The sequence below is a fragment of the Sinohyriopsis cumingii genome, unplaced genomic scaffold (assembly GCF_028554795.1).
Source record: "Sinohyriopsis cumingii isolate HCF-2022 unplaced genomic scaffold, ASM2855479v2 utg001870l, whole genome shotgun sequence".
NCBI classification, from domain to species: domain Eukaryota; kingdom Metazoa; phylum Mollusca; class Bivalvia; order Unionida; family Unionidae; genus Sinohyriopsis; species Sinohyriopsis cumingii.
The window spans coordinates 1,111,969-1,184,057 of record NW_028316076.1 but is presented as its reverse complement, the minus strand read 5'-3'; the positions used below and the strand labels follow the sequence as shown (position 1 = coordinate 1,184,057).

Below are 72,089 nucleotides of genomic sequence, written 5' to 3'. Positions count from 1 at the left end.
ATGACTTATAAGATACAAGAGACAGAGGATTGGGGTGCTGAAGCAAATCATCCCGCCTCTGCACTCCCCAGAAGAAAGGTGAAAGAAGACTGGGGAAGAAGATGTGTGTGTGGCGCCAGACCTGGAAGGTGCAACCATTAGATAGGTGCATCTGGAGTTGAAAAAAACAGCCCTTTTCAGGGCTACCCAATACTCTAGAAAAGAAATAACGATCCATTTGCCAATGTGAGTAAGTAGAGTAGTGTGAATATAAACACTAACTCTTTTTTAAAAATGTGAGGGTATGTGTTTGTGTGTTTGTGTGTTTGTGTTTGTAAGAGCTCAGGTATGTTTCTGTGAATAGTAGATTATGGGTTTCTTTATTGTTTCTTAGCGTATGTGTTTGTGTGTTTGTGTTTGTACCTGCTCACGTACGATTGTGTGGATAGTAGATTATGGATTTGTTTATTGTTTCTTAGTTTGGGTTTGATTATATGAAATGAGAAAAGTGGGAATGTTTTCTTTCACGTCCGCACGTTGTTAGGTTATGATCTAGGTAAGATCAATTTTATGTTTTTAGGGGGATGTTTTCCATCACGTCCGCGCTTTTTGTATAAGAACCCACAGTATTAGTGGTTCAAACCATTCTGCAAAGAATAAAAAAAGAAGATGGCTTCAAACCACCTTAACAAAATGGAAAAATTGCAAAACGTGATGGACAATTTAGGAATGTTTGAGCAAATGTTGGTTAACTTAAACGAGGATCACTACTCATATAGTCCCCATAGAGTGAAGATGGAGATAAACAATTTACGAAAAATGAAGGTAATCATCAGTGATCTGTTGAAAGAAATAAAGGAGGAAAAGGAGGATGAAGAGGAAAGGATAAGGATGAGAGAATGGAATGAAAAAATTGAAAAAGAAGAAGAAAATGAAAAGAGGAAGAAAGAAGAGGAGGAAGAGAAGAAGAAAGAAGAGGAGGAGAAGAAAAAAAAGAAAGAGAAGAAGAGTGTAGGAGATAAAATAAGAACTTGGTGGAGGAAAAGAAGAAATTAGAAGAAGAAGAAAACCCAAAGGCCCTTTTCAGGGCCAGCCATATTTCTCGAAAAGAGATAGTCTTTGAATTGCCTACCCCTTTTTTTAAAAAAATTTTTAAAAAAAATCCCATGTTAAATTCCCCTTGTCCGTAGAGTGTCCCACGATTTATTCCCATGTTAAATTCCCCTTGTCCGTAAAGTGTCCCACGATTTATTCCCATGTTAATTCCCCTTGTCCGTAATCTGACCCACGATTTTTCGCCATGTTAAATTTCCATTGTCCGTAATCTGACCCAGGGGTCCCTGTAATGCTAATTCCCATTGTCCGTAATGTATCCCACCTTACTACTAGTACCCCATCCCCTTTGCTTAACATACTTTGGCATAATTTAACAGAAATCACCCCCTGCTTAACATAATTTGGCATACGTGCACAGAAGTCACCCCCTGCTTAACATACTTTGGCATAATTTTACATAAATCACCTATCCCCCCGCTTAACATACTTTGACAGAAATCACTCTCTGCTTAACATACTTTGGCATGATTTGACAAATCACCCCCTGCTTAACATACTTTGGCATAATTTGACAGAAATCACCCCTTGCTTAACATACTTGGCATAATTTGACAGACATCACCCCCTGCTTAACATACTTTGGCATAATTTAACAGACATCACCCCGTTCTTAACATACTTTGGCATAATTTGACAGAAATTACCCCTTGCTTAACATACTTGGCATAATTTGACAGACATCACCCCTTTCTTAACATACTTTGGCATAATTTAACAGAAATCACTCCCTGCTTAACATAATTTGGCATACGTGGACAGAAATCACCCCCTGCTTAGCATAATGTGGCATAATTTGACAGAAATCACCCCTCCCCCCACTAAACATGCTTTAACATAATTTGACAAAAAGTATCCAATCCCCCTTGCTTAACATACTTTGGCATAATTTAACAGAAATCACCCCCTGCTTAACATAATTTGGCATACGTGCACAGAAGTCACCCCCTGCTTAACATACTTTGGCATAATTTTACATAAATCACCTATCCCCCCGCTTAACATACTTTGACAGAAATCACTCTCTGCTTAACATACTTTGGCATGATTTGACAAATCACCCCCTGCTTAACATACTTTGGCATAATTTGACAGAAATCACCCCTTGCTTAACATACTTGGCATAATTTGACAGACATCACTCCCTGCTTAACATACTTTGGCATAATTTAACAGACATCACCCCCTTCTTAACATACTTTGGCATAATTTGACAGAAATCACCCCTTGCTTAACATACTTGGCATAATTTGACAGACAGCACCCCCTTCTAAACATACTTTGGCATAATTTAACAGAAATCACCCCTTGCTTAACATATTTGGCATAATTTGACAAAAATCACACCCTGCTTAACATATTTTGGCATAATTTGACAGAAATCCCCCCCCCCCGCTTAACATACTTTGGCATAATTTAACAGAAATCACCCCCAACCCCCGCATAACATACTTTGGCATGATTTGACATAAATCTCCCCCCCCCCCGCTTAACATACTTTGGCATAATTTGACAGAAATCACCCCCTGTAAGACTATTACTAAGTACAGAAAAGGAGGCAATATCAATTTTAAAGATCTTGATTATAATAAATATGTATACTGAAGTTTGTGTATTATAAATAATATTCTCAAATGCGACATGTTCACATTGCTTTTATAATTTCCTTAAGCCTGCGATAGTACGACATATCAAAACGACATATCATCACCAGACATCAAATTGATAACAACACAAATGATGTAAAATGTAGCTCCACGTGACAATGAACCAACTTACAATTTAAATCATCGATGCATATATAATATCAGTTAACTAGGAACATTCATGTAGAATTGGAGTTTGAGACGCAGATATATGTTACAGCTTTAAAACCTGTAAGACCTAGGGTCAGTCAAATTAGAGTCCAGTTAGTTACCGAATGCTTGTGATGTACATCATTTTACATTCTTCCACCTTTATGTTCACTTGGTGGTGGGTCTTCTTTTAGTTAATAGCTGTGTCTATACAAAAATTAGTGTAGAGAATATCTTGTGTTTGTTTCTAAACACACACAAACACACAACAGTGTATATTAAATAATAAAGGTTAAAGAACATCTTCCCGTCTACTTATTTAGTTTCATGAAAGAAACTGGGTACTGCATTTTTACACCAACCACATAATATAAATGTTTGATATACCAGGGAATAAACTGTGTAGATCGGTATTTAATTGTCAATCAACTTTTTAAAAGTGTCCAGTGATTGACCATATTAAATGCCTTACTGGCATATAAAATATTCTAATTAATAGTGAACATATTTTAAAGCACGGGGGCATATATCTGTTAATTAGTGTTTCTTAAAACCAAGTACCAGAAATTGTGAATTCACATTGTTGTATCACAACAAAATTAAATATTTTCGAAATGACTGTAGCGAAAGCAATGTCTACAGATTTTTTTGTAGTCTGCCAGGTTGACAATTTTACTTTTCAACAGATGACGAATGGTACCGTTCATGAAAAGTTATGTACACAATGAAATTAAATTATTAACGGTCGGACCGACATCTGACCAGAAATGAAGGGTCTAGAATCTTTACAATGTTGACGGATGATGGACGCAGGGTCATACCATAAGCTAACTTGGTCATTGGTTTGGATTGTTAACAATACAAATCATTTCAACTATTTCATCTTAAAAACCCATAACAGAATCTGACAGGAAACATTCTGACAACAAAGCATTTCAAGCATTATGGTTTGAAGGTCTTTCAAGCATTACAGTATGAAGGCCTTTCAAGCATTATAGCACAAAGGCCTTTTAAGCATTTATGGCGTGAAGGTCTTTCAAGCATTATTGCGTGAAGGCCTTTAAAGTTGTACAAAAAATTTCTTTCTCATGCGTGTAATTCATCTGAACCGCATCTTGCCTAAAATATGAACACAGTTAAAACAATATTGCAGATTGTTAAATTTATAATTGTACCTAGTTTGTAAGAACAAATTACTGAAAGCAGAGGCAATCTGTCCACATTAAAGGTAACTGTCCATTTTAAAGGCGTACCGTCAGCATAAAAAGGTATACTGTCCATTTTAAAGACATACTGTCCATATTAAAGACATGCTGTCCGTATAATAAGGGATACTGTCCATATTAAAGACATACTGTCCGTATATTAAGGCATACTGTCTAAGGTAAAGACATACTATCCATATTAAAGGCATACTGTCCGTATAATAAGGCATACTATCAAAATTAAAGACATACTGTCCACATAATAAGGCATACCGTCCGCATAATAAGGCATACTGTCCATATTAAAAGCATACCGTCCGTATAATAATTCATACTGTCCATATTAAAAACATACTGTCCATACTAAAGACATACTGTCCATAGTAAAAGCATACTGTCCGTATAATAAGACATACTGTCAAAATTAAAGGCATGCTGTTCAATAAGACAAATTTTGCCACCTCTGTCAGATAAGGCTCCATTTGGGATATTTTTGGCAGACGTTCCCACAATATACAGAATATGTAAGGGTATTCTTTATCAAATTAGGGAGATTTCTGTTTTTTTTCTTAGTGTTTTGGTAAAATTGTAGATTCTGTGTCCGGGAGTTTATCTGGTGGACTGGGATTAAGCAAGGTTAAGGTTTATGCGGGAAAAAATCCAGTGGCTTTTTATAGGTTTCTAATTATTAAAACAAATTTCATCATTATTTGACTTCAGATGACTATTATTAAGCATTAATACAGGTTTAAAAACTTAATTGCCAGGATGTATTTTGCCAAATTGGGTCAAATTCCGTTGATCTGTTTAGAATAAGCATCATACACTCAAATTAAATGTCGGATTATTTTCACAAACATACAAGGCATGATACTTACTGTCAAATTTGGAAAATATATACCTTATATTAGCCATATTCATTTCATTAAAGTAACCATACGATATGTAAACAGACGTCATCGTTCCTCAGGTACCAACGCTCATCAAATAATTAAAATGGAACTCAATAGACTTTGAAAAGCTTGGATGTACTGCAGTAAGCAAGGCATGACGGTATGTTTAGTACTATTAAAGCAATCAGACTTTAATCTGTGTAACGTTGTAAATATTAGGGCTGTCAGATGTTTGAAATACTCGTGCAGGATAAATTTATTTTTGGGGAGTTTTATGCCTTTAACAAGGCTAAATGCTGATCTGTCCCGAATGATATGGGCTGCCAACTTCTTGACATAGTTTTGAAAATTTAACCTCCAAGTCCGGTGTCGACTGACCCCAGACAACGCTACATGGCACCGCTTGTTTAAGCAGTAAGACGTTTGCGAAGTAGAACTAGTAGAACTAATGTTCTTATGTGGAAACCATTATTAAATGTTCAGTGCATTTACCTTGACCGGTCACCTAAAATCAATAGTTTTCTTTTTCTTATTTTAAGTGGAAGCCATCCATAAAATTTGGTTAGGCTATTGTGCGAAAATCAGTTTTCTTCTTTTAGGCACTGTTTTGTGGACTATTCAGTTTCTTCCAACAGGCTTCTTCCTAAGTCAAAGTGCAAGGCCAGCCACACGTTTTGTAACTGTAGCTGGTGGAGAACTCTAGTTCTCGTGCGAAAACAAAATGTGTGACAAATGGAAGGGCAACATTATTGCATAATACACTCTGCCTTGTGGTGGGAATATACATCTCTTGAAAGAAGGATGATAGTAGATTTACAATATTACCGGTAAACTGGTTTATCACGGTATTTTCTTCCTGTGTTACTTACCACGGTACTGAGTGAATCTTGCCGTGGTCAGTGTGACACGCAACAAATTCAAGTAATACTTGGGTTTAGGTACCTTATTAAGGCACTAGGCTACGATGTTTATTGTACCTTGTATTGAGTTTTAATTGACAGATGGACGAGGTAAGGTGAATTTGGGGGTTAAAGAATAGAACATGACAAGGCTGAATGATGCAGAGACAATTTTTGAACCACTTGAAATAAGTGTCATGAGATGAGACTTTCCATAAATAGTTTTATTAAGAAAACGGTGAAATATAAGGAGCTACTCAAATGTGGATAGGCGTGTGTTAATTTTAGGCGATTATCTAATGATTGGATAAGCTAAAAAGGGAATGTCTATTTCCTCGGACGAAATTCAATGTTTTAAGTATTCTCCCTCGAAAAATTAGTCAGTCTAAATTTCTTCAGGAAGGCAAGAAGCTCTTAGCTCCGAGAGAGTAGCAATGGGTCTCGTGATAAAATGTCAAAGGGACAGGTGTCTCGAAGCTTGAGGGACACGGAATCTAAATGTGCAAAGAGATTCTGCTACAATATAAGCGAGCGAGTCTTAAAGCACGATGTATTTACATCAGTCTCATGCAATTGTCGTGATATGAGCATGTAATTATTTGTTTGAATTTATTCCTTTTATATTCGTACATAAATTTTCTTGAGATGAGATGACGATGGGCGTTTCAAGTTTTTTGTCTCTGTTGTTGTAGGAATCATGGATTCTAAGAATTTCATAAATTGTTTTTGATACGGGTTACATAGAATTCTGTTTTGAATGACATGAATAATGTAGGATAGGAATTGATATTACTATCACTAGAAATGTTCTGCCGATGGACTGACAGCAAGCAAATAATGTAGTTAAGACAAGCGGTAAAACTTCATGAATTCATTTGTATTTTAAGATGTGAATATTCTTTTAGCCGAGAAATCGAGCACCTGCCGGCCGACAAATTAAGCCAGTCAATAATTTGTTCACAGCAGGGTGTTCGGGTATATAATGTCTTGTTTATGTCATTGTTCAGTTAGGAATACTAAATAGCCGCCAAGGAGATACACTAGCCTTCTGTACTTTGGCTTTTTTATCAGTTGTCAGGCTGCGAATCGACCCATATTAGCCTTAGTTTATGTTGAATTACGATATGACAATGCCTGTCTTAAAGAGAGAAGGGATAGTGTTCTATCCCAGAAATAAGAAACTGACAAATATTTAGGATGTCTCTCTATTTTTGAAACGGAAATAGCTCCATATATGCATCCATACAGTAGGTAAAGAGGGAAGACAATCAATTCCAGTAGATGACCCGTAATAAGCTGGAGAGAGAGAGAGAGAGAGAGAGAGAGAGAGAGAAATACGTCAACTCTAATCTGCCAACAATGTTGAATTTGAATTGAACAATCAGGTGATGCAGGCATGCTGGGCAATTAGGTTCGATCGCTCACTAGATTTCATGATGAGATTTGTCTAAGAGGCTTAAACAGAACGGCAAATTGCATTTGTTTTAAAAACTTTGTAAATTTTTCTAAGAGTGATATTCAATTTCACTTTGTTTATATAATTGATTAATTTTGTTATATTTTATATACGGGGTCTCGTGTTGTACTATTCTACATCTCTGCTCAGATCACTGTTTATTCCATCCATTAATTTCATATTTTATTTTATTTTATTATCTACCTGATACAGGCAATAACATCGTGATCGATCATCCTCTAGATAACGATATTTACCACCACAGCGTAATACTGTACATTGGTTCCCTCAATAAGGAATGTATGGAAATTACCGAGTAGTCTTGTTATGACTTTATTGATATTAACATAATGTTTTAATTTTTGATGACAAAGTAATTCTATTTGTTTTAGAAAACAGTTGTATTGTCAAAAATTAGTTTTGAATATTACAAATATAATTATATGATCCTTTAATCGCGTGTTTGACACGTAACACTTATGCCAAGTGGGATGTTGTGAAACATATACTGGCCAAATCCAAGTTTTGGAAAGATTTAGATTCACCCCACCCCCACATGTCATTTTAAAGCGATTTACTAGGTATGCTAATTTGGTAAGTACCTGTATTCCGTTTTAAGACTGCAAATCATGCAAAGATTTCCAGGCGATGGGTCTGAAGCTGAGATTTTCCTTTTCAGCTGAGTAATTATTTTGTTATCTTTTGTCTGAAAGCAATTATTTTGTTATCTTTCTTAAAGTAATTATTTTGTTATCTTTTGTCTGAAAGCAATTATTGTTTTCTTTTGTCTAAAGCAATTATTTTGTTATCTTTTGTCTGAAAGTAATTATTTTGTTATCTTTTTTCTGAAAGCAATTATTTTGTTTTCTTTCTTAAAGTAATTATTTTGTTTTTTCTTTTGTCTGAAAGTAATTTTGTTTTCTTTTGCCTCAAGGCAATTATTTTGTTTTCTCTTGTCGTTAAAGTAATTATTGTTTTCTTTTGTCTGAAAGTAATGTTTTTGTTTTCTTTTGTCTCAGAGTAATTATTTTGTTTCTAAATTATGTGATGAGTACAATATGGTGTTATTTTTCTATAAATCAAAGCAAGATATTTTTATTGACATAAAGAAAATTTTCAAAAAGTCCCAGGCCCCTGTGTCCTATAACATCCATATATTGGTCCATAGTATAGTTGGAATATCTGGTACGTATCGTGGTATGTTCAGAAATGCTACGGTACAAAATTTTCATGGTATACAGTTCTACTGCGTTGTGTATACCATTACGTGCTCATTAGGAACATTGTCGGTGCTGATAATCCAATAATGACAGCCGAGTGATTTAAGGACTCAAGGCATGATGTTGAAAAACGGGAATCAGTCTAGAAATGGGTGAAATAAAATAGAGTATATATATATATATATATATATATATATATATATATATATATATATATATATATATGTGTGTGTGTGTGTGTGTGTGTGTGTGTGTGTGTCTGGCCATGCGTGGTTGATAATGAAATTACAATATTTAAGAAAAATAATGTTTTGAGAGCTTGTCCTAATTGTAACTGAAAAAAACAAACAAACAATCAAACAACATTATTTTATTTATAGAATTTCAGTTCCTTGACAGACTTGAGTCTGAAAGACTTATCACTGAGCACCTAATTGTTTGGTTCGGTGTTGAAAGCACATGCTTCGAACATATGTACATCCAGCAAATGATGTGGGTACTATGGTTTTCTCAACATAGAAACTATCCACTCTGCGCCATAGTCGCTAAATAAGTGACTGCTATCTTGCGATTTAAGGTCCATATTTTAGTTTTTGGAGGTGCGTAGTTTTGCACGTCGTGATGCTTATCAAGTTCTGATAAAAGTAAATAATGTTAGTAGTTCTCCATCCCATAATGCGCAAATAGATATGATCAGTTTCAAAAGAAATGGGAACTTGTGAGATTTTAGAAGTTTTCATCAAGTTGTGTCTATACTGATTCAATTAAGTTTGATCATGAACACTCAACAATAAAGTTAATGAATTTTACTGTCATGGTCTTTGCATAGATTTACTATGCGAACTGACTTAGGGCCTTGAGTCCTTAAGCCGATTCCCTTTACAGCGATCGGAATATTGCTCGTCCTTTCGATCGTTGTGGAAATACGCATCAATTTATTGTGGTGGATGTTTTCGCCTCTGGCGATGTGCACTGCATACGTCACAACAGCAGAGGCCGAACATATCCTATTATGGCTTTGTTTCCCTTCTGCGTGTTGTTCCATGTGAACAAATGTAGTTTTAAATATAGTTCTCGATGGCGACGGTTTAATTAATCAAATACTTCCTTGTCGGCTTGACCAAGGCCGATGCTATTTCGGTTGGATTTACAGCTTGCCCACAGATCTCACCTCTTTCTGTGTGAGTTCAGATTTATGCTGGACCAGCGCGGGGAAGTAGCTTCCCTTGTGGTGCCTGTCATGTGCTGAGAAATGGTGCTCAACCAAACTAATCATTTATAAAATGCAATTCTAGTTGATGATAGGAGACAACCCTTGGAGGGCAAAATGCTCATTTTTGCGAGTTATCTTCCTTTAATAGCGCTTTTTGTAACCATAACAATGAACCGGCGATAATAAATGCAACTCCTGACTGAGGCCATGGAGCCAAAATTAATATTTATAAAGGTTGGTTGGTTGGTTGGTTATGGGTTAAGCGCCATTATGTCTTGACATGATAGGCTAAACATGGCAGCCAGAATTATTAATAGCGGTAGAACATCTCTGAACCCGATGAAGAACCACCGACCCACATATAGTCACTTTTGCCACGCGGACAGATGTGAAATGTCAGTGATCTGTAACGTCTTAGAATTTATAAACGCTGATTTTGTTTCTAAAAGTGAACAACATTTCACCATATTCAGATTGATCTTTTCAGAGACGTGCAGAATATTATTATTGTTTCATTTTCTTTAAAGCAACACAACCTTTTGAGAATACACTGTTTTCTCACTATAAAGTATCCCAGTATAGCGCTGTCCCTTATGTAACGCAGCCATATATTGGATACAATTTTTGCAATATAGTTTTGATATACAAACTATCTCCGAATTAGACTTCTTGCTTTTGTATATTTTTATGGCTCCCCATTACAGCTTTCTAGTAATGGCGTACCGTATTGTCTAAATATGGATTAAAAAGAATACTTCAAATTCTTTGTTTCGCGAGCAAATAATTCTACAAAATACTTTCCGAATATTGGTTTGACGCATTTATTGTTTGACATTTATGTTTCCCTCTCTGCTTATGCAATAGGAAACAAAATCAGAATTTTTCAAGGAAAGATACGAATAGGCCACACCAGCGACACATGTACCTAAAACGGTCAGAGATGATGGTGGTATATACATAGTACGTCCCATGTTTGCGTAGTCCGTTGCTGATTTTAACAGAGCGCATCATCCTGCCTTTCTAGGATAGTGTCCTGGCATATTATGTTTCAAATTTGCACAAATATATTACAAAAACTCATTTCACAAATACAAACGAGGATAATACCGTGGTGACATTTTTAGATGAAGCTTCCACAACTTTCTTTATGTCTAGACCGACAGAGACATCTTGGCTTATTCACTTGAATATAACATGACATCATACAAATTAATGTTTTTACTGCATGTATTTTGTGACATGTTTGGAAAAATTAACACCCATGGCCGGATTTGATTACAGTATCAGCAAGCAACATGGTGATGAATATTTTACATCGCGGGAAGCAGAGTACAATCGAGATACACCACCTCTGAAATTGTTTTTTTTTTCCAGTCACGAGCAACAGTGGTCATTTCAAATGGATAATCTAAACTGTTCATCACGTGACATTATCTTGTCACGCGGAATCTGAAATTGCCAACAATCAATTGTGCTATTATCAAACTTTAGCTTTTAATAATTTGTTGGGCAATAAATTGGATGGTTAAAACGTACGCTCCATGTTAGAATGGTTTCGTGTAATACGAATGGCACATAAGCGCACGTGTATTGAATATCCAAGACTCTTCTGCGGTGCTTTATTTCTAGTCCGAATACAAAATCAGCATAAAGACGATTAATTATATATTTCGTATCAGGCTATTACCGTTGTAGAAATGGCTGGTACATCAATTTTTGTAAAGAATATTTTTCAGAAACACACACGAAGTCCTTCTTGTGGCTGTTCTTGCAAGACTTTAACATGTAAGTCAGTGCTAAACATCAACATGAACAAAACATTTTATTAAAAATAGAAAACGTGTCAGAGGAATTCAGTTGTGTTTAAGTATAATTTAAATTATGCTGCAAACCAGAAACAAATTTCATTGGTACTATCGTTGACTGTCACAGATAAGTCAAGTTGCTAGCCAGCTTGGGTTCCTCCTGTGACGTGACAAGCTCGTACGTGCGTACTAGACTGATAAAAGTCGCTGGAATGTTTGTGTAGAGGTAGATTTGTTTGGTGGGAATTGTGTAGGGGTGTGTGTGTGTGTGTGTGTGTGTGTGTGTGATCTGGACTTTTAACATAGCTTTAACACTTTCACAGTCATATCACTTCGATGTCTGCAGTGTGGCCGTTTATAGTGATGTCTAGCACTGGGACATCATGCCGCAGACATGTAGCATGATGTCCCACCCAGTCACGTTATAGACACCACGCCGACTAGTTCTAACACTAACCTGTTAATACTGAGCGCCAAGCGAGGTACCCAATTTTTGCTTGCAGAATGCCCCTTTTTTGTTTCTTGTCTATTATCGTCATGGTGATGCATAAAAGAAGTCTTTGATAATCGGAACAGACTGCTCATGGCAATATATACATTCACTGAATAACATTTTGATACGCTTTCGAAACAGACTGCTCATGGCAACATGTACACTCACTGAATAACATTTTGATACGCTTTCGAGCAGATAAGATTAAAGGAATTGTCTTTTCGAATGAGAAATTGTTTTCGAACTCGTTCTTTATTTTAAGTGACATCTACAGCTAACATTATACAGCAATACGTTGCATTAGCAGATAGTTTTTGCTGGGTTTAATTTGTTGTCAGTTAATAGTTTCATCACATTCACATAGTTAGTACACCAACTTAAAGTTGCGAATTGAGTACGAAATATCCGACACGGAAAGCAGGTACAGATAAAATGTGTGAAAGAATGACCATAATTTTCCGTGTCTTTTTAAAACTTCTGGTGTAATCGTACAGTTTTGTGAGGGGCCCCGAGTGGCCGAGTGGTCTAAAGCGCTCTCCGTTACGTATCACTGCCATCTCACCTCTGTCTGCGTGGGTTCGAGTCTCGGATTCGGCCAATGTGGATATGTGAGAAAGCTTGCCAGTAGCTTCTCGAGGGTCGGTGGTTCTTTCCGGGGATTTCCCGGTTTCTTCCTCCACCATTAATACTGGCCGCCATGTATAGCCTATCGCGTGCTGAAAAATGGCGTTAAACCCTACAACAACAACAACAACAACAACAGTTTTGTGATTATCTACGTGACATGTGTTTGTTCGTACCAGGAGGTTTCATTGTACAGTTTTGTGGTTATCTATGGGACAAGTGTTCGTTCGTACCAGGAGGTTTGATTGTACAGTTTTTGGATTATCTACGTGACAAGTGTTTGTTCGTACCAGGAGGTTTGATTGTACAATTTTGGGATTATCTACGTGACAAGTGTTTGTTCGTACCAGGAGGTTTGATTGTACATTTTGGGATTATCTACGTGCCAAGTGTTTGTTCGTACCAGGAGGTTTCATTGTACAGTTTTGGAATTATCTACGTGACAAGTGTTTGTTCGTACCAGGAGGTTTGATTGTACAGTTTTGGGATTATCTACGTGACAAGTGTTTGTTCGTACCAGGAGGTTTGATTGTACAATTTTGGGATTATCTACGTGACAAGTGTTTGTTCGTACCAGGAGGTTTCATTGTACAGTTTTGGGATTATCTACGTGACAAGTGTTTGTTCGTACCAGGAGGTTTGATTGTACAATTTTGGGATTATCTACGTGACAAGTGTTTGTTCGTACCAGGAGGTTTGATTGTACAATTTTGGGATTATCTACGTGACAAGTGTTTGTTCGTACCAGGAGGTTTCATTGTACAGTTTTGGGATTATCTACGTGACAAGTGTTTGTTCGTACCAGGAGGTTTGATTGTACAATTTTGGGATTATCTACGTGCCAAGTGTTTGTTCGTACCAGGAGGTTTGATTGTACAATTTTGGGATTATTTACGTGACAAGTGTTCGTTCGTACCAGGAGGTTTGATTGTACAGTTTTGGGATTATCTACGTGACAAGTGTTTGTTCGTACCAGGAGGTTTCATTGCCATGATAATCTTTCAGATAGTATATCACATAATCACTGTTCTTTATGTTATGGGTTTAATGCGATATTCCAGGACACGATAGACTAGACATGGCGGTCTGTAAAATTTGTTGGATGAAGAACCCATGGAAAGATCTACAGAATCCCGGCAAGCTACTGACAATTCGCTCTGTCTCCTGATCTGTTGTAATTAGTGTACATGTATATAGTATTCAATTCGCACTGTCTCCTGATCTGTTGTAATTAGTGTACATGTATATAGTATTCAATTCGCACTGTCTCCTGATCTGCTGTAATTAGTGTACTATATAAAGTATTCAGATCGCACTGTCTCCTGATCTGTTGTCATTAGTGTACATATATATAGTATAAAATCTATCCTGAACCGCTGGTCAGAGCACTTCCACACCCTCTTCAGCATTAGCCGTACAGTCCAGGAGGCAGCTATTGATCGCATCCCACAACAGCCACCTAAGATGGAACTTGATGAGACACCCACGCTGCAAGAGACTGTAAAAGCCATATAACAGCTGAAGACAGGAAAGGCTGCAAGAAAAGATGGTATCCCTCCAGAGATATGGAAGAGACCAGGCCTAGCATTGCACACCAAACTCCACGAGTTCTTCGTTTGCTGCTGGGAGCGAGGGAAAGTTCCACAAGACCTCGGAGATGCAGTCATCGTCACCTTGTATAAAAAACAAGGGGGAAAAGTTTGACTGCTCAAACTACCGTGGGATAACTAAGCTCTCCATTGCAGGCAAAATCCTTGTTAGAGTGTTGCTAAACAGATCGGTGCCCACCATTGCAGAAGAACATACGCCAGAGAGTCAATGTGGCTTCAGAGCCAATATGGACACAACTGACATGGTGTTCGTCCTGAGACAGATCCAGGAAAAATGCCGAGAACAAACAAATGGACTGTACATCACATTTGTGGACCTGACGAAGGCATTTAATACGGTGAGCAGAACTGGACTGTGGAAAATCCTTTAAAAGCTCTGCTGTTCTCCTAAATTCCTTACCATGGTCATCCAACTACATGAAGACCAGCTTGGTCAGGTCAGAAACAATAACGACCTGTCACAGACCTTCCTCATTGCAAATGGCGTGAAACAGGGCTGCGTTTTAGCCCCCACACTGTTCTCAGTCTTCTTCAGCACGATGCTCCAAAAAACAACAGAAGACCTTGATGACGAAGATGGCATCTATATCCGATTTCGGACTGATGTCAACCTCTTCAACTTAAGGCGACTTCATGCCCACACCAATACCTTAGAAAAACTGATTAGAGAACTTCTCTTTGCAGACGACTCCGCCATTGCTGCCCACACGAAAGCTGCCTTACAGGGCATAACATCCTGCTTTGCAGAAGCTTGCTAGCTCTTTGGTCCTGAGATCAACCTACATAAAACTGAGGTACTTCACCAGCCTGCTCCCAAGGAAGAGTACCGACCACCAAACATCTTCATTGACCAGTCAGAGCTGAACGTAGTCCACCAGTTCACCTACCTGGGCTGTGTGATATCCACTGATGCCAAGATTGACAAAGGAACAGACAACAGACTGGCCAAAGCAAACAGCGCCTTTGGCAGACTCTATAAACGAGTCTGGCACAACACCACTCTCAAGAGAGATACAAAGATCAGCGTCTACAGAGCTGTCGTACTGACCACCTTCCTATATGGCGCCGAATCCTGGGTCACCTACAGCCGCCACCTCCGCCTCCTTGAACGCTTTCATCAGCGTTGCCTCCGCACCATCCTCAACATCCACTGTGGTGACTTCGTCACCAACACTGAAGTCCTCAAACAAGCAAGGATCACAAGCTTTGAGGGCACGCTCATTTATCTCCCCCAAATACTGCTGACCAATTTTTGCATTGGTACGTTTTAAGTAATCTTATATAAGGGGTGTTCTGGCCCAAAACCCTATTTTGTATTGGACAACATAGATTTTACCCCCTCCATGGCCTCCTCAAGTTCGTTTAAACAACCACGAAAACAACTTTGCTGAGGCAACAGCGTCCATTTCATAACTGTTTACTCGTCGAGGACATGTTATTGAATCGTCGCCGTCGTCAAACAAAATAGGGGTTTCATCCAGAACACTCCTTATATAAGACTACTGATACACTTCACACAACATTTTACTATGAAATCGCTAGCAATTTTTATATCTGATATTACACACAAAATTACTATACCTAACATTCACAAAAAATTCCAGCCCGATATTAATAACTTTCTGTGCTTTGCAGGTCAAACTTCTGATTAATAAAACGAATGCACTATTGAATAACGCGCTGAGATTTTACTAAATAATCAATAATTCCCTATATCACAACAGACGCTCTAAAGAGAGTAGTGTCTACTTCGTGGTGTCATACATTTAAATTTCATCTATATATATGTAAGACCTTGGTAACCGTGTGGTTAAGGCGTACAGATAAACCTTAGATCAATTAGTAAAAACGACATGTGTTCGAGTCCAGAAAAATGCGATAAACATATTGTTTTGCGTTCCGCGACAGAAGCTGTTATAATATGGGGAACGCCTGCGAGCGACGAGATATACTTAAGCAGAGAATTGTAGATAAAAAAAATAATTCCAGGTGCAACTCACCTGCTACCTCCGAACCTCAGGGCGCCTGGAGTTCGCTTGTGGGGGTGGGGGTGTTATTTTATTACAAACTGTATCACTTAGTGATGCAACGATTGTAAATTGAAAATCAGCCATGGCAGCCATTTGCATCTGTAAAATTTCGTGTTGCGCTTAGCGATTCACCAGGGGGTATATTTACGCACAATGGAAAAAACAAATATAACAATTACCCAAGATAAGACATATTCAACGTCATTCAACCTGGTCGTCAGTATTCCCTTTTGCCATATTTTTTATAGTATGGTGGCTCTCACTGCGATTTATGTTTCACACAAAATTTTTAATATCCTTATTTTTTAAATGAAATCGCTGGCAATTTATTGTAATAACCAATCTAAAAAATCAACCTTGCTAAAAATCGACACTATCAGACATTTTATATCTCAACGCAGATGTATTAATTCCACCAGAACAGTCTCTCTTATCATCGAAATTACAAAGACCAGATTTTATTATAACATCCATCTCAATTTTATGACAATTTGATTTTATTGCCAGTATTTCAACATGACCACCAAAACCGTCTAACGCCGACTTATAATTATCAAATCCGATTACGTTACCGACCAAATTTCTTTTTATTCCCTTTGCTCGTTTTTAACGTCATTATCAAATAATGTTAAGCAATACATTTTACTACGTAATCCACTAAATTTCGTTATAATTTTCATCGAAACTTCATCTTTAAACTTTTCTATTACTTTTTTATTGTCATCGCAGTGATATCCGCTATTTGTTGGATAAACAGAAAGATCGAACAGATCCCGGTATTCCTACAATTCTTTGTAAATATCAACATATTCTATCTTGTATATCAACGAGTTAGTATCTGTAAATAGCAACTCTGCATCGGACCACTCATACTTAACCAAACTGTAATGAAACTGGTACATCAACCATTTCGACATCTCAAGTACTGTCATACCAACATAAACTGGTTTATTCAACTTTAAGTTTGTCTTTCTCTTATGCACAGCGGCAAGATTTTCAGTAAAATATTTCATGCTAGCAAAATTATCAGACGCTACAAGTTTATTACGACGTTCAGCGTTATTAACAATTTCTATATTTACTCTCTAATGTTTTCCATGGTCTTTCCGAAGACGCCATTGTAAATGAGCTTGAAAACATTATTCTCAAATTCTGTTGTTGCAGCTGCTCTTCGTCTAGTATTAGAGTCGATATAATCTTTCATCCAGCACGGACTGATTAAACTGTAACACACAATGAACTTTTCTTAGTACCGGACCATGATCAAGTGCCTGTTTCAGATTTTTTAGTGCAAAATATATCTCTGTTTGTCACGAATATTTGGTACTAGTTTTAAAACAACTGATTTAGCTCTAGTTTTAGAACTAGATGAGTAATTACGTTGTTGCTCTGATAACAAACTGTAATCGATCAGCATTGACTCAGGACAAAATGGATAATCGTTATGTGTGTCATGTAGTTTCACAGAATAGTCTAGATCAAGTTCAACAAAATAACTAATAATATCAGGTACAGTTTTATCCGTTTCTTTGAAAAACTGCTCTGGACTTGTCCAATGAATTCCGCCAAACGGCCTCATCTCAGACATTGCATATATACAGAGGTAATTGGCATCCATATAAATTATGAAAAACGACGGCAATGTCTTAACATAGTTACTCATTTACTTGTTGTTGGCGCTTGCATATATTTTCTATTGACGCTTAATCCTCCACTGATTCCACGTTCTATGAAACAAAACATGTCAGAGCCTATTAACAACTCTAATTTTTATTTTTCTGTGCTTGAGTATTGCGTCCCAACTTAATCCTGGTGCTGAGTAATACCATGCTGTCAGCAATGGTAAGTTATCGTTGTCGGGTTGAAAGATGACCGGAAAAATCAACATGAGTAAAAATATTGTAATTATTGAAACTGAATTCCCGCCCCCACTAACATAAATAACTCGCAAGATGTAAGTTACACACGACTTAGCTCGTTAGATAATTCTAAGTTACCACTAGCTGGTGGGACGATGGAAATACAGATACGGGTGGAAAATTAATAGTTAATACTCAGCTTGATAACACAACTTTGACCAATAACGATTCTGTAACAAATGTAAAGTCTGTCAAGGAAAACTTTGTAATAAACCCGGTGATATTACAGTGGGCAATCTGGACATGGGATCAAATATGATATAAACTACGGCAATTCCATAAACGGTATGAGATTTAACAAATAAAAATTACGTCGACGATGACACAGCAACAAATATTGCATCCTGAGTAGCAAAATCCGGTGATACGAAAACAGGTATATTAAGCATGGGTTCGAATAAATTAACAATGATTTATATTCCTCTCGCCGGATTTGATATAACAAGTAAACTGCACGTGGACGCTTTTCTGTAGATGGCAAATATCTTAAAATGTCCGGAGGTACAGTTACAGGTGCTATCGATATGGTCGATAATAAGACAACTTCCACCCGTTTCTACATCCGATCTTACCAATAAACAGTATGTGGATAGAGTTACTCGGTCTCAAGTGATTGGTGGTAGTACAAAATGAGCTAAAAATAGTGTCGGTCACATTCTACATCTTACTGATGCTATAAATAACCGTTGGGGTTTTTGTTGCAAGTGCATCAAGTTGTAATTTGGATAATAAGCCAGTGTGTGCGTTTGCGTTTAACAGCCCTATGTCTGACGGGTTGCTTATGCTGAGTATTCTTAGCAATAGACACTTAATCCTGTGCTAACAAAAAATAAAAACTCGTATTTCCGGATTTATGTTCTCAAATTGGAGAGGATACCTTACCACTGTTTGACGATGTTTCAAATATATACTTGACGATTTAGTGTGATTGTAATCGATAATGTCTATTGATCATCCATCGATCAGAGTTGCTCAAGAATTTTATAATTTTATACTAAATCCGAAAACGGAGATTGAAATAGTTGATGTTGATTCTCTAGACCCAGAGAGTGTGGAGGAAGCAAGAGCAATACATATAATTGCTAGAATGAAAAAATCAACTTTACGTTCGCCAGGTTTAACTGAGAACAGCGATAACGTTGCCAGATTATCAGGAATGAGATGCCCTCAGCTGAAATAAGCTATCAGAGACTTTGATATAATTAGGAAATTCTGTCTGAAAGCGAGTGCGAGGAGCGGCGATTAAAGGTTGAAAAATATTTGAAAAAATATTTGATAAATACACTGCTCGAGCTAAATAAAGACAATGTTTTGACTATTGATAAATCTAACTTGTAAAAACAAAATCTCATGGTGGAAAAATCCAGAGCAAGAGCGACTAAAGAAGATTCTCGACGAGCTTGACAAACTAGCTGAAATAAGGGAACACAAGTTTTTTAAAATCGTAAGCTCAAGAACACATTTGCTAAACGTCTAGTATTTGATAAAAGGACGCTGTTTGATACAGTAGATGATAACGTTGACACGAGGCTGCTAGTAACAGCGTATCTAGCTTTGATAGACTCTCTCACCCGCGATATAGAAAAGTATAACGTATATCACATTAATGCTGTACTAAACGCAGAATCAGGAATTGAGAATATGATTGAGTTATATGATGATTTAGAACGAGATATTTTATCAAGAGCTTGACGATATTACAACATTGAAACCTGTTATTGACGAAGACTATGAAATACATAATAGTTCTAAAATAATTGGGTTGAAAAGGAGCTGGAAAGTTACGGACAGAAGCAAACTACAAAAATATCAAAGAGCTGATTGCTGAATACCTAATCCTACCCGCCATAGATATATAGATATAGGGGAAGCTGATATTCTCCGTCTTTTGAGTTTCGCAACAGAATATGCAATTCTAGGCAACATCTAGTACTTAAAAATTTTAAACTGGGTCAGTTATCTTATGTTGTTAGTTATATCCATGAAACAGAAGATATTTATCATGATATAGTCAATGATATTACTGAAATACAGACAAATTTTAACCCTCCATTTTCATCCTCAGTTTAACAGATATAAGATATGATAATATCTCATCCGAAGTGTATGATAAGTACAGAGAGTTTTTTGCCAATCCTGCGAATAAAAAATTTAGTGCTCTGATCGATAAGATTTCAGCTGAAAATATTTTTATTACTGCGATTGAAATAATTACAGAAACAGTTTCATAATGAGGAAAAAAGAAACAATAGACGTCAGTCATATTTCATCTGGGCTCCAAGACAAAGATAGAGACGAGCTGATCAAATACTGCAGGTACTATCATAAAAACGTTTTTGTATCAGATGCGCCAGAAAATATTACACCAGAATCATAAGTGTGTTAACAACAGCAGGAATAGCATCAGCAGGAGGAACAGAAACTCCATTATTGCTGATAGTATCAGGAGCTGGTATTGCGTTATCAGCGATCAACAAAAAAAAATAGAGCCAAAATATAAGAGCAAGAACGCGTCTTGTAAGATAGCAACAGAGACTTATAATAAAATATTGAATAAACTTCGAGCTTATCTCAGAGGTGAAAAGTTTATAATGTTAATGTAAAAACTACGAGTCAAAGATGATATACTTGTTGATATGATACCAAACAGAGTTGCAAAATAATGAAATGGGTATTTGGCAAATTGTGTGTAAAATATGAAATATAATGGAAGATATTACGGTGGAAGATAACCCGTTAAAAATGAAGAGAATTCTCGCCAGGGTAAGCATATTTCGATTGTGCTTAACAACGAAAAGTATAGCACGTACTTCGAAAAAAAAAAAAAAAAAGAAACAAGATAAAGTTGTCTCTTGTTTGTAATGACTATTTAGAATATTTGGATAAACTTGCTTTGGTCACAAAAGAGCTCGTTAAAACTGTTGATAATCTTTATAATCCACTATCGTAAAACAAATCCACACACAATTACAGCTGATAATGAGCTAAACAATGTTACGTTAATTAAAACAATAGTTTCTCATGGAAACCTTATCAAAATGTTAGAACTGATTATCTTATCAGCGGCTAAACTTGTTATGTAATGACGATGAGAGTTATATTATTGCAAAAGCTGAAACATTAAAAATGTCTCGAGAAATCTCTAGCAATTTTGTGTGAAATATCATATAATATTCTCTAGCAATTTTGTCTGAAATATATGAGTAGTCTTTATATAAGGGGTGTTTCTCAATCAAACCCATATTTTGGTTTGACGACGACGACGATTCAATAATATATCCTTGATGGGTAATCGATTATGAAATAGGCACTGTTGCCTCAACAAAATTGTTTTCGTAGTTGTTTAGACTAACTCGAGGGGGCCATGGAGGGGGATACAAATTTGATGGTCGTCCAATACAAAATAAGGTTTGGGGCCAGAACACTTCTTATATAAGACTACTTTTGCTAATTACACTTATTATTAATCTTACTTACCCAAAAGTGTTTGAAATAATTTCCTTGCATTTTTGCAATGTTCAGAGAGCATGTCAAAGAAAGACAGAAAGAAATGAAGACACTTTCTTTCGGTTCATTTCGTAATTGTCATGATACATATTTTACTGGGGACAACATTAATATAAATATCTTTTTGGGAACAACTGTCAAGATACGTATCGTTTCGGTGACAGTTGTGACGAGACATATCGTACCGGGGACATTACTTCGACAGGGTACAATTTGAAAAACAAGTCTTCTCATTATTTTGGCAGGGTGAATTATGGTGTACAAGTCCTCAAATTATTTCGACACGGTGAAATAGAAAGTAAAATAATTTTTTTTTACGTTTACAAGAAATCAGCCAATAAACCTACACAGAATAACACTTATTTGGCTTTTGATTAGTCTATGGATCCATTGGATGCATAGAATTTGAATCACTTATTTAAACTTCATGTGTGTTTTCGATGAGAATATTGTAAATTGAAATGTAACTGATGATATATTCAATCACGAAATCAACACAAAAGTTGACGATAATAATATGCTGAAACTGTTTTATATTTAATGACACGAGAGTTGATACTGCACTCAAAATACAAAATCATTCAATAGCAAAATGAGGGTGTGCTGAAAAGGAAAGACAGTAAAGACAAAATGGACTTAGTGATGTGTTCGAAACTTCATTGTGATTCTTGTCCAAAGAATAAAATGTAAGTGCATCTATGTCTTGATTTGTTTTTTCATTGATGCCAGTCAAACATTTTGTGGGCTTTGACGTTATTCATTTGGCATGGGCTTTGTTTTTATCCATTTGGAAAAAACAGAGTCGCACCAATTTTCTAAGAGAACTCTATCTTCATCAGAAGGGATGTTCGGTTTTGAGAAAGAAGTTCTGAAGTTAATTAAGATCATCAGCTGTCGCTGCCTAAAACGTGTTCTTCATTTTTTTCCTGTTGTAGTGGTAGTAGTGATTTCTGCCGCTGCTGGCCTTTCCGTGGTAACTTTCAATCCAGTCATGCAAGTTTTAATAATCGTGCATTGTGAAAGTCTCGTTCTCTTTGGCTAACAAAGTTGAATACCTTTATCTCAGATGTATTAAATCCATCAAAATATCCCACAACAAACCGACATTTTCTTTTCACTGCCTTCCTTATGTTAACCGTACAAAGTTTTCATCTCGTGCTGCTTTCTCGTTTCCTCTTTCTATTATTGTTATGGAACAAATGAATGTTCGTTTTCTTTTGAGTTTGTTAAAGATGTACTTCCTTCTGTTTCTTTCTAAAATCATCATAGGCTGGCAACGATGGAGAAGGAGCTGAAGGTAGTACCTGCTAAAACTCTTGCGAAGATAAGAAAGCGCATGAAGTAGTTTTAAGTCATTCTACTTTGGAACTTTTACTCGCTACAGAAGCAGTAGTCGCACTATCGTTCTGAATAAGATAAGTATACCCCAAACGTTTTTCTGTACTCACATTGTTCCGCCTTCTAAATCGTAGGAACGCTAATATATAGGTGCTTCTTTACATCTGAAGGCGATGTGGACCATCACCCTCGAAAAAATATTTGTGTACGGAGGTTAAAATGTAACAGTGGTATGCTTCACGAATAAAGAATAATTACAAGGAGTTTCGCGCAAGCGAACATCAGAGTCAAGAAAGTTGGTTTTGGCGAGTTTGTGGCATATTATTGCCCGCCTGCCTTACTAGCGGGCAAGTCAACTTACAATGCAATTGTCACGATGGAAAGGAAATGACGAGAGTGTTAAGTTGACAAATGCAATTGTAAAACAATCCACCCATTAATAACTATATGATTGGTAGAGCAAAGATATGGGAAGTTGTTAGGCATTTCAGTGTTACTTTCGTACTATCTGCATGATTACTATGCCAGACCCCCACCATGTCCACTCTATCTCTTATGGAAATGAACCTATCCGCTAACCTAAACACACACACACACACACACACACACACACACACACACATCTCACTCCAGTGAGTGTACAAAATACTAATATTTAGTCCGAACTCCCTACTTTCTCCAAAAAGGAAAACGGACCTTACTGGCCCGTGGATTTTGTTAATAAGACAACTATTGAGGTAGTATTGAAGGTAATTAGGAACTTCAAAAGATGCATTGGTTCTATAAATTGGATTCGCAATTTTATGGCTGAGGAAAATTACCTTTAATTTGGATCATTTTTTTAACGTGCGTTTTAGTACAGAATATATCATACACAAACAGTAAGCAAATAAACTTACTTTATTACATGTATTTCAGATAATGCTTGTGTTCAAATAGTTGACAAACTTAGCCCCATTTATGACTCCCTGGGAACTAAGGCATTTAATAACTAGATATGGACCACACATAACTATCGACGTCATTTTCTTCAACCTTCTTCCACGTGACCCTTGTTAGGGTCACTGGGCTGTATTGAGTTCAGGGCAGGAACTTATCAAAGATAAGAATCATCTAAGATAAGAAACTCAAGGAAATTAACGCGAGATGTTAACACAAAATCCTGAATGGTGATCAAAATAATATGTCTTAATTTATATATACCACAGGGACCCGATGCTTTGAGGGTATTCCATTTGTGATATTTTGAAGAAAATGATTAGCTTACGCATACTGTTTACTGACCTTCAAGCCCGTGGCAAAATCGGCATCCGAAGGAACCAAATTTGCTCTCTACGTCACGTTCACTTAATCTGCGACGTGCCAGGTCAGAAACTATTTTAAAAAACAGAGACACCGCATATAGAAGTACAGTAAAGCGTGCATTATTCGGACTGTCTACACTTGTTCTGATAATACCGATTTAAGAAAAGTTTCCCATATACATGATTCAGCCTAAATATAATTATTCATTGTCACGATAACCAATTACGTGGGTGTTTTGGTCATATAGACTTAAAAGTAGTTCCCCAGTCACATGATAAAGTCGTAATGTCATTATTCATTATCACGATAACCAATTATCCGGATCAGATCAATGTTTTTCATTATGTCCGAATATGCGACGTATTACTGTATAATGTAATACTGTTTAATTTATATCTGCAGACTTCGAAGAGAAGCCAAGTTCGAATCCTATCATCGGACAAATCTGGGTCTGTGGTGTGCCCTCTGTGAAGGCTCTTTAAAATCAGACTTGTAAGATATCAAATAAGAAGGTGGTTTTTAATAATAAACGACTGCTACTACTTATTTTTATGCGTAGAGATTTATGTGAAATGTCAACACTCATTTATACTCTCTACCCACCTACAATTTTCAGAACATCAGAAACTATTCAGGAAGACTGTTGCATATACTGAGTGGCAAACACATTAAATTATTTACGTAGAAAAATGAATCGATTATTACTAAATATCTGCGAAACGTGTCGATAAGTTTAATAAAATTTGCCGTTATTGGGTTTCAAAATTTATAACGAATACATAATTGTATATTTGTATTTTAATTTCTCTATACAGTATCATTAAATCAGATCATTCTAAGTTTATCATAATTTGATAAAATCAAGTCATTTCGTGATGTACTTGAAAACACTGTAATCGTGACTGAAGATTAGAGGAAAGTCACGATATTTGTTCATCATTGTATATACTAGTCAGACTGTGTTGACTTCTAGACAAAGATTTGCTCTTGGGACGAGTATGAACATGAAGATAAGTATTGCGCTTCTTGCAGCTTTGATTGGTAAGTTTTGCAAGTTAGAGTTTTTGAAAAGATTACTCGTACTGAATCCAAACTCTGTGATGAAACGTGCACTTTTAAAAATAAGGAGAAAAGAAACGATTGGTAGTAAATGCATGGGATGTTTTGGACAAAATGTTTGCATGTTATGTTGATATTTGGTCCCAAATAAAGCCCGATCATATACCTGTTATTGACGAAATTAGGACGATATGTTTAACTTATTTTCTACTTAGATAGTTGACCATGGCTTTTAGGACAGAGAAGAAATAAGACGTTGATACATTACGTTTCTTCGTAGGTCGGCAACTTATATCTACTGCAAACTCTATCGGAACAATGAAGGCAAAAAGAATGTAATAGTTTCGTCAAGTATTAGACTACACATAAACGGTCAGGTAATTTTTACCTTACATGACGATTTTGGCGTGATATGGTTGTTAGGATGAGAGTATCGTGATATATTTTAATATATATCAACCTAGACAAAAAGTAAGTAAGATCGATATTGTCTTTATTTTTTTTATTATTTCAATACTGTGATGATGATAAAACCTAAAACTATTCGCTATTCATTCTAAACCTTATTTATCCAGCCGTCATTCAGGCAGAAAACTGCTTTGAGGTGGCCGATTGCAATCATCTCACATGTGGCGATGGAACAACAATGCAATGTGTAAAGCCCACGGATTCGACCGTCAGCGTCTGCACCTGTATCGGGAGTCCCATTTCTGGTAAATCTCTCTCTCTCTCTCTCTCTCTCTCTCTCTCTCACACACACACACACCCATCAAATAGAATACGCTCCGAAAGGTTCGGGCACTTTGTCAGGCTGACCACAAAATTGAAGATAAACCAGCAGAGCAATTTATACCACCAAAATAGGTGACCAGTCCATACTGTTCGGCATGGTCATTTTGAGGTCTGAAATGTCAATGTGTTCAATGCTAACTTAAATGAACAGTACATGCTTTTCGACATGATCGTTGTAAGGTCTGAAATGTCAATGTGTTCAATGCTAACTTAAATGAACAGTACATGCTTTTCGACATGATCATTGTAAGGTCTGAAATATCAATATGTTCAATGCTAACTTAAATGACCAGTACATGCTTTTCGACATGATCATTGTAAGGTCTGAAATGTCAATGTGTTCAATGCTAACTTAAATGACCAGTACATGCTTTTCGACATGATCATTGTAAGGTCTGAAATGTCAATGTGTTCAATGCTAACTTAAATGAACAGTACATGCTTTTCGACATGATCATTGTAAGGTCTGAAATGTCAATATTTTAAATGCTAACTTAAATGACCAGTACATGCTTTTCGACATGATCATTGTAAGGTCTGAAATGTCAATGTGTTCAATGCTAACTTAAATGACCAGTCCATGCTTTTCGACATGATCATTGTAAGGTCTGAAATGTCAATGTGTTCAATGCTAACTTAAATGAACAGTACATGCTTTTCGACATGATCATTGTAAGGTCTGAAATGTCAATGTGTTCAATGCTAACTTAAATGAACAGTACATGCTTTTCGACATGATCATTGTAAGGTCTGAAATGTCAATATTTTAAATGCAAACTTAAATAAACAGTACATGCTTTTCGACATGATCATTGTAAGGTCTGAAATGTCAATATTTTAAATGCTAACTTAAATGAACAGTACATGCTTTTCGACATGATCATTGTAAAGTCTGAAATGTCAATGTGTTCAATGCTAACTTAAATGAACAGTACATGCTTTTCGACATGATCATTGTAAGGTCTGAAATGTCAATATTTTAAATGCTAACTTAAATGAACAGTACATGCTTTTCGACATGATCATTGTAAAGTCTGAAATGTCAATGTGTTCAATGCTAACTTAAATGACCAGTACATGCTTTTCGACATGATCATTGTAAGGTCTGAAATGTCAATGTGTTCAATGCTAACTTAAATGAACAGTACATGCTTTTCGACATGATCATTGTAAGGTCTGAAATGTCAATATTTTAAATGCTAACTTAAATGAACAGTACATGCTTTTCGACATGATCATTGTAAGGTCTGAAATATCAATGTGTTCAATGCTAACTTATATGTGAGCAGCCAACACTTTTCGGCATGATCATTGTATGATTTGAAATGTCAATATTTTAATTGCTAACTTGTAGGTGAGCAGTCCAAACTGCTCGACATGATCATTGTAATTTCTGAAATGTCAATATTTTAAATGCTAACCTATATCTGAGCTGTTCATACTTTTCGACATGAACATTGTATGGAATGTCATTATTTTAAATGCTAACTTATAGGTGATCAGTCCATACTTTTCGGCATGATCATTGTAAAGTCTGAAACGTCAGGATTTTGAATGCTAACTTATAGGTGAGCAGTCCATACTTTTCGGCATGATCATTGTAAAGTCTGAAACGTCAAGATTTTAAATGCTATCTGATATGAGACCAGTACATGATTTTTGGCATGATCATTGTAAGGTCTGAAATGTCAATATTTATGAATGCTAATTTATAGGTGAGCAGTCCATACATTTCGACATGATCATTGTAATTTCTGAAATGTGAATATTTTAAATGCTAACTTATATGAGAGCAGTCTATACTTTCGACATGATTGTTGTAAGGTCAGAAATGTCATTATTTTAAATGCTAACTTATAGGTGAACAGTCCAAATGATTAGACATGATCATTGTAAGGTGTAAAATGTCAACATTTAAAATGATAACTTAAAGGTGAACTATCCATACTTCTCGACATGATCATTGTAAGGTCTGAAATGTCAATATGTTAAATGCTAACTTATAGGTGAACAGTCAATACATACACAGGCCCAAACTGTTCAAAATCGACGTAAGAAAAAAGAAATCAAGGAAATTTAAAGTCGACTTGGATGATGTTTTCAGATGAAATTCTCTGTCATATCCTATAAGTTTGAGGTGGTTTCCTAGTTTAAAAGATTGCCGCGAATCCACGTAAGATGAACAACGTTCTGGAAGATCAGTTTTCTGCAGCCAAGAGGTTAGTCGTGCTGTGAAGGGGGAAATTGATGAAATTGCTCAATACACATTATAATATGCTTCTATGACACAGTCATTAATTCGTCAGCTGTTTTTAAAAAGTGTTATTGAAGAATCAGTTGAAGCATAGAAAGGCTTGTACAAGATGGATACCCCATTTGTTGAGGCTGATAAAAAACAGACTCGGGCTGAAATCTCCAAACAGCTACTTGCCAAATATGAAAACAACTATCAGAGACGTTTCAGGCTGTCACAGGTGATAAAACATAAAATTACTTTTTGAACCCGATTGAGGTGAAATTAATAAAGTCTGGATCGGAGAAAATGAGGAGAGACTACAAATCCCTGGACGTAGCTGGACCTGCACTCATTATCTTTCGATGCGAAAGGCCCTGTCGTCCAGGTACACGAGCCTGACTCTGCTATTGTGACTGGACCACTTCCAAACCATCATTCACCGCTATGATACTCGTGGTTCCATCCTCTCCATGGCAATGCATCGGCTATAAATCTACAGCCTAAAGGAACACAGCATCCAAATATTGTTAATCCTCCGAACAGGCTTGATTTAGCTTCATGTCAATTTTGACAGAATCTCCTTATCGAAAATTCTCCGATAGGCGAACGATTTGAAAGCCGTAATAGGACTGGAAGTGTTGTTTTCCAGTGCATGAACAATAGAGGTCCGTGTATGAGTATATTTGGAACAACGGAACAAATTGCAAAAAATTTCGGATTTTAAAAAAAGTCATTATTTCAGCTATATACTAGTTTGTTAATGTGTTGACTACATGTATTCCGTTGTAAGACTGCAAATCATCCTAAACTTTTGAGGGGAGCAATTGTGTTATGTTTGAATTTGACTTAATTGCTGAAGTCCACTATAATATTCTCGTTTCTTGAATTTCCTTTATGTTTACTAGACGTTTACTGACTCTGTCTGATAAATATGTTGCCTGGGGGTTGTCATCCCACTCAAAGTTTCCCTGCCTATTACATCAGTAATGTCTGATAAATATCTTGCCCGAAGTTGGCATCCCACGCAAAGTTACATGCCTATTACATCAGTAATGTCTGATAAATATCTTGTCCGGGGGTTGGCATCCCACTCAAAGTTACATGCCGATTACGTCAGTAATGTTTGATAAATATCTTACCCTGGAGTTGGCATCCCACTCAAAGTTACATGCCATTACATCAGTAATGTCTGATAAACATTTTGCCCGGGAGTTGGCACCCCTCTCAAAGTTACTTGCCTATTACATCAGTAATGTCTGATAAATATCTTGCCCGCGGATTGGCATCCCATTCAAAGTTACATGCCTATTACGTCAGTAATATGTGATAAATATCTTGCCCGGGAGTTGGCATCCCACTCAAAGTTACATGTCTATTGCATCAGTAATGCCTGATAAATATGTTGCCTGTGGGGTGGCACCCCATTCAAAGTTACATGCCTATTACATCAGCAGTGTCTGATAAATATCTTGCCCGGGAGTGGGCATCTCACTCGAAGTTATATGCCTGTAATATCAGCAATGTCTGTTAAATATCTTGCCCGGGGGTTGGCACCCCACTCAAAGTCACATGCCTATTACATCAGTAATGTCTGATAAATATCTTGCCCGCAGATTGGCATCCCACTCAAAGTTACATGCCTATTACATCACTAATGTAAATAGTAAATTGTAGATTTCAAATTCAACACCTCCTTTTTTATCAACACGCTGTCTAATGTCAGCACAATATCATTCCACTTCTGTTAGGTTTTAGATTACAATTTATACAACAGTTAACAGACACAGAGCAATGCCATCTATTATAAGGTAAAGACCATGTATTTGTTGCGGGGATGGGGATGCGAATTTCATTCGAGGTGAGCTATTGTATTTTCTTTAATCTCATGATAATATTAAAAATATAATATTATGGATATACTATGTTATTTTCCTATAAATAAGAGTGTTATGCGTATCTATATTGTGTTCAACCTTTGTCCATGATTGTAGACTGTAAGAGTCATTTGTAATCAACATTTTACATAATTAACCCTTGTCCATGACTGTAAATCATAATTCAAGATAATGATCATTTGTAACCACCTTGCTGACTTTAATTTGATTTCAGGTTTTTTTTTCTTGAAAATTCTATTGTCTACCTGCATTTTGTCACGTCGGTTACTAAAATGCAAACAAAAGACATTATCTTGTCTACAACTGAGAATGTTCTGCAAATAAACATGTTTACGAATTTGATGGCCAACACCATTGTCATCTTATTGTGTCTTCTTTTTTTTATTATATAAGAATTAATTCAATAGAAATTATTTATTCATATTTAGTATCAAGCCTTCTGGAAAACATTTAAGTATGTTGTAATATAATTTGAACGAATCATTTATCTTAATTATTCATTGGAATTACAAAATGCTCATTAACGTTTGGATTAAAATACTGCTTTGGGATTACTGACGACTTAGTCAAATAATTCTGGATTATATTATTGTTTTACATAAAGATTATTGGTACATATGCACATTCAAGATTGTTAGAATTGATTCGGAAGATTCTATACTTTTGGACTTGTGATAAAACGTTTAGGATTATTTGGAATTTAATTGACAATAATGTATGTTCCTCCTCAATTTTCCTTTTATAAATTAGAGAATTAAATTATTTGTTGATATTAACATACATTTAAATAATATCATCCAAAAGTAGCTGGCAGTTTAAGTTTGAAAATATACATATGAAAATCAAAGATCAAACTCAGATGGGACTGAGAAATGTTGAGAGCAATGTTCGTCCTCAATGCATTTTAATCTTTGTGGGCAGTCATGGAGGGTGAAACATACTAAACACACTTATTCACAGTGTAGAAGACTTGTTCTATAATTATTAAAGGTTGTTTTTTATTGAACGATTGAGCACATACTTATTTATGAGAAACTTTTATTATACAGAGACCAGTCGAAATGCTTTAACTAAATTTGTAAAGTAAGGACTTGTTATTCAGAATCTGTAAAATAAAGGCTTTTTATTCAAAATCTGTGAGGTAAGGTCATGTTAATCAGAATCTGTGAGGTATGGTCTTGTTATTCAGAATCTGTGAGGTAAGGTTTTGTTATTCAGAATCTGTGATGTAAGGTCATGTTAATCAGAATCTGTGAGGTATGGTCTTGTTATTCAGAATCTGTGAGGTAAGGTCATGTTAATCAGAATCTGCAGCAGATCTTCCACGTTGTCATATGTCTCCATTTTTCAGAATGCACTATCCAAGCAGATTGCCGGAGAAACGTTTGTCCTTCATTAAGAGACCCACATGAGCACTGTATCGATGGCCATTGTCGATGTCTGTTTTTCCAGCCCACGACCCCCCCGCCGGGAAAATGGTACGTTGGCTGGCTTTGTTCAAATGCGTTCGAGTCGTTAATTTATTATAATACATAGATTCGTAATTTCAGACTCATTGGTCCATATGTAGTTTTGATAAATATGTTGGGTAAAATATTCAAATATTAAATAAAACTACATAGGCGAGGTAAGAAAGCAAGCATAGGTTACAAACTCATGACTTATCAATATTCAGCATTCAAAAAGTTTTACCAAAGATCTACAGCATATGTTTTTCAAATGCAATATCCGTATATGAATTCATATATATTTAATTATTCCAGCATAGTCAGTAATATATTGATAAAACTGTTTAATATTCTTTATATTTTATTTAAAATGCACATGTTCGCAATAATTTAAGGCTTTGAATACAGTTGTTTACAAACATTGTAGTAGCACTGTTTCGTCTTCCTAAGCTTATTATTCATTGCAAACCAAGATTATAACAAATTGCAAAATTTTGATATATTTACTAAATTTCGAGCAGAAGGAAGGGATTACATATTAAAATACACTGATATAAATAGCAAACCGGACGTACATGCACACATCTGCTACTGACGAATATCTATACCAGAGGCTTTGTTGCCTCCATTTTGGTGATGTGTGCAGGCAAGAATATCGATGCTGTAACCCGCAGACCCGGGTATGCATTTATACTCTAGAACATTATCTATATATAGTCAAACTATGTCTGTTTACTACGCCTTCTTTGTTTGCTTTTAACATAATAATGCATCCACTGTTATCTTAGAAAGAAGACAATACCACCACTTGGATGGTTATGTCTATACACCAACCATGGCATCGGCATATTCATTCACAAGCGGAACACGTTGTAAACCCTAACAAACCTTACACTGATATCGGCAACAACATATATATATATATATATATATATATATATATATATATATATATATATATATATATATATATATATATATATATATATATTATTACTGGCAAATATATCCCAGAAGATAAATCTAGTTTTTTTTTGTCAAGGATTTTAAAAGTTTAGCAGAAGCGGAACATTTCGAAAGGATCATCAAATATTACTGATAAAGCAATGACTTTCTCAAGGAACAAATACTTGAAAGAATATAAATTTCGAACTGTGAGAACCTGCAGGAACAGCTTTCATGTATGTCCGCTTTTGTGGAAAAAGGCATTTTTTGATGGCTTGTGCTATATGACATCATTGTAAGGTCTGTGTAGTATATGTAATTCTGTAAGTTAGGTAATATATGTAAGTTTATCTAGTATATGTATATATGTGTAGTATATGCAAGTCTGTGAAGTATATGCAATTGCGTTTCACACAGGAAGTCGTTGGTCACAGAAAGTCACACAGCTGGTCTAGAAAAAATGGTATATTTCAAGTGCCTCCGTAGCTTTCGACATACTTTCGCGCATTGCACGTCATTGTAATCCATGGTTACATCATAGAATGTTGAGATAACGGCAGATTGTAAAACGTAATTGTACCATGACGTCAATCCCATAAGTTCTGACTGTTTGGCAAATTTCTGTTTGCTTTACAACCATTGATTAGTTCTCTAGAAATGGAGATTAGAATATCATGTACGTCATTGCACGAAAGTAGGTGAAAATCTGCGAACGAACTTGAAATTATCCTTTCGTATGGAAGCGATAACGTTTATTTTGTATAAACAATGAATACGAATATAAATATTTGCCGATTCACTACGATAATTTTGAATGTTATAGTCAAACATAACAATAAACATACATATTGACGTAGAAAACCATAATCTTATATGAACTGGGACTAAGAGCTACACATGCTAAGCATATAATGTTTGCAAATACACTGTGTATAGATCATACAAGGCTTGGAAGAATGATAGAAAGCTGACAAATGTGGTAAACAAATTAAAGAGCAAGTCACAGAGAACATAACGTTTTAGAAAGATATGATGTGGGCACTAAATCTAGGAACGTCTGGTAAACTTTTAAAGCCCCACGTTTGTAATAGATATTCCAATGGTCAAGAAAAGATCATTCTTACTAAAGATACAAAAGGTGTAAACAGTACCAGGGAAATAATGCAATAATTTGCATGTAAATGCGTTATTAGATATTGTCACGTTCCTCTTGACTATTCAACGCAACGACGTATTAAGGCTATATAAGAACAAGATTACAATGGATATATGTTTTAAATTTAAACAGGTCAAACGTAACGACGTATTAAAGCTACATAAGAACAAGATTACAATGGATATATGTTTTAAATTTAAACAGGTTAAACGTAACGACGTATTAAGTCTTTATGAGGACAAGATTGCAATGGATATATGTTTTAAATTTAAACAGGTTCAACGTAACGACGTATTAAGTCTTTATGAGGACAAGATTGCAATGGATATATGTTTTAAATTTAAACAGGTCAAACGTAACGACGTATTAAAGCTACATAAGAACAAGATTACAATGGATATATGTTTTAAACAGGTCAAACGTAACGACGTATTAAGTCTTTATAAGGACAAGATTACAATGGATATATGCTTTAAACAGGTCAAACGTAACGACGTATTAAGGCTATATCAGGACAAGATTACAATGGATATATGTTTTAAATTTAAACAGGTTCAACGTAACGACGTATTAAGTCTTTATAAGGACAAGATTACAATGGATATATGTTTTAAATTTAAACAGGTTAAACGTAACGATGTGTATAATAATATACGAATAGTAATTTCGAAAAGAGCTGCAGGAAGATCAAACTCCTGTTAAACTGTTTACAAGTGTAGCAGCAATCCTTGTTGGCCATGTCACAAGTGTAATGAACAAAGCGCTAAAGTCAATAATGTTTTCCTGATCGTTTGAAACGAAGCACAAGTATATCAAATTTTCAACAAAAATCCATTTTGCGGAATTAACAGAAGGCCAGATAGCATTATACCCATCATATCAATGTTGTGAGAACATTGTTGACAAATGATTGGGTGCTTTTCGAAAAGGTCATGTATGTTAGACCACTCTTTTATGTTTAATCTTGACAATATGCAGTCGTAGATCTGATAAATTTATCTACGACCTTTTACTGTCCCTCTAATGACATTCTTATATGAAAGCTTACGGCTTATTGTGTGCCAGATGGCTCAGTATGCAGCAAGTTATGATGTCGTGTGTCTTTGGTAGCTGTACTAAACTTCTACAATCGAATCCTCAGTGGTCAATCATCTGGTATTGTCCCTTGAATGTCTTGCTTTAATACTATTTTTTTAAAAGTATCACTCGCTCTTTGACTATGCTGATGACAGCATTCTGTCCTTTTTTTCTGACCGGACATTTTGACTCAGATTAACAGACTTGAAAAAGAGTCCACCCTTCTGCTTTACTGGTTCGCTGCGAACAAAATGCTGACAGTTTAAAGTACTAGTTGTTGGTAAATGGATATTCAGTACAAGCAAAACACAAACAATGCTCTCATAAACTGTGAAGAAATGGTCAAACTGCTTAGATTAGATATTCCATTCACCGGTAAAAACTTTTTGTAGGAAAGCTTCAAGATAAAAAACTGTCTTGAAATGTATTGGTCAAAAGTTACAAAGACTCACCAAACTAGCAGTCTTGCTTATCGTTATCCATTCCAGTTTAAACTTTTTTCACTTAGCATTGTACTTCTGGGGGGACAAAACACATTTAAACTTGAACACGAATTACACGGACGTGCTCACATATTTGTATATGATGATTACACAAGCAGTTACCATGAATTCTTAATTAAGAAAGAAAAATGCCACCATTTAAAATTCTGAATAAGTGTGTTTCATAGTGTGCGTGCGCGCGCGTGTGTGTGTGTGTGATTTGGACTTTTAACGTAACTTTAGAAAAATTCAGTCATATCGCTACGGTGTCTGCAGTGCGGCAGCTTATAGTGATGTCTAGCACTGGGGCATCATGCCGCAGGCATGGAGCATGATGTCCCACCCAGTCACATTATCCGGACACCAGGCCAACCGATCCTAACACTAAACCTTTAATGCTGAGCGACTAGCGAGGCAGCTGTTAGTATCATTTTTATAATTCTTTGGTATGACTCGGCTGGGGTTCGAACCCTCGACCTCCTGCATTCGAGGCAGACGCTCTAACCAATGGGCCGCCAGAGTGTGCTTCACAATGATCGAATGATTTGACATGTTTTAAACACACTAAATGCAGTTTTGGATATTAAATTATTTTAGATGTCCCTATAATCACATCTCATCAAATGGCAAAAAGTCTGTCAGATATGCAGCTGTCATTCACTGGAATGAGTTTCTACAGTCCTTTAGAGAGGAAACGACTTTTAATTTACTTTGGTCATTAATGTAAATATAATATGTGCAAATATATTACCAGTGCCCCACCAACTGTCCTGCCATAATAACATCAACTAATATTGTTGTTACAGTTTTGTTTTATTACTAAATTCACTTTTAATTACTGCTGCTTGAAAATGCGTTTGATGTTTGTATGTTAAGTTACGTGATCTGTCCTAATGTATTTATGTCTTATAATGTCTTGAAAATCATGTTGATTTAATGCCATTAGTGTTTTTATGTGATGGTGATAAAAAACTTTTCAAAGCATATTTTAAATTGTTGATTTGAGTCGTTTCAATTATGAATAAATGCAACTGACAATAAAAGAAATATTATTTTATCTTATTGGCGTGCTCCAATAAAGATGCACAGTCCTGTAAAATACCAGCAACCTTAAGACAGCGTAAGGCTGTCATACCAGTCACAATAGAAAATGTCGGCATTCTGTCAGACTCATTAAAATGATACATAGGTTATGGAAACCTTTCGCTGTAAACATGACTACCATAATGGACTGGGTTTTAAAATGTTATTTATCTATTTCTTATCTTTGTCTTTTGTTATATTTTAGGGAACACGCTATTTAGTTTGAGTGTAGAACAAACAGATGTCTTCATTTTGAGTGAATGTACACTATTGATATCATCCAGGAGAGAAATCACATTAAATGAAACGAAGAAAGTTGTACGTTTCCAGTTTTAATTTACTGTGCATGATGTTGTGTCTTAAACCCAAGTTTGATGTTCTTACTTAGAAAATATGGCTATACAGAACTCGGTCTGGAATTCGTCAAGAAATCGTAGGTGTAAAGTTAAAATGATGACACGAATCTAGAGCTTTTATCGGACTAAACTTTTTTTATAGCGTAAGTTTATTCAGTCAGATATCAAAAGTCTGATTATTTAAGCATAAGACAAATGAAGCTGGATGCAATTTCACGGATAGAGACTTTCTATGAATATTAACCTAAATGTAGAATTCAGTAATCGGATTGCTCGAGAATTAGGTCTGATTGAAACATCACAACCCATTGGTGAAACTGGTGTCTGGTGTTTACCTTCTTTCAGATTAATAGACGATTTAAAAATAAAAGAGTTATCATATGCAAGATTTTAACATTGCCAGGCTTAAATAATCGCTACTATTTGATGATTTTGTTTTCCTTCCTGGTTTTTTTGCAGGCATAGGTTTGACGTTGCCTTATATTTGATTGACATATATCCGAAACGAAAAAGAAATATTTAGAAATTAACTTATTCATATGTACTATATTATGTTTGATTTAAGATATAATGAAGGTAGCTGCACAGTTAAAATTGTTTTAAGACAAAGCTCTTTGTGAACTGATATGTTTTATTTTGATAAATACCATTTTAGTATTTATATTATTAGAGTGACATGTAACCTTCTTAAACATGAATAAATCTATTAAAGATGGAAACAATACATTCCAGACGTAAAAATGATCGTCTGATGACTCACTTTATAGATTGTTTAATTGTACTTACGCGCAATCTCTAAGGAAACAGTACATATTTTGATAATTGATGATTTTATTTCTTCAAACTTCAAGCCATTACAATCTTACCTTTCTCATTTTCAGATTATCATCTAGATGCACAAAGTTATCGAAGTACAGCGAACATAAGTCTTCGGCAAATCGAATTCTCAAAGAAATCTGATGCTATATTTTGGTTTTGAATATCAATAAAGCTTAGGAAAATTCCATTCAAAATGTTTATCTATCAATTATAAAAAATATCACAAAGCACAATTTTGATTTTATTTTTCTCTCATCCTTACGAAAATGAACTCGCACACATAGAGATGCGACCGACACCAAGTTTCATCAATCTTACAAAATTTCTTTTCATTAACTGGCTATTGATACACAAGCTTTCTAAATTCACATATGAAATGATGAATAGTTATTAAAAGCTAATTTTAAGGACATATGCAATTCTGTCCATGATGTTTTGGACCATGTATTGAGGTGCCACCACAGACAGAAAACATCTATGGAACGTAAGTTCGAATGTAAAACCTTGCATGAAATTTCAAAATCGTTGTTGAACAATCCTAAAATTAATCTGTAATTAAACTTTTGGAGACGTTTGAGGGAGATCTTTCAAAAACAAGACCCCTAACGGCGGACCGCAGGCGTAAACATATGAGAGACTCGTTAGAGCTGAACTATGATCGGAGGTAACGTCAACATGCCCTTGGCAACTTCAAACCCTGCTGGGACAAATTATGCAAGAGGTGCAGAACAATTACGGGCGAGAAATGTTATCATCCTCTGACATAAAATTGCGTGCATAACAGAAAACATGACCAAACTCATTTCATACAAAGTCTGAACAAATATGCATGATGGAGAAGTATAACAATGAATATGTGGATGAATCTGCACATAGGTGACTGACACACGAACAAACTCGAGAAAACCCAATAACAGGCTTAATCTTCTCGCCTGCATGTTGATGACTTTATTTTAACCAGTGTAGTTTCATAGTAAACTGGACATCCACAAACATAAGAGATTAGAAAATTTCTTTGTTTTGATGTCTTAGAAAGCTCAAACAGATCAACCCAATCGATGCTAGTTAAGTTCAGTAATTCTGGGTACCTTAAAGAGTTAGAATGTGAACCATTTGAAGATTATTGAATTAAGTCTCTTAACCCTTAGTGCTCTATATTTCGGTATATACATCCATGATTTCATGTGTAATAGTTTCTCATCAAACATTCAGAGGTCATCAGTAATGACCGATTTGTCATATGTGCAATTTATCGACAGCACCCAACGAAATTGTTGTAGTTTTATGACTTATGCGTACTGTGTCCCAATTTATTTATTTCGTTTAGTCATTTTATATTTATTTGGATACTAATGATTCATTATCCTATCCTCTTGTTTTATATCCTAAATGAAGAATTAGCATAATTGTTTGAAGAATCTTTATTTTCCAGTTAAGAATTTGGAGAGTTTGATCTGAAATATATTCCATAATTTGATAAAAAGAATCAATGTTCGTACCTAAGATCAGTGAAACCGAAATCTGACTTTTCACTGTTGAGTTGTTGCGATAAAGATCCAATTAACTGATTATCTTATTCAGTTTGTTTCTCACGATGTATGTTTTTAATGATGATTATAGCTGAAAGCCGACCAAATAATAATTATTTTAAACGTCAAAATGTTCAGTGACAAATACAAATATAAACATTGGGATTGGTGCTAATAATATTGATTAAAACAGCATTTAAATCAGAACCATTAATTTAAATTACAAAGGTAGTGACTACGAAGGAGAGAAACATTAACTTAGATAACAATGACGTTTCCCACTGATTGCAAGGATTTCTCAGCGACCGACCAAATTATCCATAAATGGTAAAAAACCCCAAAGCGAAACAGATTCATACTGGAATGATGGTATCACTTTCTGAAATATCAGTGCAAAAGGTGATTTTGTTTGGGTATTATTATTGGAAAGTTGGACACGTTCATGAGTTCTCTGTGGCTTCAAATGTAACATTCCGATAAACATTTCTTTCCAGGATCAATTGTCATTTTTTATATTTTTTTTTTTACGTTTACTGAGTCTAGAGTCGTTGTGAGGAGGAATGTTTAAAGGTTGTGCATAACATGTTTAATATTTTAAAATATTTGCAGTAAAAACTGAATCTTATGGGAATGTTGTTCTTGATAATCCGGACCAGATATGTGCTTGATAATCATCATCATCATCATCAGCAGCAGCAGCAGCAGCAGAAGAGGTGAATATACCTTTTGCTAAAACGTCATTTGCTTAAAATAAGACCTCATACGAAAAAAAAAAAAATAGGATCACCAACGCCAAACCGAAACCTAGATCAACCGATAGACTCTCTCCAAGAGTATCTCTTGGGGGTTACTTTTTCGTTGTCGTTTGTGTTTCTAAATTTGTTATGTGTGTTTTGTTTACCCATATGACGTCTAATTGAGGTCGCACCTCTTCTGCTGCTATTTATCCAAAAATTTTATCGAGACCCACACGATATCTTGTTCTGGGATCATGTATATTTATCGTTATAAATCCGTGTGGGGTTGACTGTGACCGTGAAAAGAAGTTTTTAAATTAATTATATCCATGTCACCGCCACACCAAGTTTGAAGAATATTTCGCAACGTATGCGTATCTACTCCACTAAACACAACGAAAATATTACAGTTATCTCTGATCACTTTTGGTATTTGTGTGTATCGCTGAGTAACATAAATAATATCGGTGTTTTTATGTCTGCCTCGAGAAAAAATCCTAGCTGGATTCGATTGTTTGTCCAGCATCACATCATCGTGTACAATTAACTTATTAATAAATCCGTCTCAATCATCAACGGACGGGGTGTCATCAATATCGGTTATAAAATTAATGACGTTATCATCCAGCAACTTTGCGTTTTCATTAAAATCTTTAAGTACATCATAGCATCTCTGATCCTCAACTGATGGTGCTACCAAATACAAGTTATCCCATTTTAACCATCTCATTATCAGATTGAGTAATAATTGTGTTTTACTACTTCCAGATGGTCCAATTATAATCATTCTGATGAAATTTGGTAGCGCTGGATGATGTTTAACAGGTTCTTGTTTTTTTTTTTTGCAGCTAAGAAATCAATTATATCTATATCATATCTAATAATATGAATTTATATTGTTTACGCTGTAGAACTAAAACCCTAACTAATGATCTATCCATGGTCACAACAAAAAATAAAAAATAGCATACGGTGGAAGATGCGTAATATGTACCAGAAAGGAGTTTTCGTTTTTACCCAGAACTCAACGTAAAGACGGTTGTGATATTGCTACATTAATGTCAAAATTCCCGGGCACTCCATGGGCCAAATACCCTGGAGAAAAATATTTACCAGGATATAATTATTGCGGTCCTGGTACTAGACTCGGTATCAGACTTGATAACCAAGATCAACCAAAACCAGGTGAGAATCCTTTTAATGATATTTATAAAGCATGTCGTGTTCATGATGTGGCGTACAAGAGTAAAGATCTACAAGACAGACATATTTCAGATGTGAAGTTGATTCATTCACTAGATACCATAAAAAAATATCCGAGAATCACTATCTAACTGGTTAGTGAAATCTGCAATGAAAAGTAAATTAGCGCTAGGGGCTGGTAATTAATTATAAATGGAATCAATTTATTATAGCCCAAGGGGATACTGGAGAGGTAGAGCATCAATTAGCAAACTCACTGATGCCTCAGGTGATAAATGTTCTATTGCTGAAGCGTGGTTATCTAATCAGGCAATATGGCAAATTCAACTACCACCACCGAAACGAATTCAGTACGCACACTTCGATGTTAGTGTTCCTAATGAAGTTCATCAGGCTGATATTTTATTTTTACCGCACGATATTATTAAAATTATTGGAAGACGTCAAATGACATACAGATATGCGCTAACTGTCATTGATGTTGCAAGTAGATATAAAGACGCTTAACCATTATCAACTAAAACATCATCTGACGTAGCTTCTTCGTTTGAACGAATTTATCAACGAGGTGGTTTACGATGACCACAACTATTACAGGTTGTTCCCGGTAAAGAATTTCTTGGTCCAGTATCATCGTTGATGAAGCGAAACAATGTCAAAATCAGACGAGGACATATTGCAATTCATCGTGATCGGGCAATTGTTGAACGATTTAATCGAACACTTGCTGAGCGGATATTTGGGTATCAATATGCGAAGAAAATAATTCAGGATACGAGATCTCGCGAATGGATTGCAAGATTACCAAGTGTGAAAACCGCGTTAAGTGATGAGATTACTCGAACAACCAACATGAAACCCATTAATGCGATCACAATAGTGCATATACCCGTACAACGGAGTGATTTTTCAGCGCATCCAGTATTAAGTAATGTTACTGTAAGATATTTATATGAGCCCGGTGAACTTGAAGGCAGTAAAAAAAAGAGCGACTGATCCTATTTGGAGTATTACGACGCACAATATATCTAGTATAACAAGATCTACTGGTAGACCCGCAATCTACAGATCGGATTCAACTGCTCCTCAACGTGGATTCACACGTGAACAACTACAGGTGATTCCCGATGATACACAATTATTACCCCGATCACTTAACTAGCACCTCTACGCCGATTACACTCAAGACAGGTCAACATCGTATTTTTTCGTGTATGGCCAAGACTACTATCTTTTCTGTCTACGGTGAATTGTCTTGGATCATTACTCGAGTACTGCCACAGCATTATACAATTACAGCTGGTACAATTATTATTCTGTTGCTGTTTCAGCGCTATGATAAACTCAACATCAAGGTCAAAATCACGTTTATTTTTTTTGGTCACTTTGTTTATAACCAGCTAATTTTTGTCTTATTATATCATCATCGAGGACATCATCGATAATTGTAACTTTCATGATAATTCTTCGCAGTTGAGATATTCTTCTGACTCTGGATACTGCGAGATAAACTAAATTTGACCATTCGATACGATCATCGATGATTCAAACACTTCTATCAGAAATAGTTAATCCCTGAGATGAATGAATTATCATCGCGTATTCTAGCGTCCACGGAGATTTGTCCGCACTCAGCCCATCTTCAACAATATTGACATCAACTGCGACAACATCATTTAATACAAGATTCTGTTTCTTCCTTGACTCTGTCAAGGGTCCTGGTATATCAACGTCAATATTCTGCAGTCGTGTATCTGCTTGTCTATAACACAGCGGAACCGGTAATTCTGAAAACTTTTCTTTATGTAACTGAAACAGCCGCCGTTGAAGTGTATCACCAACTATCTTTGTACTTGCAACTATTAAATTATTTAGTCTTCACGTTTGCAGAAAGTCGTTAATGGAAGTTTCTGATATTATTTTACGCATTACTTCACACTGAATTTTATTCGGTTGTAGTCTGATTAATTGCTTGAACTCGTTTAATTCTGCATCAAGCGCTCTATAATCATCAATTATCTCCTCGTAATAATCAACAAAATCTTTTAACCACAAATGTGGAGATGGACCAACAAAAGGTGATGGCTGGCCATGATCGCCCCACATTATTATAGCAGTATTTCTTGTTAATAACCAATCAAGAAATGTTTTTAGTGTTTCTAACGGCACCGTGCATATCTCATCCCAAATGATAATCCTTGGAATGTATTTCTCGCCCATTCAGTCAGGAGTCCATGCGTCACCTTTATACCTAAAAAAGCTGTGATAAGTACACGATTGTACTCCTCGTTGTTTCATTTCCCTTGCGAGTTTATGTGTAGGAGTTAAAATGATTATATCTGAGTTCTGAAATAGTTCTATCACTCGAGTTGTTTTACATGACACTCCTAATTCGTTTAGATAAACCGTTTTATTTCTGGTTATTGGATCGTACACTGATGGTGCAGATGATAATTGTAGCGTTTGATGTCTTTTTACAATAAATATCTTTAACTTTAACATCAGCGGATTCGGAATAATCGAGTATACTTTCTTTTTTTATTCTTCATTTCCCCATGATGCACAAGTACCGAAATGTAGTTGTTCTAGCAATCCTGAATATAAAACGAATCCGTAGCGACTCTGACAGCGAGTACAGAAATTATGTTTATCATCGATAATAGATTCTCGAAATGTACGCTAACATTGAAGATCTTAAATCAGTAAACTGCGGAGATTTACCGTCCATGTAGCTCACAATTGTACCTAATTTAGTTCCATTTGGCAAGAAAGCCATTTCTCGATTTATGAATTTATTTCTTTTCGTTGTATCCGCGATTATAAAATCTTGTCAGCATCGTCCGTGATCAATCTTGTACAATGTATTTTATGATCATATGATCCTCCTTGGGTGAACTTGCCAAGTATTTTTCTGCCAAGATCTTTTGTAATGTTATTCTCATAATCAGTTTTATCAGGCTTTTTATCATTAGAATATTTCTTTTGTTGCTTTAACCAAACTTCTCTTCACTTACAATCAAGGATATCAGTATTTTACAATCGAGCAAATACCGTAATAGTACTATTGGTCCCCAGCGTTTTTACAAACCAAGTATGACAAATTGGATGAAGACCTTTAGCAGGCTCAAATTACTCGATAGAAGCAAATCCAGTCAGGTCAAACTCAGGGAATGGTCCATTTATCGATACAAGCGTCATCTCGTGTGTCGGATGTCCAAATCTCTTAAAATATACAGAACATTCTCCCATGCCAAGAAAACTTCCAGGATAACACGCAACCATATCAACCGAAATAACATCTCTGCAATCGTATTTACTATTCCATAATCCACCGTGTCCGTATTCGATGCAACTCATTATTATATCATTAAGAAAATCAAACCGAGTTGGTTTCCACGAGTTGTTTCTCGAGCAAAATGATCCGCAACAAACAGAACTGTAAAATAATTACTGAGTAATTTTTTTTAATATTGATATCGTCAATGTTGATATAATTCATTGCAATATTTTACATGTTTGCATGAAGAAATTCCTCACGACAAATAACGCCATTCGGTCTTACAAACTGATCAAACTTATTTTTTTCTTCAATACAGATATTTCCTGGTTCATCACCGTTTTCAGAACTTTGAAATAACCACAAGGATACAGGATAGTTTTTACTTATTTTGTTAATAAAATCAAATATACTATCGTCATAAAATCTTACATTCCGATCTCATGGAAACATGCGCATTGTGATCAATAATTTCGATCGAAGTTCCCTATGATTTATATTTTGATTGGTATAAAATCTCTTCGGTTATCGTTTTTACAGTTATTGAAAATTTTAGTTTTTTCCTAACTCAGCGACATCTTTGATGGACGCCCTGGTATCTTCAACTATTTCTCCCCACTCGTTTATTATTTTACATCTTTTATCAGTTAGACCGTTTCCACGAGTCAAAACAGTAAAATACTCCGTTACTCGTTCGGCTACACAATTTAGTCTTGACAAGGGCAGGGATGAAAATTTCATCGGCTTCAGATTATCAACACTTGGTTTTTCATTTATCGGATAGATTCCATAAATAACTGCTGTTACAGTATACGCTCGCTCATAATACGGTTTGTCGACTCCAGTCAACATTCCTGGTTTGGAATCTTTACTCTGTATCACAGTTTTTCCATTATTATGGATAGGATCGTATTTGTCACGAATAATCCAATTATCTGTTTCTGTTAACACGACAAATTTTACCTTGAAAAGGTATTTTCGATCGTCAAGGTAGTTAATGATAGTTGCCGCTCGTTTGTCATTCTTCGTAGCGTCGATGACTTTGATGTTGCGTATAATCTTGAACGTAGACCATACGCGAGATGCGCCATCTGTGCGAAATTCTTTCTCGGCGTCGTGAATTTTATTAGTCAAACTTTTATTTTTCGGATCGACCAGATCTTTTATTGGCAAGTCAGGAGATATTCTGCCGAGATTAAATTTATCTCCAGAAAACCCTGTTATCCTGGATAATCTCTCGAATTCGTTCATATTATATTTAAGACAAACATTTAAATTAAAAAATTATATATACAATGTCTCAAACAAGAGAGAAATGCAAATGGCTCAATGAAGGGTTCATAGCCTCCTTGCAATAAATCATGCGTAAAAGAATTTTGTGGGCATCATTTACAAAGCTTTCGCAATGGGAGTTTAGGACCAATACCGTGTCTGCGATGTGGTGTCGGACTTAGAGGATAAACACAGTTGTGTGCATTTTTTGGTGGTAAAAAATATATGTAACTTAAGAGATCTTATGATAAAAAATAATGAAAGTGACGGAGCTGTACAGTGTGTAGAGGATTATGTGACTAAATTCTCAGACAAATTATGATTTAAACAAATAATATTACATATATGGAGCAAAATATCACTGACCACACGAACCATGAGTTTGTAAAGCATCCTATAATAACGAACTAAAAAGCATCTTGTGATGGTGTGATTAGAAACTGTAGGTTGAAAAGACCAGTCGGTGTTGCTAATAATGGTTACCTAAGATTTATTGTTGGGAAGAAAAGGTATCTCTGTCACCGTTTCGTATACGAGTGTTACAAGATGGTCTTGTGATCGATCATACTGACGCAGACCCTCAAAACAATTCCCTACATAATCTTCAGGCTATTAAACAGAGTGAGAATGCTACACGAGGAGGGACTGGTAAATAAAATAAAGATTCCTTGAGCGATTAAATCTTTTAATACAGAGACTGGTAAAGAAATATTATTTCAATCGATGAATACTGCTGGCAATTATTTTGATATCTGTATGCCTTCAGTACGAAGAGTCGCAGAAAATATAACCAAATCCGCTCTCTCTAAAAAATACAAACAAAATACAAACAAAAAATCATTTTCTATTATTGTTAGAGATAACTGTAATACTAAACTATCTCTATGGGTATTCCGTTATATTTATAAACCATCTTGTTTCATTTCTTTATTTTGTATTATATATCACTAAAATCTAAAGTTTTCATCGTTATTTAAAGGAGATAACTCCTTTGAGGTTTCGTCATGTAATAGACTTACCTCCCTTTCACCATATCACAGACTTATGATTTTTGTACACATAGAGACTTATAAAAATAAATATTATTGTAGTTTGTACTTTTAAATTCAGTTGTATTTCTCGATCCAACTGGGAAAAACACGGAATACTGATTTCTTCAGTAATGATTTTTCTCTCTGTTAATGACTAACTTTATAATAGTTTCTGAATCATATATATGTCAGATGCTTTAGTAGCTCATTGCTAGAGCGTAAAATTATGATACTCGAGGTCTGGCGATCGAGTCCCATAACTGACAACTGTCGGTGGTTTCGCGTATTTGCTATATATATATATATATATATATATATATATATATAGTTGGGGGCTCCGCACAGCCTCGAAACTCAATATAAAAAAATACTCTCACCACCTGGTGGGTGCACGTTTTTGCATCACACACGGGTTGATTATGGGGTGTGTGTAAAATAATCTGTTGAGCGTAGAGAATTGCCCCCGTGTCCTTACTGTAAATACTATATGTGTGTACCGTCCTTATTGTAAATAGTGTAAGTACTATATGTTTGTACCGTCGTTAATGTAAATACTGTAAATGCTATATATATGTACCGTCCTTATCGTAAATTTTGTAAATTCTATACGTTTGTACCTTCCTTATTGTAAATACAATGTAAATATGCTGCTATATGTTGTGTCGTCCTTAGAATTAAGTTTGTCAATACTGTAAATACAATGCTGTAAATATGCTTCAAAACAAAAGAGATTCAACAATGACCCGATTTTTTTATTTTAATTGAACCATACAAATATTAATGATATTGTTTCTGCTATTAAAAAACTTGAAGTAAACGGAATTAATATATCCGATGAACTGAATTCTGAAAAAATTATTTCTGATTTTGAAATTTTAGTAGAGCGTAAAAATGAGTAAAAGTTCATAAAACGAATTCAGACGGCGATGTTTCAGTCACTAGCTGCAGTAAAAGATGTTCAGGTGAAGGAATTCATTCCTCTCCCTACCGCAGTAGAAAAAATTAGATCAGAATTATCCCGTGTATAGGAAGCAAAGAAAAAAATTAATACTCGTGTAAGACAATTAAGAAAAATTATGTGTAACGAAACGACTGTGGCTGAGTAACTTGTAACCTATCAAAATCATAAAAATCTGACTAATTTTACAAAAATCATGATTTATCTGATCCACCAAAATCACACGAATAACTGAATTAAGATAATAATAATTTTATTTTATCTTGACATTTTACTGAATTCTGGGGCAAATGGTACTCAAAAAAATGCAGATTGACTGAATGTATAATTTTGATGGGTAAATGGTTCTCAGATTAATAATTTTTGTAACATTTTCAAATTCTGATGGTGTAAATGGTACTCAGATTATTAATTTTTGTAGCATTTTCAAATTCTGATGGGGTGAACGGTACTCAGATTATTAACTTTTGTAACATTTTCGAATTCTGATGTTTATTATCATTATTGAAAATCTATGGTGTGGCGAAAGTGTCATATTCATATATATATATATATATATATATATATATATATATATATATATATATATATATATATATATATATATATATATATATATATATATCGGGTAGATGGGACTCGTAAACCTTGGATGGTAGCTCATGTAGGAGAAGGAAAACTCCGATTTAAACCTCTGCTGCCTTGTGGCTATACCCACACATGGGAAAGGCTAAGGGAGTAAACCCCGACAGAAAATCCGGCGACGGAGTCCCTAAGGCGGTCTGACATTGACTTCATCGTCATTCCGGCAACTCCTGCGACGCCGTTGGTGCCAATCTGTGTCGGCATTTGTCGTTACCTTGGGCCCACCAGCTGCGTGGAGAGGGGGGATCTGCTGCATGGACAACAAGCTGGGCAGCCCCCAGTCAGTAACGTGCTGACCGCCATGGCCTGCCTGCTTCACTGGGTGCGTGGAGCTTAGAGAACCATCTCGACAAGTGGGCCACAAAACTCAGCACCAGGAAAGACTAAAAGAAGAAATAAGAAGACTCCAACTCTTCGTTGTGCGACCTGAAATATCAGGACCATGTGTCCTGGATTGACCACTGACCTATAGCAGATCGACGATGCACGGAAGACTGCTGTCATTGACAGAGAACTCTCCCGACTGAACTTCGACATTGCCTGCCTCCAGGAAACCCGACTGGCTGACAGCTGCGCCATCAGGGAAGCTAATTACACGTTCTTTTGGCAGGGGAAATCCTCGGATGAACCTAGGCAGCATGGTGTAGGCTTTGCCTTAAAGAACACGCTAATCACTTTCATTGAACCTTCGACATCAGGTACTGAGAGAATCCTTGCCTTCTGGCTGTCAACATCCTTAGGCCCGGTCAACATCTACAGCGTGTACGCCCCAACCCTCTGCTCCACCCACGATGAGAAAGACAAGTTGTATGAGGCTTTGGATCAGCAATATCCAGTATCCCAAACAATGAAGGCCTTTACTTACTAGGAGACTTCAATGCTAGAGTGGGAGCTGACCATGAGGCCTGGTCCACCTGTTTCGGCTTTTACAGAAGGGGAAAGATCAACGAGAATGGTCAGCGACTGCTGAAGATGTGCTGCTCCCACAGCCTATGTGTGACCAACACGTTCGTCAAATGCAAGGAGATCCACCAGGTGTCATGGAGACACCCACGTTCACGCCACTGGCACCAGCTAGACCTCGTCATCACCAGGTGTGCAGAACTGGCCAGTGTCATCCTCACCCGCAGCTATCACAGTGCCGACTGCGACAAGGACCATTCCCTCGTGGCCAGCAAGGTGCGAATATTACCCAAGAAGCTGCACCACGCCAAGAAGAAGGGTCACCCACGCATCAACACATGCTGTGCAAGCATTCCAGAGAAAACAGAGCAGTTCATCAGCAAACTGCAGGAAGCCCTCACCAAAGTGACACCTGATGACACCATTGACTCAAAGTGGTCCCATATCCGTGACTCTGTGTACAATTCAGCCATCACAGCGGACGGGAAGAGGGAGCGAAAGAATGTCGACTGGTATGAGGCATGCTGGGAGAAGATGAAGCCGGTGACTGAGGCATAGAGGAAAGCCCTCCCGGCATACAAGGCTGTACCTATCCCCAGAACACTACAATCCCTCAGGATTGCAAGGAACAATGCCCAGAAGACTGTCCGCCGCTGTGCCAACACCTACTGGCTGAACCTTTGCAACAGTATACAGACAGCTGGCGACACCTCAGATGCAATAGGAATGTATGAGGATATCAACAAGGCGACAGGCCCACCCTTCATCTAAAAGACCGCCCCCCTCAAGTCCAAGACGAGCGAAGTCATCACATACCAGGGGAAACAGCTGCAGCGATGGGTTAAGCACTTTATCGAGCTATATGCAACCCAAGACAATGTCACTGACACTGCCCTGCACGCCATTCCAGAAATGCCTGTTATGGAGGAGCTAGACACACAGCCCACCGTGGAAGAGCTCGGAAAAGCCATCGGTTGTCTTGCCTGTGGGAAGGCTCCTGGAAGCAACGGCATTCCCCATGAAGTCCTCGGGTCCAACATCTCCAGCTCACTCTCCATTGATTCTGAGGTGAACGGCTGGATTGCCAATGCAGCAGCAGTGATGGCCAGACTTAACCAGAGGGTCTGGAACAACCACAACCTCACCGAGAAGACCAAACTGCGTGTCTACCAAGCCTGCGTGCTCAGCTCACTTCTCTACAGCAGCGAAACATGGACCACTTATGCAAGACACGAGAGGAAACTCAACAGCTTCCACCTGAGATGTCTGAAGCGCATTCTGTACATACAGTGGCAGGACAAAGTACCCAACACAGATGTTCTAGAACGCGCCAACATGAACAACATGTTCTCCATTCTCAGCGAGAGGCGCCTTCGCTGGCTTGGCCATGTCAAGAGAATGGACTCAGGCCGCATTCCCAAGGACCTGTTATATGGGGAGTTAGCAGAAGGTGCACGACCAACTGGACGGCAACATTTGCGCTACAAAAATGTTTGTAAGAAGGATATGAAGCGGCAAACATCAATGTCAACGAATGAAAGAGCAGTGCAAAGAACCGTTCCAGCTGGCGTCTAGCTGTCAGGCAGGGTGTTCAAAACACAGAGGAAGACAGTAAAATAAACAAGTTGAAAAGAGAGACAGAAAGAAGGATAAACAAAAGCTTACAGATTTGTAAAATCTAACTGTGATATTTGCAGCCCAGTATCTATATTTTGATCACGTCCCATAAATGTCATCAAACGATGATATGAGCGTGCCACATGATTATGTGTGTAATTTAATAATATATCTTCGGATGGTTCTTGTTGTCCGTTTATTCTCAACGAAACCATATGTGAATGTTCCTTACTACCCTTACGATTAATATCTTGCTGCGCAACAAAAATATGTCGTGGCGCAGAAACGCCTTGTTGTGATGCTATATGTCAAGTAAATACAGCTTTAACAGTACTTTGAAAAGCATCTGTGGTTACTGTTAACCATGATAGCAATAATTTAACGCCTTGATCCATGAAAGACAATATTTTCTATTCTTCTGCGATTGATGGAATCATTACAGTCATCCACAACGACAATTTTGTTATGTTTACTTTACCAGCATTATTAATACCAGCAATTCGCCAGATTGCATCATTATCATCACCTTTTCTTACGAACACAACTGTGTTTTGAGCTCCAAAGTTGACCTTTCTAACATTTCTACAGAATCCAAAGATATGTGACAGTGGAATCATACATGAAAAACTTATATTATCTCCTGACAACATTGATCGACGTGTTGCAAATCCGTTGTAAGTTGCATTAATTTTTCCCATAATATCAAAAGCTGAAGCTGGTCTAGATGCATGTTCAAAATAATCTGGTTGTGGATCGGCTGCAGTATTTTGTGGGGTCCATATTTTAGTATACTGAACGTGATCAGCGTGGTCGGTAATATGTTCAGCAAACATCATTGATGGACTGGCTGATCTTGTGTAATCATCAGAATATCTTGCTAGACCAATTATTGTTGTAGCAACATCGACATACTTCTGAATTGATTCAATATGTTTCCATCAATCATATATGTGGCGCTATCAAACAATGCCATAATACCGTTGTTGACAAGACCAACTCGCAAATTTGCATCATATGGTGTATTAACCGCAACATTCGTTACAAGTTCACCTTCTGCTTCAATAAATGCCTCAACAGGTAAGAAATTACTACTTATATCCTGAACTTGAAGTTCGATACGTCCCCGTTGATTTGATTGTCTTGCATCATAGGAATAAAACTGATAATCACGTACTGATTCATCTTTAAGGACTGGTGCGTCCATGTCAAATGCTGGGACGGATACACCTTTAACATTTTATTATATACTTTCGATTTAAATCAACTATCAACGAGTACGAAGTTCACTTCCTGCTATCAAATTTGCAGTAATATTTATTTGTACTTCATCAGATCCTTGATCCATCAAGGCTGCTAGTTTTTTATTTGCAGCTTGATTTATTATTTTACTGACATATGCAGGCATAACTTCAGTACTCACTAGTTTTACTGGTGGCTGTGATTTTCGTCGCATTAATCGTGCTAGTCTTTCTTTTATTGCCGAGAACGCCTTACCAGCAACATTAACAATTGCACCAGGAGCTTTTTCACGAACAACATCAATAGCTTTCATTGATAATTGTTTAGCAACAGGCGCAACTTTTGGGGCTAACCTTGCAATTAATCCCTGAACAACATCACCAAGTCCATCTCCGGAAATCGCTCTGTAGGTTGGTAATCGTGAGTTTATTGCTCTGACCATTACAGGTCCATGATGATTATTGTGTACGATCATCTTATTTTACTTGACATTTATCTAATCGCCGTGATTAGAGTCATTATGACAACTAATCATCAACGAGTTCATCGATAAGATTTCGGTAAACGCCAAGATCCATGACACCACCTTGGAATAATCGTTGACAAATATTAGCTGCTTCATTACTTATTTCTGGTGAGTTATTTCCGGCACGTTTTCCTCCTACGAGAACTTCTAGTCGTGACAAGTCATTAAGAATACTGTCAGGCATAGAGTAATAGAACCACCTTCAGTAAAACCACTTCCCGTTACTCCTTCCTTCTCACTCGTTGTTTCCGCCTTTTCCTTAAAGAGTCTTAAGGGTGATCTTTCAACTTTTGCTTTTTTAATTAGCTCTTTAGATCTTTCAAGTTCAGGCATCAACTTTTGCTGTGGTGATTGTTGTTGTTCAATTTGTTGTTGCGGTGGAGGAGGTTGTTGTTCATTAAGCTCTCTATCAAGTTTATTTATTTCTTCAACAAGTACATCGAATCTATAATCATGACGACTTACCCGTTTTATGTTGTAGTATATACGATATACCCAATTAATAAAATTATCATCGTTTACTTTTTCATGGCCGGGTTTTAATTTGTTAGATTTATCATATATACCAAATAATATTTTTTTTTAGGTAAATCATCTTCTTTAGTATTTCTAATATCTTCGATAAACTCCTCCCTAAATTTTTTAATCAATTCAGCGTTTTCTCCTGTTGGTTTGGATGCAAGTTCTTTTTTCACGGCGGCGACTTCAGTACGAATTTTTCCAATGCCTTCAAGTATTTCTTCATCGACAGTTGGAGGCTGAGCTGCAGCTATTTCAGTTGGAAGATCTCGTAAAATCTTCTTTCTTTGTTTGGAACTTCTTATCAGGTTTTATTTTAAGCAAATGACGTTTCAGCAAAAGGTCTGTTAACCTCTTTTGTTGCTTTATCATTTACGAATGTCCACCCATTTGGTCACGCAAATCCCACCAGCTACAACAACGTGGTCCCCGAAGCGTTATTAGGTTACTCGCACACGCGCTCAAACATATATTAAAACAAATCTCTATATATCGAGGTCAACAGTTGCAAACATGAAGATACCTGATACACATGTTTACAAAATTTCAACATGTCAGCAGTTATTCAGGTAGTTCCCCAGTTACATGATAAAGTCGCAATGTCATTATCACGATAGCCAATTATCTGGACCAGATACATGTTTCCATCATGCGGCGTATTACTGTATAATGTAATACTGTTTAACTCATATCTGCAGGATTCGAAGAGGAGCCGAGTTCGAATCCTATCATCGGACAAGTCTGGGTCGGTGGTGTGCCCTCGGGGAAGACACTTTAAAAGCAGACTTGTAAGATATCAAATTAGAAGGTGGTTTTTAATAATAAACTACTACTACTACTACTTATTATTGTGCGTAGAGAGTTATGTGAAATGTCAACAGTCATTTATACTCTCTACCCACCAAAATTTTCAGAACATCAGAAATTATTCAGGAAGACTGTTGCATATACTGAGTGCTAAACACATTAAATTATTTATGTAGAAAAACTGAATCGATTATTTCTAAAATCTGCGAAATGTATTGATCAGTTTAATAACGTTTGCCGTTATTGGACTTCATAATTTATAACGAATACATAATTGTATATTTGTATTTTAATTTCTCTATACAGTATCGATGAATCAGATCATTCTAAGTTTAGTATAATTTGATAAAATCAAGTCATTTCGTGTTGTACTTGAAAACACTGGAATCGTGACTGAAGATTAGAGTAAAGTCACGATATTTGTTCATCAGTGTATATACTAGTCAGATTGTGTTGCCTTCTAGACAAAGATTTGCTCTTGGGACGAGTATGAACGTGAAGATAAGTATTGCGCTTCTTGCAGCTTTGATTGGTAAGTGTTCCAAGTAAGAGTTTTCAAAAAGATTACTCGTACTGAATCCAAACTCTGCGATGAGACATACACGTTTTAAAATAAGGAGAAAAGAAATGATTGGTAGTAAATGCATGCGATGTTTTGGACAATACATTTGCATGTTATGTTGCTATTTGGTCCCAAATATAACCCGATCATATACCTGTTAGTGTCGAAATTAGGGCAATATGTTTAAATTATTTTCTACTTAGATGGTTGACCATGGCTTTTAGGGCAGACAAGAAGTAACATGTTGATACGGTACGTTTCTTCGTAGGTCGGCAACTTGTATCTACTGCAAACTCTATCGGAACGATGAAGGCAAAAAGAATGTTATAGTTAATCAAGGACATAAGGAACGGGGGATAGTGATCATACAATATAGTGTATGACTTACGCACATTTTTAATTTAATATCTGAAATAATCTGCATGAAGATATGTGAGACATTACGATGGACTCGTGCTCACATTATCCTTATCTTTTGTGAATGTGGTTAAAACAGAAGAATGCCAGTTTATAATATGGGTTAGAGAAAATAAAATGGCCCGAAATGTCAAACTTCAAGCTATTGTAGATCATGAGTTTTACCATCATATACAGTTTTCTAGTCACTGCATGCTATGCTATTAGAATTCTCAGTGGTGGATGGTAGCATGCTTGCCTATAGTTGTATAGCCCAGGCTACAATGGCTCCACACATGCATAAATCAGCAATTTGCTATCAAACTCTAATTCCGTATACATTAAGTTTTTACAGTTGTCATATACGTTTTATGTGTGTAAACACACAGACACACACACACACACACACATATGCATGCATACACATGTCACACACACACACACACACATATATAAGTTGATAATGTTAGTTTTTGACATTCATGAATGTAGAAGAAAGCCCGGGACATATTCTTAGATTGATGGAATCGAAGCCTTTACACAAATACAAAAGAAACGAAACAATAAGATCAAACATTTATACGCCGCCTTCCCCGCCTGAAATTGTGAAGTCATTATTTTATCAAGTATTAGACTCCACATAAACAGTCCGGTAATTTTTACCTTACATGATGTTCTGGCGTGATATGGTTGTCATGGTGAGAGTATTGTGATATATTTTTATACATATCAACGTAGACAAAAAGTAAGTAAGATCGATATTGTCTTTAATTTTTTTTATTCTTTCAATACTGTGATTATGATAAAACCTAAAACTATTCGCTATTCATTCTAAACCTTATTTATCCAGCCGTCATTCGGGCAGAAAACTGCTTTGAGGTGGCCGATTGCAATCATCTCACATGTGGCGATGGAACAACCATGCAATGTGTACTGCCTACAAATTCGACCTTCAGCGTCTGCACCTGCATCGGGAATCCCATTTCTGGTAAATCTCTCTTTCTCTCTCTCTCTCTCTCTCTCTCTCTCTCTCTCTCTCTCATACACACATAAACCAAAATAGAATACGCTCCGAAAGGTTCGGGCACTTTGTCAGGCTGACCACAACATTGAATATAAACCAGCAAAGGAATTATACCACGAAAAAACGACAAAATTCTAAATTTGTCAATCTCAAGGATATTCCATTTTACTTTGCATTTTACATTCATGTGCGCTCTGTGACTGAGTTTGTTTCTTTGTTCCTTCTTTTATGATGCATTGACATTTGAAATGCTAAGTTATAGGTGATCAGTACATGCTTTTCGACATGATCATTGTAAGGTCTGAAATGTTATGACATTTTAAAGGCATTACCTGTTTAAAAACTACGTACAAAAAAATCAAGAAATGTTGAGAGTGAATGAAAGTACAAAAGTTGCGAACGTTATTCACGATATTCTCAATTTCTCCGTAAATTCGCAAACATGGTGCTAAACCCTATGTTGAAAAATTTGAAGGGGTAGTCACCCTGCTTTGGATAAAGTTATGTTACCTCCCTTGTTCTTTGTCTGGTCCAGATCTTGGCTTCATTAAATCAAGTTGTAGTATATTATTCATAATGAATAAAAATGATCGCCTACCACTCCCACCCCTTCAACAAAATTACTATGACCATCACTAACATTAAAACATCTGTACGCCGCTAGACTGGACTGCCGAATATCTATTTAGTTTATGTTAGCAGAACTTGTCCAATGTAAGTGGGAAGAAACATACAATTTAAAAAGTGAGTGCGTCTGATATAATCTTAACGCAAGCGATATTCAGCTCCATATTAACAGAATAGAAACCGGCTCTCGTACAAACATATTGTTCAAATTATTTTTCAGTCTGCAATATGCAGATGGGATCCAATTTATATCTCCCATTTCACTGATATCATGTGAATAGTAAGCATATAATCTTCACAAAGAAAAGGAAACAGAAAAAAATATGCAACATGCACAAGTATGACAATTCAAATAAGTCAAGTATAGACCCATGCAGATCGTTCCTTTTTAAAGTGACGACATTTTTCTTGTGAAAGCAATTATATGTTAATATAAATAAATGCATATATCTTCCCTTTGGCATAACAATGTATCAATATAGCATATGTACAGGCATGATAATTTAATAACTTCAGGTATAGATGCACGCAGATAATTTTATGTGAAGTAGCATAGATAAATGACATGATGTGAAAAATATCTCAGAAGGAGACACAACTTTTCCTCTGAGCAGAGAACATATTTATAAAATCCGGGCTTTTTAAGGGTACTGTCTGACTTTGTCAAAGTCGACTTGGTTGAAATGTACAGATAAAATTCACTGTGAGATCCTATAAATTTGAGGTGGTTTCCTTGTTTAAAAGATGGTCGCGAAGCCATGTAAGATGACTAACGTCAGCTGTTTTTTTTTAAAATATAAAGATATTGAAGAATGAATTGAAGCTCAGAAAACCTTGTGCAAGATGGGTACCCCATTTGTAGAAGACATAAAATGCACACTCGGGCTGAACTCGCCAAACAGCTACTTGCCAAATAATGAAAACAACGACCAAAGACGTTCAAGACTATCACAGATGATAAAACATAAAAATACTTTTCGGACCCGATTGAGGTGAAATTAATAAAGTCTGGATCGGAGAAAATGAGGAGAGACTGCAAATCCCTGGACGTAGCTGGACCTGCACTCATTATTTTTCGATGCGAAAGGCCCTGTCGTCCAGGTACCCGAGTCTGACTCTGCTATTGTGACTGGACCGCATCCAAACCATCCTTCACCGCTATGATACTCGTGGTTCCATCCTCTCCACGGCAACGCATTGGCTTAGAAATCTACAGCCTAAAGGAACACAGTATCCAAATTTGTAAATCCTCCGAACAGACTTGATTTAGCTTCATGTAAATTTTGACTAAATCTCCTTATCGATGATTATCCGAGAGGCAAACGAGTGAAAGCCGTAATAGGACTGGAATTGTTTACCAGTACATGGACAATAGAGGCTCGCGTATTACCGGTATAGTGGTTCAATGTACCGGTACGTCGGTTACTTCTGTCACTTGGGAAATTCCCGATTAATCTTCTCAAGAATTTAATAATATTATCAATATGTTTTCTTCTTTTCAGGAAAAACTGTTTGAAACCTATTAATTTGTTTGTTAAATGCAACTAGTTTATTTAGCACAAATTAATTTTGAATATTACAAATATAATTAAATTTATTTTTTGTAATCACATGTCTGACACGTGTCACATAGGCCAACATGGTGACCAAATGGAATATATTCAGAACAACTTGCTAAAATTTACGGATTTTAAAAAAGTCATTATTTCAGCTATATACTAGTATGTTAATGTGTCAACTACATGTATTCCGTTGTAAGATTGTAAATCATTCTAAACTTTTGAGGGGAGCAATTGTGTTATTTTTGAATTTTGCTTAGTTGCTGAAGTCCACTATAAATATTCTCGTTTCTTGAATGTCCTTTATGTTTACTATATGTTTACTGACTCTGTCTGATAAATATGTTTCCTGGGGGTTGTCATCCCACTCAAAGTTACATTCCTGATATATCAGCAATGTAAATAGCAAATTGTAGATTTCAAATTCAACACCTCCTTTTTATCAACACCGTCTCTAATGTCAGGACAATATCATTCCACTTCCGTTAGGTTTTAGATTACAATTTATGTAGCAGTTAACATACACATAGCAATGCCATTCATTATCATTTAATGGCCATGTAATTGTTGCGGGGATGCGGATGCGACTTTCATTTAAGCTGTACTGTTGTGTATTCTTTAATCTCATGATAATATTTAAAATATAATATTATGGATATACTATGTTATTTTCCTATAAATAAGAGTGTTATGCGTATATATATCATGTGTTTAACTTTTGTCCATGATTGGCGATTGCAAGAGTTATTTGTAATCAACATTGTTCATAACTAACTCATGTCCATGACTGTAAATCATAATTAAAAATGATTATTTGTAACCACCTTTTTGACTTTAATTTCATTTCAGGTTTTCTCTTGGAAACTCTATTGTCCATATAAATTTTGTCATGCCGTTTACTAAAATTTAAGCAAAAGACCTGATTTTATCTACAACTGAGAATGTTCTGCAAATGAACATGTTTACGAATATGAGGGGAATATGGCTAACATCCTTGTCATCTTAATGTGTCTTCGTTTTTTATTATTAAATAAGAATGAATTCAACAGAAATTATTAATTCCTATTCCTTAAGGATAAACATTTATGTTCAAATATAATTTGAATGAATCATTTATTTTAATTATTCACTGGAATTACAAAATGCTCATTAACGTTTGGATTAAAATACCTCTTTGGGATTATTGAATATTTAGTCAAAGAATTCTGGATTATGTTATTGTTTTACCTAAAGATTATTGGTGCATCCGCGCATTCAAGATTCTTAGAATTCATTCGGAACATTCTACACTGTTGGACTTTTGATAGAACTTTTAGGATTATTTGATATTTAACTGACAATACTGTAAGTTCCTCTTTAATTTTCCTTTTATAAATTAGAGAATTAAATTATTTGTTGATGTTAACATACTTGTTGGTTTGACTTCTCTATGTTACTTAGTTGAAGACCATATAGCCGTAAGGACAGCAAGATATTTTTCCAGCTATTGACAAGGCGGAAATTAAAAACATAAGAAGCGTCACGTCCCAGTACCAGAATATGATATTGTTGGTCCCCTAACACATTTGCTGTATACAGTGGTACGTATAGCGGTATGTTCAGAAATACAGAGGTAATCAATACCGAGGTACACAATACGGTGGTACTCAATACCAAGGTACGCAATTTTTCGCAGTACCCAGCTCTAATGGATAACATACAAAGGTGCATAGTAAATGTCAACTAATATTTGGATAATGAGACTGAGAAAGTCTATTAGACGTTTATGTGGAAAACGTTTAGAGTGCACAGTGATATTTTGTTCACTAACAAATCTTATTGTTCAATAATGCAAAAATATTAAAAATTGTTAAACCGGTATATAATTTATTTATTGTTGCCAATAATTCTGTGATTTGTTACATATCAATATTCCGTAATGCAGTTTCTATTGAGCTCAGCAAGATGTCATCCAGATGTTTAACCTCAATGCCTGTTGCACTAGAAAGTGATCTCCAGATTAAAACGTCATGCACTAAAAATCATTAGCGAAGAAAACGAAAGAAGCAGAACACAAAAGAGTAACTGTGGATCTAACTTTAATGAAAAATGGAGAAAATGATTCCCTTGACTGGAATACGGCACATCATTAGGATTACCGGTGTGACTTCTGACAGCGTGATTGCGAAGACTTCAGAAGTGAATAATCCTTTCGTGACAGGGTTTAAAAATTTTAACAAATCTGCCCTCGTTCGCCACAAGATATCTGGAGAACACATTATAACCCAAGACATTCTTTTACAACAAAGAAATCAGTAAACTTGCCGAGACAAATGCGTTTATATGGATTACACAGTCAGGGGGTCATTGCAGATTTTGTTGGTTGTTAACTTTGCTGCAATAAAAGAAAGACCTTAAAGTTCAAGTGTAACTTATTAGAAACAAGATGAATCATTAGCCTCTTTCATTTTTGGATAAATTTGTTCTAGGACGAAGAACAATGAAACCGATGATAGTACACATTTTATGACAGGCAGTAAATTGACTGCCATTCGGTTAAAAAGATTTATTAGGCTTTTTGTATTGGCTCGTATGTAATATGTTGGTCTTTAATATTGCTTCAAAAAATTTTAAGGAGACTGTTAAAAGTACGATTCTAAAAGAAAAATTAACTAATAAAATTATTCTTTGAATGGACAATGCATTTGTTTGTTAACTGTGCATGTTTGTTTATTTGTATGTTTAGAGAGAGAGAGAGAGAGAGAGAGAGTATGTTGTGCAAGTTGCAATATCCTATTTCAAACTGAAAAAGTACCAGTTGGATGAAAATTTGTCAGTATATTTTTGACCCCCACATTTTTTATTTGACCCCCAGTTCTGACACCAAGGTTTTTTTCAATGGAAATCGCGTGAGAGCTCGCGAGATTAGGGAAGCTATTCCGTCATATCATCGCCTATGCTAGTATGGTTCCTTATTTCGTATGTTCCCTGCGTTGCACTCCGCTATACGAACAGAGGAGCCCAACACAGGGAGTAAACAAAGCGGGGAACCAGTCAATGCCTATGCTCGAAGTATACACGATGCCACCCTTCGTCCAACGCATTGGATATTAAACAAAAAATCCTGATTGCATTATGCGAATCCCTTGCGTCAAAAAAGATGCGCGGCAACAAAATGTGTGCGTTAATTTTCTCCAGCGTGCGTCCCTGACGAACAAATGTGCGTAAAGGGAAACACTGAGCTCTAGGTCATCGGCAAAGTCCAGGTCCTCAAGTTGACTTCACAATGTCCACTGGATCCCATTTCTCCGCCCATTGGTGGACGTCTTCATAATCCAGTCGATGGTGAGAAGGAAGAGAAACGACGACAGCAAACTGCTTTGCCTCACGCCAGTCTTCACTAAGAAGCTGTCTGTGTGCTGTCCTGCATGAATACATTACGTTGTAAGTGTTCTTGATCAGGTTGGTTGAGATGCCGTAGTGGCGAGGAAGTTTCCAGAGTGTCTCGAGATCCACGCTATCGAATGCCTTCTCATAATCGACAAAGTTGATGTAGAGTGAAGAATTCCATTCCAACAATTGCTCGACTATGATGCGAAGAGTAGCTATTTGGTCCGTACATGATCTGTTCTGCCGGGAGCCCGCTTGCTCATCTCGTAAATGTGGGTCAACGGCCTCCTTCATCCTCTCCAAGAGGGCCCGGTTCAAGACTTTCCCTGGTACTGATAAGAGTGTGATTCCTCTGTAGTTGGAGTAGTTGCTGAGGTCGCCTTTCTTTGGGACCTTGATGAGGTGTCCCTCCTTCCAGTCAGTCGGTATTTCTTCTTCCTCCCAGATCGTCTCAAAGAGGTGGTATAGCATTTCCACTGAAGCATCTAAGTCTGCTCTGAGGGCTTCTGCTGGGATGCCATCAGGTTCAGCTGCCTTGCCGTTCGGCAGCGGGTGATGGCTTTCCTAATCTTGTCTCTGGTGGGATTGTCACAGCTTATGGGGAGATCTGCGTTTGCTGGGTGGATTTCTGGGGGATTTAGTGGGGCTGGCCTGTTCAACAGTTCTTCAAAATGTTCTGCCCATCTATTCAGTTGCTGTTCTGTACTTGCTATGGTCTTTCCCTGCTTGTCCTTTAAGGGTTTCTGTTTTGCTGTACTTGTCGGACAGATTCTTGGTGATGTCACACAGCTTATTCGTGTTTCCACTTCCGGTCGCTTCTTCTGCCTCTGCTGCCATTCCTTCAACAAAGTTTCTCTTGTCTATCTTGATGTTTCTTTTCACTTCTCTGTGGGCGCCAGTGTACTCTTTTTGTACCTTTACTTTTTTAGTTCTTGTCCTACTGCTATTTACTGCTGCTTTTTCTGTTTACGCTCCTGGATTTTGCGCAAAGTTTCGACTGAAATCCATTCTTTCTGCTGGTGCTTCATGGGGCTTATTACTTCTTTGCATGTTGATTTTATTGCCTCTTTAACTTTCTGCCATCTGTTGTTTGCATTGTCTTCCTCATCTTCAAGAAGCTCTTGTAGCACTTGGTACTTGTTGTTAAGTGTCAGTCTGTATTCTAGGTTGATGTTATACTTTATTTTCTTCTCTTTTGTGCCCATCCAGTTCTTCTTCAGCTTAAATTTTAGCCTTTCGACAACTAAGTGGTGTTCAGATGTCACATCTGCTCCCCTCTTCACCCTCACACCTTGTAGGGATCTTCTGAACTTCTTGGCTATGCAGATGTGGTCAATCTGATTTTCTGTCACATGGTCTGGTGATATCCATGTGTTCTTGAGGGTTCTCTTGTGGGGAAAGATGGTACCTCCAATGACCAGGTTGTTCAGTGCACAAAGGTATGCGAATCTCTCTCCATTTACGTTCGTCTCACCCAGGCCGTGGATCCCCATGGCTTGTTCATACCCTGTGTTGTCTGACCCAAACTTGGCATTGAAGTCACCTATGAGGATGTTGATGTCTTTGTCTGGGAAGTTCTCTACTATATTCTATAGTCTGTTGTAAAACTGGTCGTTATCTTTTTCTTCACCGTCATTTGTTGGAGCGTAGCACTGTATGACGTTCATCTTTATTTTCTCCGTTTTGGTCCTAAACGTTGCCGTGAGGATTCTGGGCCCATGTGGTTCCCACCATATCAGTGCATTATATGCTTGCTTTGACAGCAAGAGCCCCACCCCCTGTGTATGAGGCGCGTTATCTTCCTCATGTCCTGAATACAGAAGCATCTCTCCTGTCATCAGTCTTCTTTGTCCAGATTGAGTCCATCTTGTCTCACTAATGCCCAGTAGGGATAGGTTGTAGTTCCTCATCTCTGCTGCTACCTGTGCTGTTTTTCCTGCCTCATACATTGTCCTCACATTCCATGTTGCGATGTTAATTCTCCTGTTTGATAGAAGTGTGGTCTGCTTTATGGCTTCCGCGGGCTCGCAGCTTTCACCACATAACATCATAAATCTTCCAGAAGAAGACCCTTCCTCCCTCAGGCTTTCAGTTTCTGGTTTTCCTTCTGTAGGCGTTTTTGTAGCAAGTTGGGTTTTACAGGGTCGGGTTGCTAGCCCCACGTCCATCTCCTCCTCCTTTTACACCCGGACTTGGGACCGGCAATGGCGGAGTTTCAGCCATATTGAGGACAAGCTAAACTTGTTGAAACCGATATCCCTTTTATTGAAGTTTCATTTCGCATGGATTTCCTGATTTGATAGATGAGAGTAAAGATGATCATCCAAAAGTAGTTGGCATTTTAAGTTTGAAAATGAACATATGAAAATCCTTATCTAAGATCAAACTCATATGGGACTGAGAAATGTTGACAGCAATGTTCGTCCTACATGCATTTGAATTTTTGTGGGCAGTCATGGAGGGTGAAACATACTAAACACACTTATTCACAGTGTAGAAGACTTGTTCTATAATTATTAAAGGTTGTTTTTTATTGAACGACTGAGCACATAATTATTTATGAGAAACTTTTATTATACAGAGACCAGTCGAAATGCTTTAACTGAATCTGTGAGGTAAGGGCTTGTTCTTCATAATCTGTAAGGTAAGATCTTGATATTCAGAATCTATGTGATAAGGGCTTGTTCTTCAGAATCTGTAAGGTAAGATCTTGATATTCAGAATCTGTGTGATAAGGGCTTGTTCTTCAGAATCTGTAAGGTAAGGGCTTGTTATTCAGAATATGTGAGGTAATGTCTTGTTATTCAGAATCTCTAAGAACTTGTTATTCAGAATTTGTGTGGTAAGGTCTTGTTATTCAGAATTTGTGTGGTAAGATCTTGTTATTCAGAATCTTTGAGGTAAGATCTTGTTATTCAGAATCTGTGAGGTAAGATCTTGTTATTCAGAATCTTTGAGGTAAGATCTTGTTATTCAGAATCTGTGAGATAAGGTCTTGTTATTCAGAATCTGTAAGGTAAGGTCTTGTTATTCAGAATCTGCAGCATATCGTCCACGTTGTAATATGTCTCATTTTTCAGCCTGCACTAGCCAAGCAGAATGCCAGAGAAACGTTTGTCCCTCATTAAGAGACCCACATGAGCACTGCATCGATGGCCATTGTCGATGTCTGTTTTTCCAGCCAGGAAAATGGTACGTTGACTGACTGTTCACATGCGCTCGAGTCGTTGATTTAATATAATACATATATTATTGATTTCAAACTCAATGGTCCATATGTAGTTTCAATAAATATGTTGGGTAATATATTCACATATTAAATAAAGCTACAGAGGTGAGGTAAGAAAATAAGCATTGGTTACAAACTCATGACTTATCAATATTCAGCATTCAAACAAGTTTTACATACAATCTAAAGTATATGTTTTTCAAATGTGATATCCGTATATGAATTCATATATATTTAATTATTCCAGCATAGTCAGTAATATATTGATAAAACTATTTAATATTCTTATTTGCACAGAAAATACACATGTTCGCAATAATTTAAGGCTTTGAATACAGTTGTTTATAAACATTGCAGAATCACTATTCCGTGTTTCTAAGCTTAGTATTCAATGCAAACCAAGATTATAACAAATTGCAAAATTTTGATATATTTACTAACTTTCGAACAGAAGGAAGGGTTTACATATTAAAATGTGTGATATGAATAGCAAAACCGAACGTACATGCACACATCTGCTACTGACGAATGTCTATACCAGAGACTTTGTTGCCTCCATTTTGGTGATGTGTGCAGGCAAGAATATCAATGCTATAACCAGCAGATCCGGATATGTATTTAAATTCTAGAACATTATCTGTATATAGTCAAACTATGTCTGTTTACTACGACCTCTTTGTTTGCTTTTAACATAATAATACATCCACTGTTGTCTTAGAAAGAAGACAACGCCACCGCGTGGTTGATTATGTCTATACACCAACCTTGGCATCGCCGTATTCATTCACAATCAGAACACGTTGTAAACCCTAACAAAGCTTACACTGATATCGGCAACATTATATATATATTATTATTGCTGCCAAATATATCCCAGAAGATGAAAGTACATTTTGTGACCAAGGATTTTAAAAGTTAAGCAGAAGCAGAACATTTTCGAATTAACATCAAATATCACTGCGAAAGTAATGCATTTCTCAAGGAACAAATACATGAAAGAATAGAATTTCGAACTATGAGAACGTGCAAGAACGGCTTTCATCTATGTCCGTTTTTGTGGAAAAAGACACTTTTTGATGGTTTGTGTTATAAGACATCATTGTAAGGTCTGTGTAAGTTTATCTAGGATAGGTACATATGTGCAGCATATGCAAGTCTGTGAAGCATATGCAATTGCGTTTCACACAGAAAGTCGTTGGTCACAGAAAGTCACACAGTTGGTTTAGAAAAAAATAGTCTATTTCAAGTGTCTCAGTAGCTTTCGACATACTTTCTCGCATTGCACGTCATTGTAATCCATGTTTACATCATAGAATGTTGAGGTAACGGCAGATTGTAAAACGTACCTGTACCAAGACGTAAATTCAGAAATCCTGACCGATTGGCAGGTTAGAATATCATGTGATGCATTGCAGGAAAGGAGGTGCAAATCTGCGAACGAACTCGAAATTATACTTTTGTATGGAAGCGATAACGTTTAATTTGTTAAAACAATAAATACGTATCTTAGTATTTGCCGATTCGCTACGATATCTTTGAATGTTGTAGTCAAATATGCTCCAGTAGACATACATATTGACGTAGAAAATATAACCTTATATGAACTGAGACGAAGAGCTACACATGCTAGGCATATAACGTTTGGAAAATGCACTGTGTATAGGTCATGCAAGGCTTGGAAGAATTATAGAAAGCTGACAAATGTGGTAAACAAATTAAAGAGTAAGTCACAGAATACTTACGTTTTAGAAAGATATGATGTGGGCTCTAAATCTAGGAACGTCTGGTAAACGTTTAAAGCCCTACGTTTGTAAGAAATATTCTAATGGTCAAGAAAAAGATCATTCTTGCTAAAGATACAAAACGTGTAAACAGTACCAGGGAAATAATTCAATAATTTGTATGTCAATACGGTATTAGATCTTGGCATGTTCCTCTTGACTATTTAACGCAACGACATATTAATGCTATATAAGGAAAAGATTAAAATGGATATATGTTTTAAATTTAAACAGGTTAAACATAAAGATGTGTAAAATAATATACGAATAGTAATTTCGAAAAAAGCTACAGAAAGATCAAACTCCTGTTGAACTGTTTACAGGTGTAGCTGGAATCCTTGCTGGCCAAGTTACAAGTGCAGTTAACAAAACGCTAAAGTCAATAATGTTTTCCTGATCTTTTTAAATGAAGCACAAGTATATCACATTTTCAGAAAGAAAAATCCATTTGATAGAAGTAACTGAAGGGCAGAGAACACGATACCCATCATATCAATGTTGTGAGAACATTGTTAACAAATGATTGGGTGCTTTACGAAAAGGTCATGGATGCTAGATCACTCTTTTATGTTTAACGGAAGATTGGACTAAGGCCCTTGACAATATACAGTCGTAGATCTGATAAATTTATCTACGACCTTTTACTGTCCCTCTAATGACATTATTATATGACAGCTTGTGTCTTATTGTGTGCCAGATGGCTGAGTATGCAGCAAATTATGACGTCGTGTGTCTTTGGTAGCTGTACTAAACTTCTACAATCGAATCCTCAGTGGTCAATCATCTGGTATTGACCCTTGTATGTTTTGTCTTAAGACTATTTTTTGAAAGTATCACTCGCTCTTTGACTATGCTGATGACAGCATTCTGTCCATTTCTCTGACCGGACATTGTCACTGAGATTAACATACTTGAAAAAGAGACTACCATTCTGTTTAACTGGTTCACTGCGAATAAAATGCAAGAGAAACCTGACAGTTTAAAGTACTAGTTGTGGGTACAAGAATATTCAGTACAAGCAAAACACAAACAATGCTCTCATAAACTGTGAAGAAATGGTCAAACTGCTTAGAATAAATATACCATTCACCGATAAAAAGTTTTTGTAGGAAAGCTTCAAGGTAACAAACTGTCTTGAAATGTATTGGTCAAAAGTACTAGGGGCCTCGAGTGGCCGAGTAGTCTAAAGCGCTCTCCGTTACGGATCATTGCCATCTCACATCTGTCTGCGTGGGTTCGAGTCTCGGATACAACCAACGTGGGTATGTGAGAAAGCTTGCCAGTAGCTTCTCGTGGGTTGGTGGTTCTTTCCGGGGGTTTTCCCGGGTTCTTGCTCCACCATTAATACTGGCCGTCATGTATAGCCTATCGTGTGCTGAAAAATGACATTAAACCCTACAACAACAACAACAGCATTGTACTTCTGTAGGGACGAAACACATCAAAACGTGAACACTAATTATACGGACGTGCTCATAGATTTGTTTATGAAGATTACACAAGCAATTATCATGAATTCTTAGTTAAGAAAGAAAAAGGCCACCATTTAAAATTCTGAATAAGTGTGCTTCATTGTGTGTGTGTGTGTGTGTGATTTGGATTTTTAACGTAGCTTTAACAATTTTTCAGTCATATCGCTACGTTGTCTGCAGTGTGGCAGGTTAGATGATTTCTAGCACTGAGGCATCATGCCGCAGGCATGAAGCATGCTGTCCTACCCATTCATATCATCCTGACACCAGGCCAAACGGTCATAACTCTAACCTTTTAATGCTGAGCGCCTAGCGAGGCAGCTGTTAATATCATTTTCATAATTCTTTGGTATGACTCGGCTGGGTTTCGAACCCGTGACCTCCCGCATTCGAGGCAGACACTCTAACCACTAGACCGCCGGAGTGTGCTTCACAATGATCGAATGATTTGACATGTTTTAAACACACTAAATGCAGTTTTGGATATTCCATTATTTTAGATGTCCCTATAATCACATCTCATCAAATGGCAAAAAGTTTTTCAGATATGCAGCTGTCATTCACTGGAATGAGTTTATACAGTCCTTTAGAGAGGAAACGACTTTCAATTTTTTTAGATCATTAATGTAAATATAATATGTGCAAATATATTACTAGTACTCCACCAACTGTACTGCCATAATGACATCAACTAATATTGTTTTTACCGTTTTGTTTTATTACTAAATTCACTTTTAATTACTGCTGCTTGAAAATGCGTTTAATGTTTGCATGATAAGATACGCGATTTGTCTAAATGTATTTATGTCTTATACTGTCGTGAAAACTATGTTGATTTAGTGTCATTAGTGTTTTTATGTTATGGTGATAAAAAACTTTTAAGAGCATATTTTAAATTGTTGATTTGAATCGTATCCATTATGAATAAATGCAACTGACAGTAAAATAAATATTATTTTATTTTATTTGACATGCCCCAATAAAGCTGTACAGTCCAGTAAAATACCAGCAACCTTAAGCCAGCGTTAAGCAGTCATACCAGTCACATTAGAAAATGTCGGCATTCTGTCAGACTCATTAAAATGATACATAGGTTATGGAAACCTTTCGCTGTAAACATGACTACCATAATTGACTGGGTTTGAAAATGTCATTTATCTATTTCTTATCTTTTTCTTTTATTATATTTGAGGGAACCCATTTTTTGGTATGAGTGTAGAACACACGGGTGTCTTCACTTTGAGTCAGTGTACACTACTGATATCATAAAGGAGAGAAATTACATTAAATGAAATGGTGAAAGTTGTACGTTTCCAGTTTTAATTTACTGTGCATGATGTTGTGTTTTAAACCCAAGTTTGATGTTCTTACTTAGAAAATATAACTATACAGAACTCGGTCTGGATTTTGTCAAGAAATCGAAGGTCTAAACATAAAATTACGACACGGATCTAGAATTTTTATCGGACTCAACTTTTTATAACGTAAGTTTATTCAGTCAGATATCAAAAGTCTGATTATTAAAGCATAAGACAAATGGAAGCTGGATGAAATTTCACCGATAGAGCCTTTCTATGAATATTAACCTAAATGTAGAATTCAGTAATCGGATTGCTCGAGAATTAGGTCTGATTGAAACATCACAAACCATTGGTGAAACTGGTGTCTGGTATTTACCTTCTTTCAGATTAATAGACGATTTTTAAAAAAAGAATTATCATATACAAGATTTTAACATTGGCAGCCTTAAGTAACCGTTACTATTTGATGATTTCGGTTTCCTTCCTGGTTTTTTTGCCTTCATAGATTTGACATTGCCGTATATTTGATTGACATGCATCCGAAACGAAAAAGAAATATTTAGAAATTAACGTATTCATATGTATTATATTATGTTTGATTTAGGATATAATGAAGGTAGCTGCACAGTTAAAATTGTTTTAAGACAAAGCTCTTTGTAGACTGATATGTTTTGTTTAATAAATATCATTTTAATATTTATATTATTAGAGTGACATATACATTGCTTAAACATGAATATATTTATTAAAGATGGAAACAATACATTCCAGACGTAAAAATTATCGTCTGATGACTCATTTTATAGATTGTTTAATTGTACTGACGTGCAATATCTAAGGCAAGAGTATATACTTTGATAATTTATGTTTAACATTAAAATTGTAACATTTTTAATAATGATTTTATTTCTTCAAACTTCAAGCTATTAAAATTTTACTATTTTCCTTTTCAGATTGTCATCTTGATGCACAAAGTTATCGAAGTACAGTGAAAATAAGTCTTCGGCAAATCGAAGTCTCAAAGAAATCTAATCGCTATATTTTGATTTTGATTATCAATAAAGCATAGGAAAATTCCATTCAAAATGTTTATTTATCAATTATGAAAAATATCACAAAGGATCATTTTGGTTTTATTTGTCTCTCCTCCCTACCAAAAAGATTGTTGTTGTTGTTGTTGTTGTTGTTGTAGGGTTTAAAGCCATTTTCAGCATACGATAGGCTTTACATGGCGGCCAGTATTAATGATGGAGGAAGAACACGGGAAAACCCCAGAAAGAACCACCAACCCACGAGAAGCTACTGGCAAGCTTTCTCACATACCCACATTAGCCGAATCCGAGACTCGAACCCACGCAGACAGAGGTGAGATGGCAGTGATCCGTAACGGAGAGCGTTTTAGGCCACTCGGCCAGTCGAGGCCCCCTTACCAAAAAGAAAACGCACACATAGATATGTGACCTACATCAAGTTTCATCAATCTTACAAAATTACTTTTTATTGATTGGCTTTTGATATAAGTTTTCTAAATTCACATATCAAATGATAAATATTTAATAGCTAATTTTAATGACAAATGCAATTTTTTCCATGATGTAATTGTTACGGACCATGTATTGGGGTGTCACCACACACAAAAAACATCAATGGAACTAAAGTCCGAATGTAAAACCTTGCATGAAATTTCACAATCGTTGTTGAACAATCCTAAACAAAACCTGTAAATAAATTTGTGGACACGTTTGAGGGAGATCTTCCAAAAACAAGACCCGTAACTGCGGACCGCAGGCGTAAACATGCGAGAGATTTGTTAGAGCTGAACTATGATCGGAGGGAACATTAAAATCCCCATGGTAAATTCAAACCCTGCTGGGACAAACTATGCAAACGGTGCACAACAATTACGGGCGAGAAATGTTATCATCCTCTGACATAAAATCGCGTGCATAACAGAAAACATCACCAAACTCATTACATACAAAGTCTGAACAAATATGCATGATGGAGAAGCATAACAATCAATATGTGGATGAATCTGCACATAGGTGACTGACACACCAAAAAAATCGAAAAGAACCCAATAACAGGCTTAATCTCCTGGCCTGTATTTTGACGACTTTATTTTAACCAGTGTAGCTTCAATGTAATCTGGACACTCACAAGCAGGAGAGATTAGGAAATTTCTTTGTTTTGATGTCTTAGAAAGCTCAAACAAATCAACCCAACTGATGCTAGTTAAGTACAGTAATTTAGGGTACCTTAAATAGTTAGAATGGGAACCCTTTAAAGGTTATTGAATTGATTCTCTTAACCATTAGTGCTCTATATTTCTATATATACATCCATGGTTTCATGTGTAATCAATAGTTTCTCATCAAACCTCCAGTGCTCCTCAGTAATGACCGATTTGTCATGTTTGCAAGTTAGCGAAAGTACCTAGTGAAATTGTTGTAGTTCTATGATTTATGCGTGCAGTGTTCCAATTTATTTTCACTTAGCCATTTTGCATTTATTTGGATACTAATGATTCCTTATCCCAGCCTTTGCGACATGGATACCTAAACCACTAAAGCTATCGAATTAGGTAAAACTATATGATTGAAATTGTCCTTTGCCTTTTTCATCATTGCGAAGAGGTTCTATATCCTAAATGTAGAATTAGCATAATTGTTTGAAAAATCTTTATTTTCCAGGAAAATGTTACAAAACAATTCTCGATTACACAATATTTGCGAAATTTGGAAGACCACTTT

At 36.3% G+C, this 72,089-nt stretch overlaps 3 protein-coding genes across 3 annotated transcripts; all 3 read left to right on the top strand.

The window, feature by feature from the left end:
- Positions 1-14,353: 14,353 nt before the first annotated feature.
- On the top strand, positions 14,354-14,677 carry LOC149771412 (uncharacterized). The gene has a single exon (XM_089948506.1). It carries the CDS (start codon positions 14,354-14,356, stop codon positions 14,675-14,677), a length of 324 nt encoding a protein of 107 aa, XP_089804632.1.
- Positions 14,678-25,320: 10,643 nt separating this feature from the next.
- LOC149771411 (uncharacterized) lies at positions 25,321-37,986 on the top strand. The gene is made up of 4 exons (XM_089948510.1): positions 25,321-25,446; positions 26,040-26,177; positions 31,739-31,865; positions 37,816-37,986. Coding segments are annotated over exons 1-4 (309 nt in total). The 5' UTR covers positions 25,321-25,403; the 3' UTR covers positions 37,817-37,986.
- Positions 37,987-54,422: 16,436 nt separating this feature from the next.
- On the top strand, positions 54,423-70,415 carry LOC149771410 (serine protease inhibitor Cvsi-2-like). Its single transcript, XM_089948509.1, has 4 exons — positions 54,423-54,548; positions 55,825-55,962; positions 64,634-64,745; positions 70,290-70,415. Coding segments are annotated over exons 1-4 (294 nt in total). The 5' UTR covers positions 54,423-54,505; the 3' UTR covers positions 70,291-70,415.
- Positions 70,416-72,089: the final 1,674 nt, after the last annotated feature.

Bases quoted from the DNA above. Each gene is read 5' to 3' on its own strand.
- LOC149771412 (XM_089948506.1), top strand. From the start codon at position 14,354: ATGCAGTCATCGTCACCTTGTATAAAAAACAAGGGGGAAAAGTTTGAC.
- LOC149771411 (XM_089948510.1), top strand. From the start codon at position 25,404: ATGAACATGAAGATAAGTATTGCGCTTCTTGCAGCTTTGATTG. The intron at 25,447-26,039 runs GTAAGTTTTGCA...TTATTTATCCAG, and splicing joins GCTTCTTGCAGCTTTGATTG to CCGTCATTCAGGCAGAAAAC. The intron at 26,178-31,738 runs GTAAATCTCTCT...TCCATTTTTCAG, and splicing joins TATCGGGAGTCCCATTTCTG to AATGCACTATCCAAGCAGAT.
- LOC149771410 (XM_089948509.1), top strand. From the start codon at position 54,506: ATGAACGTGAAGATAAGTATTGCGCTTCTTGCAGCTTTGATTG. The intron at 54,549-55,824 runs GTAAGTGTTCCA...TTATTTATCCAG, and splicing joins GCTTCTTGCAGCTTTGATTG to CCGTCATTCGGGCAGAAAAC. The intron at 55,963-64,633 runs GTAAATCTCTCT...CTCATTTTTCAG, and splicing joins CATCGGGAATCCCATTTCTG to CCTGCACTAGCCAAGCAGAA.